Raw genomic sequence first — 62,898 nt, 5'->3', positions numbered from 1 at the left:
ATAGATGTTTATTCATTATTAAATAGTAAAATACATACTGTATTGTTATTATACATAACAGTACATACCTTTTTTGCCTTTATGAGTTACTAAACTTTTAAAGATATCTCTACATTTCTAGCCTTTATGTGTCATCTGCTGGCTTTTGTGATCTTTCACAATGTTTAAGTTTTTACTTATTTTAACTTTAAAAAAGAAATGGTTCATATTTGTGATATTAATAGATAAAACATATTGATGTTATACAATACTATACACATATTCAATGCATTTCTGAGTTTCTAAACTTTTTCTCTGTCATCTGCTGGTCTTTGCATGCCATCTGTGGCTTCTGTGAAACACCCCCCCAAATTTCCATTTAATTTCTTATGCCCACCCATGACATATCAAAACTGTGATGTGGAAAGTCCTGATGTGGAAGGTATAATTGTACTTAATTTCATGATAAGCTTATCCTTACTCATACTCCCAGGAGGTAAGATGCAATCTATAGCTTATTCCTGAGAAATTCATGATACTTTAGTATCCTGGGATTTCCAATACTCAGCAAGTCTTTAATATTGACATTTGAAAATCATTTCATTCTATGTTGTGTTCTTAAGAGCAAGGGCAATAAAATCATACTTTCTGTGCTAATTAAGCCAAGATCAGAGGCTCTTTACAACGTTTCATGACTCTCAAACTTTGAGCATTTATGAAGGTTTTGTTAAATGGGATCTTTCTTGGAAATGTCATACTGCTTCTTCTAAACATAGAAAAATCTCCTTTCAGCTTCCCTTAACTGACTCTTTATCCTTTCTATAAAACATACTGATGGTCACCCACAGCTCCTGCAATCGATTTTCCACTTCTCAACTACCAAACTTTCATGTTCCCAAGTTTTTAACCTGTTTCCACACCTTCTCTTGTTAATCTTCTGCAGCTATATAACTACTTTCTGTTATACACATATACCTCAGCTCCCTCAGACTGAGTTAAATACTTTTTAAGAGACAATTGTTTTGTTCCTTTACCAATTTATGACATTTTTGCTATTTACTTGTTGTTTTACCAGTATCTTTAAGCTCCTTGTCCACTTCTAAATCAGAAGAGGCAATCATGGACAATAACAAGAGGCAATCATGGACAATAGGGGAGAAAATTTGAACTTTCAGTCAGTGGATACGAATTCAAAATAAAGGCCTCAATCTTACACCAAATAATTGGCAAATAAATGGAGATTCATGTTTTGATTTAAAATAAAATATTAATGTGTAATTAAAAAAATAGGGAAGGAATACCCAAGACAATGTAGTTTTATATTAATCTGATAAGGAAGTGGAATGATATGAGGAAGTTATATGTTCTGACTTCTCACATGATTTTACAACTCAAAATATAGTTCACTATGGCTATAATTAAAATAATGACAACATTAATGAGCATTTATTGGATAACAAAATCAACAGGTGGACCCCAAATCTAAGATCATGGATAATAGGATGCAAAGCCACAAAGCCCATATTTACCAGCTCAGATCAACTAAAAATTTAACAATAATGAAGAGTGTATTATTTGCAGAAGTATAGCCAAAGATACTTTATTTGGAATCAGAAAAATGTACATTTGAATATCTTCTCCCACAGTTTCCAGAAAGATGAATTTGGGTGATTTCAGAACCACTTTCAGTTGGATCTGAGTGGGTTTTCTGCTGTGCATGGACACTGGGTACATTGTGTGGAGGTGATTGGGATGTTGGATTTTTCTCCATTAGATAAGAGTGTGAAATACTTTCTTCTATCGTGACCTGTACTTACTTCATATTTCCAGGCTGCTCCGGCCAAGAAGAGTGCTGGACTGGATTTGATGGTCTGCTGTTGCTGAAGGGACTGTGGGATTGCCTCTGAGGGTCTGCTCATGATGAGGGGAGACTTGAATTTTTAGTTGATCTGAGCTGGTAAATATGGGCTTGGTGGCATTGCATCCTACTGTCCATGATCTTAGACTTGGGGCCCATCGGTTGATTTTGTAATTGTGTTCTAGAAGATGAGAGAGGTTCACTTATTTGCATTTACAAAGGCCAGGATTCAGGAATGATTTTGGGAAGGAAGATATGATCTATTGATGGCCGGAGAGATTCGGGAGTTTTCTATTTCAAAACCGAGACCTGAACAAGATTTCTGAGTTCATTTTATACAGAGGAAGGGCCAAATTGTTCTTTGTTTCAGTGCTCAATAGCTTGAATTAGCATATATCTTCCACATGTTAGGTATCCTTTTAGCATGGACTTTACACATTCTAGATAAGCTTTTAGCATATTTGGTTTGCATTTTCCCTGAATATTTAAAGTTTATAGAGTTTGCATTGCTAAACTGTTTCTCCAGGTCTGGAGTCGTTGCCATGGTCACCAAGGGCAGGGCTGCAGCCTCTTACTGTCCCTCACCCACAGGTTGGGACACCTACAGCTTAGGTTACCTACAGAAGGGAAGAACAGCCTCCCACCCAGAGCCCACATCATTTACCCCACTAATGCTGAAGCTTAACTTGCTAAGCTTTGGCATAATTATTGTTGGAGTTATGAGGTGGGTGACTGTTTGTTGTTTTGATTGATTACTTTACTTATCAATTTTAAGTGAGGACCTAAAGAAAATGTTTCTGTTTTTAGAAGTTTTCATTCTGGACAGTAGAATCCTGGGCATGGAGCCACCCTGCAGTCATCCTGGGGCCACAGGGGCTCACATGGATTTCCAGTCAGGCCCAAGAAACATCTATTAATTTTATTTTACCCTTAAAAGAGTTTACACCTTTGATCTTAAGGGGTTGCTGAATGGGCATGATCTCTTTTCTGTAACTGATTCCTGCTGGCCATGGGCTGTAGTCATTGCCTAAAAAGGTGCACAACTACTATTTTATTTTAACTCGAGGAAGATGGATCTGGCATTCTGTATGAAGTTTTCATATGGTTAATAAGAAGCTCATTCTGAAAGAAACAAACTTAATAAAAATTTTGGAATACCCATTTTTAAAAGAGGACATTGAATTACAGACGTAGACAAGGTTAGGTGCCTATAAAGATGGCACCCCATTTTAAAAGCTGGTGGGAATGGTGTGTGTGTATATATATATATATATTTTTTTTTTTCCAGAGAGAAACTGAAACAAATATTTAGCTTTGTTTTGAAGACTCATTTCAGGCTGTTTAATGATTGGCACTCATGTGCTCTGTCAGATGTTCTTGGTTGACTGGCAACTTTTCGGCAGTTGGTTTTATTTAGGATTAGTGCACCAAGTTGGAAATTTTCTTAGTTTTAGCTGTGGGAGTGATTAGAACTACAGAATAAAGGTGTTTTTTTTTTTACATTTTGGTTTTAATTGTACAATTTCTGGTAATTTTGAATGTTCAGTAGGTAATCCCTTATTAGCAAGCAAGCCTCATTTTTTCTACACAGTAGAATGGTAACTTGACTGAGCCTGGCTAAGTCTGCACCTTATTTTATAAATACGTTTAATAAATAGTTAGAAAATGAGGTTACCAAGATTTTAACATGTCTAATGCACTTTTTTACTTGATCTAGAATAGAAAAGATAACATTATAAGTATTAGGCATATATTTAGTACAGGATAAAAGTACAGCACTAAATATTAATTAATGTATTAATTAATGCATAAGGATTCTGAGTTGCCATTAACAGTTTTAAGTTTCAGGTTTGTAATACTTTACATGTTAACTCTCCATGGGAGCAGGCCATAATGCCAATTTTGTTTAAGTTTTACTTACAGAATCCTGGTAATCGTGGCTCCACTTAGCATGTTCTTCACACAGTGAGTAAGTCACATCATCATTGATCCTGGAGAGAGTTTCCAGTATTCTACCAGCCTTGCACATAGTGCTCACGGGCACTATGGAACAGCGCCAGTCTGGAGGCGATATCCATTGTACGCTTTGCTATACTGAGTCATCATTGGCTGCTGCAGGAGCTTGAAACTTCAACGTAGTTTTTGTCAACTTCAGGAGGAAAACAAGAGGCTGATAGAGCAAATATTTCTATTCGAGGGGTCAGTGACCAGCCTAGCCAATAACTCACATGGAGAAGCAACCTGTAATGTATTCCAGGCCTGGTTTGAATGCACAAAAGAGTTTGACAATGTTAAAATTTTCCCTTGTTTTTATATATATTTTAAACATTTTAGTGCAACATATCATATGTAGCAAATGACTTTATTTGCTTATTCAGATTTACCATGAAGATAATAGTAGGTATTTTACTTTACTAATAGAGGAAAAAATCTTTTTCATTGTTGAAATGAAAGATTCCCAGTACAATCAAGATAACTTTTCATTACCCTTTACTTAAATATGCACCTTGCAGTGAACTTCAGACAGGTTTTATGATCAAAAAGTTATTCTTTGCCACCAATACCAATCCAGGTTTTTAGTTAACAGTGAATTCTATAACTAGAACCATTTAAATGTTTTCAGTTTGGAACATGTTTTTATAAACTCTTTATAATTGACCAGAACCACATAGACTAGTTACCTTACATTTAAATGAATTTGTTAAATTACAATTACCAACCAAAGAAGTTTACTTTATTTATTTAAGAAAGCATATCTACATTTTTTCTTAGCTTGATTTCATTAGCATGAACTTACAATTTTTGTTATTCCAAAGATTTTGTATATATAATTTTAATTTTTTAATGGGTGATTTATAAACTAAGAGAGATTACACCCAAGCTAAATAAAATTGAAACAATCATAGTTTATACAAGGAGAGTTCTCTTTTCTTTGAAGGATTCTACAACCTCTTTTCTTTGTTTAAATTTTGAAACTGTGAATACTTTTAAATGTATACTGGCTACCAGGTTCCACAAAACATTATAATCATATAATTTGTTTAATCATAATCCAGGAAAGATCTCTCCATAGTTTTATGGACCTTCCTTTATTTACTGAAATTTAGGCAACAAAACCAAAACCACCCTTATTTTAAGGCTGTCAAAAGGTTTTAAACTGGGGAATTACAGGGCAAACTGATTCTTAATTCCCCAGCCTAGTAGATACATTTTAATCTGCCACACCTAGTTCAGCCCTCAAAGCTCTTGTAAAGAGAAGGCCCTTTCCCAATAGTTTCTATAATCAGATTTTTATATGTCCATCCTGCTTAGTTTAATTTGTGCTCCTGGAATATTTATTCAGATATATAACTGCATATTTAACTTTTAAAATTTTCATTTGTTACTTTGATATTATCCTCATGTATGAAGCTATGCACTGAGCAAATATGCAGACACAAATAGAGTTAGACACAGAAACACAACTCATTGATGTTACTTATAATTTGCATTATTTTACACACCCTTCAGGTATTATATATAACTGCATATTTAAACAACAATGAGCAAATAGGCATACATGAATAGTTTGACACAGAAACATAACTTAGTTACTTAAATGTTTCATTTTTTTATAAAACAAGTGTGACTGCAACCTTTCTAAAGTTTTTCCCCCTTAATTTCCACTATAACCATTAAGTTTTGCACAAAAATTTTGTTTCTTAACTAATGTCTTGTAACCAAAATGTTCCCAATGCTTTAGCATCATTTTTTGTTTGTTTGTTTCAGAATTTTATATTTTACCTTGAATTTAGCAGAATTTTGGATGAACATCGAGACTAATCCTATGTCTATTTACTGAGGCTATTGGAGCCTCAGGGAGACTGTTTTTTTCATGAATTGCCACTCAAAAGAACCCTGACAGTCAAGGTATGAGACCTCCTTTATTTTCCATTCCTTGGAGATAATAAAACTCCTGTGGTCATTAACCCCAAGGGCTAAGAATTTCACCAGGCAGTAAATTAGTTCACACCTGGAATCATGAGAGAAATCAGGTTTACAAATACCAGTAGGTCAGGAGAGAAGGATGTCCCAAGTCTGCTTTTCCCTGGACTGTAGGGGCAGAAGTTGTTATGAAATAACCATAAACAAAGGCAAGGGATGAGGCTAAGCTTGATATAACCATAAAAGAAGGTAAGGTTAGATTAGAATTCACAATTACATTAAATAGGTTCAGGCTATAAATACACCCCATTTTAATTTCAGTTATTATCCTTCTGCTTCTTGATAATATAAATGCACCTGTAAATGATCTTAACTCTTTTTTATTTTTCTTATTTTTTATCTTAGCTCTTAATTACAGTTTTCATTAAGTTTTAACCTTATGGTGAAATGGATACCTTTATTAATTAAGTTACAAGAATTTTATTAGTAGCAATTCTGTGAAGTTCTGCATTTTCCCAGTAATGGAACAAATTCTCATCTGCAAGTTATACATTTAACTCACCATCAAGAGAGTATTGGCATTTAAAAATTCATTTTTAATTTTTCTTATACAATGAATACTTAGGTGCCGACAACCCACAAAAACCAAACACGGATTTTTTCCTCTGTAGTTTTACAAACCTGATGTTCCCAGCCAGGCCATTAAAAAGGTTATCAAATGATTAGAGATCTATTATTTCAAGTGATAGCCTCCTTTCTTCAGACAAGTGTACAGTTCTAAAACATTTCAAATCATTTCTACATAGTCTCACAGAGAGAGAGAGATATTTGGAAAAGCAGAAGAACCTGGACAGAATGTAAATTTATTTTGGCCATTAACACCCTAGGGAGGAAACTTAACTGCATTTATTTTGATCATCCTCTGCATCTTGATTACCTCCCTGCTTCCAGGCAGTTATGTGCACTGCAATCAAATAAGAATGTGGCTTATAAATAGAAGGTGTGGACTCACTGGAAAGGGGTAAGCCATACCCACTTTCCAGCTTTCTGCCAAAATGGGCATAAAGAACCTACTCAAATTTGGTGCCCCTCCTGGGAACCCAGCCACCCTGACTGGGGCCAGCCCCAACAAACCCAGGTGCAAGGTATGGAAACAGACAGCCCACAAGCCCCAGAAAAGGGGCAGACCAGAGACAAGACAGCAGAGGATGCGCAAACATCCAGACTCTGCAGGTTGGCCTTATAATCAATGCACCCCCTTTCCAATGGCAAGGGAGGGTTCCAGCTCAAACAAATTCCACCTCTTTTTGTAACCACACAGCATTGAGATGACACAGAAAGAAGCAAAAAGGTCATTAATCTGACCCACAAGTTCTATATATATATCTTTTTCAGCAGAGCTGCCCCCACAGCCACAAACCTTAGAAAGAGAGAACACTTAACATAAACATCTGATATAAAGTAAATTCATTTGAAATTCAGCACCATAACAAAAGATGCCAGCTAGACCTTTTTCACTGTTTAACTTTACACCCAGTCTAAGCTTCACTAGAAAAGATAAATCATTTTCCCTAACCAAGTTTTTCAAAATCGAGACCAATTTCCAGGACCTTAGGACTCAAAACTATAAACAACCTTTCCCATGATAATCAAGCTTCCACTCTTTCAGCAGAGATAAGCCCAGTACTAGAGTCTAACAGGCAGTTAGACAAAACAAAAACATCAGGCTTTTTCCCTTTTTTCTGACCTAAAGAGAACTGCTTCCCCTTAAATTTCTGGAGGTACTAGGGTCCTTTCTTGGGAGGTGATCAGGATCCTTCTAAGCAATTAAAGCTATGTTTTTTTCCCAAATATGCTCCCCTGGGGTCTCTTACCTTATGCCAAATCCAGAGTTCTTTTTTTTCCCCAGAATTTTCCTTCAGACTTTCCATTGCCCTCAATTTTCATCAGGAAGACTCTGCTGGAGCCCACATATTTTCTGAATTAAATTTAATCAAGGATCACCCTGATGCCTGGGGTTTACCCAAGTACTCCCTGCTTCCTCTGGGATCTGGAAGGGGCAGCAAAATACTACCATCTCTTGTCTTCATTTCCAAAATGGATGAGCCCCCCAAAATATTGTAGAAGATGAGAGAGTTTCAATTATTTGCATATAGAAGGGCCAGTGCTCAGAAAGGTTTTTGAGAAGGAAAAAACAATTTACTGATGGCCAGCTGGACTCCGGTGCTTTCTGTTTCAAACACAAACCCCAAATGAAATTTTGGAGCTCCTTTTAAACAGAGGAAGGACCAAACCATTCTTTGTTTCAGTGCTCAATATGCTTGAATTAGCATATAAGGACCACATCCTAGGTAAGATTTTCACCTGGACTTTATACATTCAAGATGAGCTTTTAGCACATTTGGTTTGCATTTTCCCTGAACATTTAAAGTTTATAGAGTTTGCATTGCTAAACTCTTTCTCCAGGACTGGAGTCGTTGCCATGGTCACCAAGGGCAGGGCTGCAGCCGCTTACTGTTCCATACCCACAGGTTGAGACACATACAGCGTAGGTTATCTACAGAAGAGAACGACAGCCTCCCACCCAGAGCCCCCACCTATTGTATTTTTGCTTTGATGTGGGAAACTGTTGACTTTGAGGAAGTCCTGATATTGATGTTCTGTCTTTGTTATTTCTGTTGGTGCTGTTTGTTCAGCTATATCTGATCTCGGTGGTGTTTTGGAAAATTGGTCTGAATTTGGAAGAGACCCCCTTAAGAAAAAATAAATGCTATTCTATTTCCACATTGCCTGCCACAGTATAAAAAATGGTGTAAATAACCTATTAATGAGACTTTAAATTTCTATATTATCTTGCAATTGATTTTTTTTTTGTAAAATAAATCACCAATTGAATTAAGTTAACTGCTGAAGAAGCAGAAAATCTTAGCAACATTGTTGTTATCAGTTTTGTTTCCATGTAAATTCTATTGGGATCTTGATAGATAAGTTAATATTATCCACGTCTTTGAAGTTTAGTAACTTTTGAATTAGACAACTCTATGAACATAAAAGAGGGGGGTAAAATAGAAAAATGCTAGCTGCTTTTGTAAGCCTGCAATTTCACTGTGACCTAACACTGAAAATGTGGCTCAAGAAAATTGTTTCAGATTGTGTCCTTGTAAATGATTCTTAATATAGCTCTATAAAATACTGAAAAATAGTAAACTAATGATCTCTATGAGCTAACAATATACAAGTAATATTTGAAATGAAGAGAAGTTATGTTTCCATATAACTAAATTGAATCATTATTCTGACCATTTTGCTTAGTGTTGATGATAATTGCATACTTATAAGAGCTTTGCTTGGAGAAAGTTTCCAAAGACATTACAGTAATTTTATTTATGAATGTACACAGAATGTATTTTTAGAATTACGGAAAGAGAAATTAATTTCTTTCTAAGGAAATGAATGACTATTACTTAAGAAAAAAGAAGGGAAGTGGATTTGGCCCAATGGATAGGGCATCTGATTACCACAAGGGAGGTCCGTGGCTCAAACCCTGGGCCTCCTTGACCCATGTGGAGCTGGCCTATGCACAGTGCTGATGTGTGCACAGCGTGCCCTGCCACACAGGGTTGTCCCCTATGTAGGGGAGCCTCATGCCCAAGGAGTGCACCCTGTAAAGAGAACCATCCAGCATGAAAGAAAGTGCAGCTTGCCCAAGAATGGTGCAGCACACACAGAGAGCTGACACAACTATGTGACACAAGAAAAAGAAACACAGATTCCCAGTGCCACTGACAAGGATAGAAGTGGTCACAGAACACACAGCAAATGGACACAGAGAGCAGACAACTGGGGCCAGGGGAAGAGGAGAGAAATGAATAAAAAAATAAATCTTAAAAAAAAAGAAACAAGAAAATATGGGACAAAACCTGAATGAATACAGAAAATGCAGAAGGTTCACAGAAAAGGAGTTTTTATCATCAAACTTAGGTAAATTTGATGGATCTACTTATAGCATAAAAAATCTTTAGCATCAAGTAGTATAGTGATGCAAAATTAAAATTTGTTTTTTCTCTGTTAAAATGATGAAGTTGCTTAAATGGTTATTATAGTTTAGTAAAATATCTTTGAGTTTTTCTCCTGAATAAGCAGTAAACACAGCTGAAAGACTGTTTTGTCAAAAAAAGCTTCTTGTGCTTTAAATTGATTGTATCCTTGGTTTAAGGGAAATCATTCCTCTCACTTTAAAATCAAAAGTGTATGAACCACAACTTTAAACCTTTTGCTTTCTCAAAGGCAATTCCTGAAAATTATCTTTTTATTTCTAATGATTTCAAAAAATATATTCTGTCACCTTATAAAATGTAAAGTACAAAAAATAGTTAAGTCCAATGGAAATGTTATAAATTACCTAGGTAAAGATTAGAAAGTGTGTAAAAATTTGAATAGTTGGACTTCAGTTTCATTAGACTCTCTTGTTCATTTAATCCAGGCCCATACTCCTGTGTATGGTGCCTCCCAATCATTATTAGCTAGATTGACCTCTATGGCCCATAAAATAATAAAGGTATCTGTCCCATCTCCTGGTCGTGCTCTTGGAGTACATGGAAATGTGTTTCTCCTTCATATTTCTTTGGCTCTGCCAACTGCAGATGGCTTGGCAATACCTCCATACTGGCTCTCTTTCATATGCCAGAGATGCTATGCACCAAGCTTGTGGAATTTATGTGCATGCGCATTGCAAGATTTCCGAAAAATACTTCCAAATTATCTTCAAAAATATTTACTTTATTTATATCATTATAGTTACTATATTCATTATAGTTTCTAATGAACTATAGTAAAAATTTCCACATCCTTTCTCCATGAGAGTTTATTACTGTTTTCATTTTCATTTGAAAAGGTTTAGGGAGTGCATTGATTGGAGGCTGGATGTGTTTTATATAAGCTAGTGTTGAGGACTGAATCATGACCCCCAAAAAGGCATGCTCTGGTCTCACACCCAGCTCATGGGTGTGTGAACCCAGTTGTAAATAGAGTATTTTAAAAAGCTATAGGTAATCTGTGCCCAAATTGAATGACGGCAGGCATTAATTCAAATTTGGACACCAAGGGGAAGCCATTGGGACCAGCGAAATAAAGGAAATCAACATAACACAGGGGAGAAATTAGATTCCAATGCATTTTTTTGCATTGGGCTGATTTTTTTTTACTGTACAAGACAGCACATATTGGACATTATTAAGTGAAAACCGTCAAGTTTAAATTTTGGACATTTCTCCCCCATTATTTCTTCTAATTTGGATTTTTTGTTGTTCAATGTATTCTCTCTTTCTGAAACATCTTTAGTGACTGGAATCACTCAAGGTTATCTCAATAACACTCATTTTCTTTGGTGTTGTTCACTGTTTTCTCTTCTCTTCTGAGTTCTTGGTAAATTCTACAGTTCTATGTCCTATTCCAGCCTTTTGATTACTATGTTCACGTCTGGTCTAAGTATTTGTTCCAAATATTTAAATTGTATAATTCATTTCAACTAGTTTATACATTGTTTTAATGAATTATAATTTTTGTTTTTCTTATCTTTCTGTTCTTGATTACTATATATCAATTTATTTCACATTAGTTTCTTAACACACGTAATATTTCTTACTTCTTTGAAGAACTTAAATATACTTGATATAAGTTCATTTTGAAATGTACCTATTAGCTCTATTTTTTCCTGAATTAATTCATCTCCCATTTTTGAATGCTGAGCAGTCTCAATTAGTAACATTTTCCATCATATCTTTGGATGAATCATAGAGATTTTCTCTCTCCTTCCATGACTCACTCCTGCCTACTTCTACCCACACACGGAACCTCTACTAAAGAAGAAGAATATCCACAAATATTCAAGAATAATTTTTTAAACTCTGATTTCTCACACTTAGGAGCCACAGAAGTCCCTTGGAAAGACAGTTGATCAAAGCAGGGAAGTAAGAGAGGTGACCTGCCCATCTCTGTAAGCAGTGTGTCACCTCAGGGCTGTCTTGCATAAGATGGCAGAATCAAGAGAGATGATGTTGTGTTGACTATCAATGCTATATGCTTCACCAATTTAAATCATGGTGTGGTGGTAGCTATGCTGAAAACCAGTGCTGCTTCCCCAGCTTATGCCTTTAAAACACTGGAGTTCCAGTTTTCGAGGAGTCAGTACAAGCCATGAAAGAACACCAAGTGCATTCAGTGAGAATGAGTATCCTGCCAGCTCGTCCCCATCATGGGCCACATGGCTTGGCCTTCTGAGAGCACTGCATGGCTGCCATGATCTAGATTTAAGAAGAAGCTATTTGGGAAGTTGGGGTTTTACTATTGTTGGTGGACATGAAGAGAGCCACACCAATCAGCCTTTCATCATTAAAACTATCATCCTGGAAACTCCTGCTTATTATGATGGAAGACTAAAATGTGCAGACAATACAGTGGTGGTGAACGGCCCATCTGACATGGGAATGGGCCAATCCACATTAGTCCCCATCCTGAGGGAGCAGAGGAACAAAGTCATGTTGACCATTTGTTGGCCTGGAAGCTGCATGTATATTTTTTAAAATTTTTAACGTATTTTTATTAATTTTTAAAAGATACGAGTAGCACACACAATGTTACTAATATTGTGGGAAATTCTCATATGTCCCACTCCCCTCAGCCCCCAATTTTTGAAATTAGTTTTGAATCAAGCACTTTTTCTAGTGAAAAGATGAATTTGTAAAGTAATTATAGTTTAGTGCTGAAGATAGTTAAAGCTACATTTACTTGAATAGTCCTACAGCATTAAAAATTCATTGCCAAAGAATGTTTAATTATGTAAAAAAATTCTGAAGCAGTTTTTGCTAAATATTGTTTTTGGAGTATGTATTTTATTATCAGCCATGTTGGCTGGAAATATTTTTGTGACTTATGCAGTTAAAATGGATAAAGATAAAACCATACTGCTATAGATATACACTCATACATATATATCAAAGGTTATTAAGAGAAGGAGATCATTTATCTTATTTTCATAAGAGTCTTAAATGTTTTAGAAGCCCATGTTTTCCCATTATTTCTTTAATTCTGAACTTAATTATTTCAAGTAAATTATTGAAAAGTTATTTTTCGTAATCTGAAACAGTAGATTTTTGATGTTACCTTACAATCAACTCTTGGTCACTAGACTATTTCATGTTTTGAAATATTTTTGAAAGCTATGAGCACCCATTATTTTTGGTCCTTTATCCAATATGGTTTTCCTTTGAAATAGCATAAATAAATGAAAAAAAAAAGTATCATTTCCTTATTGATATTGTGCATACTTGAAAAAAAGTTTCATTTAGAAACCCAGTTCAGAATGTAAGCTAATTTACAAATGACCTCTGGAAAAAATGATATTGATCAGAGAATATATTCAAAACACTATATGTGTTGTGAAACACAGTCACTTTATTTTCCAACTGAGCAATTTCCTTGCTATGGTTTAGTATATCTACATGGCACTGATGATTTCAGTTAGTTTTATAATAATTTTTAAAAAACATATCTCTTTTGAATAAACAAGAAATTATATTTATAATGATTCCTGATAGGTTCAGTACCTTTGCTACACTCTATGGTCAACATATAAACAGGACACAGTGAAAAATGCCCTCTACATTACAGTATGGTTATAAGATGATGGCTTTTGAAATAATTTGACGTTGGAATGCTTTGACATTCTAATTGACATGGAACAAGTTTTTTCCTGTTTCACAGAGAGAATTTTGTAACCTACTTTGCTATTTTTTAAAACGTTTTATAAGAGTACATCATTTTTATTGGGGAGTAGCCATCCATCAACAAATATCATAATCATTGGTTTGTTATATGGGAAATACTCACATTGAGCCCTGGGGTATAATGAGCATTTTTGCTGGAAAATGTTTTCAATGTTATTTTTATTGTATACTTGTTTTATTAAAGTTAATAGATCACAAAGAATGCTACATTTAGAAACATAAAAAAGTAAGAGGTCCCCCTATAACCCACTTCTGATCCCTCCACCCCATCATTTTCATAAATTATAATTTTTTTGGAGAGATATACAGAAGCTGTGGAATGAGCTTAAGGCAGAGGTTTTCTTACAGAGAATTTTTGATTCCGGTCAGAATGATGTTTGGTGATGAAAACTTTTTCATAACTTATTAAAACTATGAAAACACTTGGATTTTCTCATTTTAAGGTCTCTGGTTAAATATTTTGATTTATTCTGTGCCTTCCTTGAATTATTTCAGTGTTTTTCAGATGTGTTTGAATAATTGTGTTATAATCATTCTGGATGGAAATACAAGTTATCCTTTCCAATTAAAAAAAAACAAAACAAAACAGAGGAAAAACCTTCTCCTAAATCATACCAGATTCAGGACATCTCAAGACTTCTGTCTTCCTCTCAAGTTTTGACACTTATCCCCTCTCAGACCAAATAAATTGTGCCATAAGCATAAAATATTTTACATAGTCCCATGTTAAAGCAGGAATTTCAATCCCTCATCTCACATGTTTCACAGACTCCTAGTTTAGCATATGTAAAAACAAAGGAACCATTTCTTCTTGGAATGTAGAAGATTCAAAGTCTCAGGCAACAATCCAAGCATTAAAAAGAAAAAAAAATCTGTTTCATAGAATATCTTATTTGCTTCATCATGAACTGTATAAGGAAACATTGTTCCTTGAAATATAAGTGAGGAAGGACCCATTTTGCATGACTACATTTACCTTTTTTAAGTATTTTGAATTTTAAATATAGATGTTCAATGAAAAATATGGAGGATTCCCACATGCCTCATTCCCTTCCCCTCCCACACTTTCCAGCATTAACAGCATTCTTCCTTAGTGTGGAACATTTGTTACAATTGATGGGCTCATATTGAAGCACTGTAGTTAAGTGTGGATTAGAGTTTACATTGGTTTTTACACTCTGTCCCACTCAATATAGTATTATGAGAAAATATACAATGGCTTGTATCCATTACTGCAATGTCATTCAGGACAAGTCCAAAGCCCAAAAAATGCCCTATATTACACATGAATTTCCCTTTTCCTCCCCCTCAGAGCTTCCAGTGACCATGTCTTCACCTCAATGATAAAATACCTAACATTGCTGGAATAACAATTTCGAATATACTAGAATAACCATAAATTTTCCGTAGTCCACCTTTCATTCCCTGATCCTGAGGATGCTGGGATGGTGATGCTCATCCCACCTCTAAATGAGTGAGTCTTAGATCCCATGGAGCTGATGGATGGGACTAACTGCCTTGCAGTTGCAGTTTCTCTCTGTTCCTTGAGGTGGATGTAGTCCATCATCATCTCCTTGATACTTGTCCTGGATGTGTCCAATGAAATGGAGAATAGGTGCTAGAACTTCATTGAGATTTAGGACCCAACTGGTACATGGACACCCCAAACATTTAAGTCCTATCAAGGCTAGCACTTAGTATAGGTTCAAATAGAATGTGCAGAAGAACAGTGTGTAGGGAAACCACAAATGAGTCTAGCTCTGTCACAGAGTCCAAAGTAGGGCTCATTGGCAGGGTGTGAAATACAGTTACAACTCGAGAGCTCTTTCTGCCAATTTGAATCACTTGCATCACCTATATCCCAATAAACTTCAGCACAATATTCATCGTCACATGAAATTGTCTCAAAACCCTCAAATATGGTAATGAACTTACCAATATATATGACTTCGACAAAACCACAGTGGGAGTGTTTATGTATGAACTTCACTAGTACCTGGAAGAGAGAGTAAAAAGCCCCTGTTGTCTGTTTAGGTTGTCTCTTTCTTCCTGGTGTTATAGGATCTCTGCCATCAACAACTTCAAGGATCATTAACTGGCTTACAATCAGAGGAGGTACACCTGATGTGGTATTCCCAAAACATAGAACTTCCTGCCCTGACCATTGATTAACTCGTAAGTGTATGTGCCTGTGAGATGGGCACAACTTTAATTTCCCTTCTAAGTTAGTGGCCATAAGCCCTTTATTTTTTATCCAGGTTAATAAAAAATCCATGTGTTGCCTGTGACTTAGATGTTTGATATGGTGGAGAGTATATGGGGTATTAAAGCGACTGTTCTCTGCTTTGGGTGACAAAAAAATAACTGTTTCCAACATAGATTTGTGTTCCTATAGAGGTGCAGTTATTAGGGAAAACTATCTGTTGATGGTGAAATGGATCAGTGAAACCTGCTGATCTATGGTTTAAACACATTTTACAGGGGCTGAGGAGTAGATAAGTGTGTCAAATTTCATTTTCACATTAATCTTATGGTATTGATTTGTAATTTCTGAATATTACATGACTGCTGCTTCCCAGGCTTGGGCACATTGGATTGTTAGTGTTTCTAGTCACAGGAATGGTATGCAGGCCGGCATGCACCTTAGGAGGCATGCTGTTTGCCTAATATCAGACATAGCTGTGTGAGGTTGTCCATCTCGCTATTGGACCATGATTCCAGGATGTCCTTTGATAAAGCATGACTGGCATGAGCCCCTATTGACAGAACACCCTTCTGATGCAATAAACACCAGTTTTTTTAACAAGGGATGGCACTCAGTCTGCCTGGAGAGGAGGTGGTCTGTGGAGCATTGCTATCCCTGGACTGGGGTGAAATCATAGCTCCGAGGGGTTGCTGAGGATAATCCAAAACATATTTTCCAAGTCTTGTTTTTCACCTGGGCACAGAGCCTCAGCTGCAGAGCTCCAGGGCAAAAAGTGTTACAGGTCCCCCTATTGTCTAGAGAATTTGGAAAAGCTTAGCAAAAAAGAGGCCATAACAGCCCTTAGATTTGACTTTCCAGGTCATAACAACAATATATACACCCAGATACATCTGCAATAAGTCTGCAGGTTCCATTTCAGCTCTGAATGCCCCTTACCTGGCATACAATTAAAGCATTGGCTAAATCGGGGAGCTACTTAAAGATGTACCTATTGATTTTCATTGTCCTCCTCCTGCAACTTCCCCTTTCTGCATGGAAGTTAACGGATCCCTCCTGCTTCCACAGAATGAAACCCAGTGTATTTAAGGATGGAGACCTGGTCATTGTGGGGTTTTTCCCAATTTATATATTTCTAACGGAAGAAAGGATGGCCCAGCCTATCAAGGAACTCTATGTTCAGCAGTGAGTGCCATTGTCATTTATTTTCTGCTTCATTCTTATGTTGAGTGATGTGTAGATAATTTACAGATGGCTAGACCAACATAATCCACGTTATAGTCCTTGCCTTTCCACCTGCTCTTCTACATCTTAGATTGTCCATAATCTTCTGTTTTTTTTTTTTCTTTCAAAGCAAAGTGAAAATGTTGCATTTTTCTTCATTTTAGTTCCCATGACTTTCTCTTTTCCATTTCTGGAACATAAGGGCTGCATCCTACTCCATCAAACTCCTCTCTCCTTGCCTCTCTTCTGACCTCAGTTTCCACAAGTGGTGGATGAAATGATAATCCTTAGAAACACAATCCACTGTCATTAGGGCTTTTCTAAGAGGTTCTAGAAAAATGTCTGTTACCCAAATTAGGGGTCTGCTAATGCTTCTTTCCCCATAGTTATAATTGCTAATATTCCTACAAAGATGCCACAAATATCTGGGGTCCACTTGCATGTGCAGATTTCTTACTGTAGACAGCTGGTTGTTCTTTGAAATATCTTTCTATCAAAGCCTGCCAGGTGTCCTCCCTGCCTCCTAAAGCTGCCAACCAGGCCACGATTAAAAGATGAAGGGTCTGTGAGTCATTTTCATCTCCAGGATGATTCTGATTTATTTTTGTATTTAAACTAACTGCATTTTTAGATTTATGTGAATGCCATTTCTATAGCCAGTGTTCTAGTAATGAATTGATAAATTAAATCTGCAGGAATATAGGTTTCAAAAAATTCTTTAAAATTTTTTGATGGGCTTCCAGCAAATAGATGCTGCTTGAGTGAAATAGGGTGTTTTATTAAAGAAAATGATGCCTTAATACTTTTTAGAAAGTGCCAGACACATATGTTTTACAAGAAGCTGCAAACATTTGTGACTGCTGTTGGCACGGTTCAGAAATTTCTGTAGAAAGAGTTTGCAACTATGTTTTCTTACTTTTCATTTCTAGTTGTTTTTCTGATTATCTCTTTGATTCTTTGACAAACCTCCAGTGATTCATTGCTCATTTCCTTTCTGTAATTTTCCAAAATTGCTGTGAATCTCTGTAATATACACACAGCTCATTCTGATGGGCACTGCTGACTGTTCTCCAGTGTCAGGGCTGCACGAGTTGAGGGTGGTTGATTCACGGCATTCTGGCCTGAATCTCCTAAGGAAGAAGGCAAGTTGAACTCATGTCCCAGCTTGCATGAAGCACCCTGTAAGGTGGAGGGGAAGAGTTTGTGCATTGTCAGAGAAGGAGATATTAAATGCTTTTCTTCGTATATTCTGCTGTTTTCTCAAACTGCCGAAGGGAAATGTGCAGTTGGTGGATTTCATTGTTGTAGAGTAGAAACCCAGAGTGACACTTGCTAAAATGCTCTGATAATTAAATAAGGCTTTCTTTTCTGTGGTGACTTATCCACTAGGTTCAGAAGGTGCAGTGCCCAGTGCTGACCACACTGGGGGTCAAGAAATGTTTTAATATCCTTTTAAATCTGAAGAAAAAATAAATGTTTTGTCAAGGAAATTGTTTTAATATATAATTTTAATGAATTTGTCTTTAAAATAACTCAGTCATAAAAAGTAAAATCTATATAATAATGTCTCAGACCATGGAAGTTGTAATGAAATCCTGAACATATTCTTTATTTTTCTGTGCTAAAAATTTGTATATAAGGTTGAGATCATTCTTTCCCCATTCCCCTTAAATGTGACTTGCATATAAAAGATACCATGAAGAAAAATACATGGTTCCAAAATACAATTTGTATGCCTACATATATTAAAGTCTTAGGGCTAAAATGACTTTTATCCAGTAAAAATTTTGTGTTTTTATTGGGTTCTAATATTTTATTACTATAATTGTGTACATAATTAATATAGTAATACATCTTTGTATTATGAAAGCAACTGACAGAATTTTTGGGGTTAATTGGTTGAGTGCCAATTGTTGGTGTGTTTTAAATGTTTTATAAGCATATTATAAAAGAATCCTCCAGAAATATACTAATTGATACTTTCAGTAGCTATAAAGGAAAACATCACTTTCCTTGTATTGTTTTTGAACATGCTTGAATGACTTAATGTTTGATAATGGTATCCTGTTGATCACATTTGCATTTTTTAAAATAAGTGTTGGATTAATATTTTCTTGGTTAATTGGTTTTAGAATATATTGTTCGGTGACTGAAGCTTTGGTCATTTTTTCTGCTCATGTATATAACTTTTCACTTTTTACAAAGGTTTTAGATATTGAAAATATAAAGTATGTGGTTACAAATATTCATTTTAGGGCTGTGGATGGAGATCAACGGTTGAGCATCTGCTTCCCATGTACAAGTTCCTGGGTTCAATCGCTTGGACCTCCAAAATATTTTTTTTATCCTGTTGTTCTTTAAAAAAAAATAGTTTTGATTGTGGCATATTTAAATCAAAAACAAAATGAAACTTCAGTTAAGTAAAATCCAATCATCTTTTCTCCTATTCTGTCTGCCTTTTTGGCCATGCCACTCCAGTCTGTAGGTTTATTAAAAAGGTGCTAATTCCAGTAGTTTGTTTTATTTTTGAAATAAGAAAAGTGTATACCTCTCAGATGAAGTAGATTACTTCAATTTTATATTCCAAAATTATTTTCTTTCTCCACTAATTAAACCCATTCATTTTCCCCTTTCTAGTTTTTCAAGAGCACCTGGATGATGCATGAAACATTCCCTTAGACACAAATCCTTTCTCTATTTTCTATTATTTCCTAGAGATAAAACAATATCTTCCTGTGTCATTACCACACTCTTTAAAATATTGTGGCTAATTAAAAATTGCAGTTATTGCTTTTGGTAAATCAAATTCTGCTTTTAGTGTTCTCAATTATTTTCCCTAATTTCCTGAACTTCTCATGCTTCCAGGAAACTTCTAAAATTGTTTTAACATGACGTTTAATATAGCTCCCTGAATTTTTATAATTTTTTATCAACTTACATGCAAACTCCAAAGTTTCCATTTTAAGCACTGTCAAGTCTACAATTCAGTGGAATCAATGGCATTCACAATGTTGGGATACCGTCAGCAGCATCCCTTACCCCAAACTTTCATCATCTCTAACAGAAAATACTTGCCCAATTAGAAACAAATTCCCCTTCCCTCATCTGCTGGGCCCTGGTAACTTATCTACTGTGTTAGCTTTATTTAAGAAATCAATTTTTGACACATATTAATAAAGCATAAATTTATTCAAAGTGTACACTTGTATACTCACATATTTGTGCATATATCACTTCAATAATTATGAGAGCATTTTCATTATTCTAGGAATATTAATAATAACAAAAAGCAAAAACAGGAAAACTCAACACTGCTCAATCTTTCTATGTTTCTTCTACTGTATCTAGCTGCTATACTCTTTTTATTTAGTTCATTGGAATTTATATTTTGTAGAAATGGTTTTAAACATGCAATATCACCCATATTCATATTTCTCATGAGGTTTTATTATGTTATATAACCCAATGTTAATTTTTTTAGTTATCCTTCTAGTAATGTACATGTACTTAGATTTTACTTTTCATCCTTAATCATATCCATATAAAAGCTCTGTGCTAGTTACTAACACTATGATGTGCTTTTTCCACTACTATTCCTTTCCAAAGATTTACAAGCAACTTTTTAACAATTCAGCAATTTGTTAAAAACTGTCCATTCCCTACCCTCATTCTATTTTCTAATTATTAACTCCATGATTGTATACAACATATTTAGTTCATAATAACACCATCATACAATATTTATCCTGTGTTAACTTTTATAGAAATTTTGTAGATTTGTTTGTACCTTTGCAATATTGTTTTCAATGTTTTTATATTCCTTGATAAGAGATTTATAATCTTATCCACAGGAGATGCAGTAATGTCTAAATCTATTGCTATCATATATATCTTCCCAAAAAGCTTCTATAAGCTCTTGGTATATATTGAAAAACCATTGACTTTTATCTATTTGTTTGAGTACCACCTTATGAAGTACATTACCTTATCACATTCATTACTGGAGTTCCTATGTGAACAACCTTATCCACAAAAAAAAAATACTGTGACTCATTACTCTTTCCATTGTTTTTTACCTGTTATTTTATTGCATTATCTAACTGACTAGAAATCCAACAAGGTAATAATTCTGGCACCTACAGAACTTATATATATTCTTGATTTTAAAATGAGTGCTTTTTGTGCAAGGAATCTTTAGCAATATTCATCCAACTATACATGAGGAAAATGACACTCATAAGTAAATTTGGCTAACAGTGAGGATTCATTCAGACTGCAAGGAGAGAGTATGGAATGTGGAGATGAGTCCCTGGGTGGGGGTGATTCAACCATCCCTGACTTTCACCTACTTTCAATTGATTCACTGTCTCTGATTTAAGCAAAGTCTATATTCTAATGTTAAGAGGGTTTGTGTTTTTAAGCATATTCAGTAACAACTCTTCTCCTAAAATAATATGTTCAGTTAGAAGTTGTTCAATTTTCTTAAATTATTTCTTTCTTTTTCAGTATTGTGAAAGCATTTCTCACTAGGTAATTCAATTTATTTTCATAAAACCTGTACCATGCGTTTTCCATATTTTTATTTACAAGACATTTGGGGGGGAAAGGAAAATATGAAAGGCAACATATGGAATTAGAGGTAAAGGCTCCCAAGGAAGATAAGAATCAAAATAAATCAGAGGTAGATATATTTATATCAGACAAAATGGATAAGGATCAAATGCATCATTAAGAATCAAATGGCAAATTCATAATGACAAAAACACTCAAATCATTAAAATTGTATAGTTGTTGTTTTATATTAATGAAGATATAAAACCCTAAGATGAATAAAGCAAAAAAGAAACAAGAAAATATAAAATAAGTTATCATAGTGGAAATTTTCAACATTTATCTCTCAAACAAATGATAACATATATCTAAGAAATACAAATTCTATTTGATAAAAGAATAACAAGTTTGATTTATTGAGCACATTTGGATACCTGTGTGCTACTACTGAAAAATATCCATTCTTGTCAAACATACAGGGTGCAGTAAGCTACAGTTAGTCATATTTTAATCAAACCTGAACAAAAGGACTTTTGAAAGAAATACAAGATATTTTTATTTTTCTTGCAATTTCAGATAAAAGTAATAAAAATGAAAGGTATTTCCTTTGGTCTGGATGATGATTTCCTAATAAATAAATGGGAACTTACTACAAGCTGCAGAAAAGATGAAAAGAATAAGGATTATTTGGAAAAAAATCTTGATTAATTATTAATAATAGGATTTTATTTTTTTAGTTAGCAAACAGATGATAGACTTTTTAGAATTTATGATGCTGTTGGTCTTAGACCCTAAAGTTTTTCCTCTCCTATTAGGTAAACGTAATATTCAATTCCTTCTCCATCATTTTTTTTCCCCCAAATCTTCCTACCTTGCCTGATTCCTCCTTCACTGGGTCTCTGAGACTCTTCATAGTTCATTGATTTTTGATGAGGAAAGATCCAAAATTTGGTGGGGTAAATGTTTAGGCTAATTGACTGTCAGTCTTCTGTGGGTCACTCTGTCTGTCCCATCCACTTCTGCCTGTTTTGTGGATCTGATCTGTCAAGGAGATTCACACTGTAGTTGGAATTAATCCCTCTTCAAACTCATGACAATATTGCTGACATTCTACAAACCATTTAATGATATATTAATATGAAAAAAGGATTTTGGTTCCAGAATTAAAGAACAAATCCTACCATGAAGGTGGTCTGCTTTTCCACTCATTACATTTTCCATTGTCGCTACTCCCAACTTTCCCCACATAGGTTGAATTTCAGTTAGGGCTTTATAGAAATTTTTAGGTTTTAGCATTAGCTAAAATTCTGCAAATTCAGAAGACTGAGTCTAGATTGAATTCAGTGTGTTTTCCTCCTTAATTTGGTCATTGAATTGGATTAGTAGATAATCATGATTTCTGTCTTTTGCCTACATATCCCTGTGCCCACCACAAAGGTTTCTAACCAAGAACTACCAGTATGTTCTGGCCATGCTTTTTGCCATCGAAAAGATCAACAGGAACCCCAATCTATTACCCAATATTTCCCTGGGATTTGATATCTACAATGCCATGCACAGTGAACAGAGGACTTTGGAAAGTCCCATCATTTGGCAATCTGTGCTGGACAAGTACAACTCTAATTACAACTGTAGGAAAAAAAGCAAGTCGGTAGCAGCCCTTACAGGAATAACATGGGCACTTTCCGTTCAGGTTGGGACACTGCTGGAACTCTACAAAATTCCACAGGTAAGCCTGGGTGGAGTGGGGGGAGAATAAATCAAGTATCCTTTGTTGCAATTTTCAGGAAACTTAAAAGGAAAGTTCAAATACGGAAGCATGTTTGTACATCTCTGAAAGGGTGTGACCATTATACAGAGAGTTGGTGGGATGTGCACATGACCTTTATATGGAACAGATATAAATGCAAGGGGAGTGAGGGACATGGGGGATTTATGGGAACCTCATATTTTTTGAATGTAACATTTAAAAAAGATAAGGAAGGGGAAAAAAAACAAAACAGGCAAGGGGGGAAGAGACAAAGTAGTTCCCCAGAACTCAAATACTGATGAATTATTTTCTAGAACTCTCCCAGGAATTAGAAGATGATTAGAAAATAGAAAGTACAAGTCTTTCCTTCTCTGTTTCTAAGAATGCTGAATATTTATTGGGTTTAAGAGGGTAGTTCACCAATTCTCTTCTTCACATGGATTTAATTTCCCCTTACCCCGTAGCTTACCTATGGCTTTTATGATCGTAATCTGAGTGATGATGGCCAGTTTTCATCAATCTACCAGATGGCTCCCAAGGATACCTCTCTGGCCCCTGGCATGGTTTCACTGATGCTGCTTTTCAGGTGGACCTGGGTGGGGCTAGTCATCTCAGAAGACAAGAGAGGTATCCAGTTTCTATGGGACTTGAGAGAAGAGATGGACAGGAATGGAGTCTGTGCAGCCTTTGTGGAAATGATCCGCGTCACTGAGAGATCATATTTCTCATTCCACTGGACGTATCATTTACGTATCAAAGAATCATCAGCGAAAGTGGTTGTCATTTATGGTGACTCTGACTCATTAATGGGTTTGAGTTTTTGTAGATGGAGATTGTGTTTTTGTAGAGGAGTTTTGTAGATGGAGTGATAGGGAAAGTCTGGATCACAACCTCAAAATGGGATGTTACCACAAGTGAAGGAGACTTTTTCCTTGACTCATTCCATGGGACCCTCATTTTTTCACAGCACCATGGTGAGATACCGGGTTTCAAAACTTTTATCCAGACTGTTAACCCTGTGAAATACCCAGAAGACTTTCACCTTACTAAATTGTGGGTCATGTCTTTTGATTGCTTGATTTCTGAATCTGACTGTAACACTCTGGAAAATTGTCCTCCCAATGCCTCCTTGCAGTTGATGCCTTGGTGGCAGTTTGACAAGGACATGAATGAAGGAAGTTATAATGCATATAATGCAGTGTATGCTGTAGCTCAGAGCCTTCAGGAAATGCTTCTTCAACAAGTAGAAATGCAGTCAGTGGGAAATGGAGATGGGCTTATTGTTGAGCCTTGACAGGTAATGTCTCTTCCATTTGATAGCACGTGTTTTTTAGAACATATCTTAAATGTGACTTTCTTAGAGTGCCGTATGTGCTCAAGATTATAGATTAGGCTTTTTTCTCCAAAATCCCAGAATTCACTGTACTTGTTTTAGCGTCTAGGAGGTAAATCTAGTCTTAGGTAGAAATGGTCATCAAAAAGAAAATGCCATTGGCATGGAGGAAATTTGTTTACAATCAAACTCAAAATTTTTGTTACTAAGGACCTCAAAATCCTTCCCAAATAATGTTTTAAATAGTAAATATCAAGACATCTTCCACGAGGCACTTAAATGACAACAGGAATTAATTCTTTTTAGACTTCTTAGACAGTGCTTTGTATTATACTTATATTATCACATTTAGTTCTACAACCACTTTAGATATTGATAGCCATGCTTTGCAATATGATACTCTGGGAGAATTCAAAGAGTAAATGAGTATGGTTAGGTATAATCTACATTAAGATTTTCTGCAACCCACATCTATAGATTGTATTATTATCTTGTCTTTGAAGTTTTCTGCACAAGCTGAGTATTATTTTATTGACTTTATGACATGTTAGACCGCCATACATTTTATTTTATTGAAATATTCATACATGAAAATGGAAAAACAGTAAGTGTATAGTAAAAGCTATGAATTTACAAAACAGCCATGCATATCATACATCGGTCCCATACTTCACACCACCACCAACATCTTGCATTGTTTTGAAACTTTTGTTACAAGCTATGCAAGGGTGTCATCAAAATATTACTAATAATTATAGTCCATATCTTATATTTGGTATATTTTCCCCCAAACCTCCACATTATTTTTTATATTTTTTTTAATTATAGTGGTTGTGAAGTTACAAAACAATCATACATGTGTTCAGAATTCCCATGCAACATATATTCACCAACACATCACACAGCGGTGGAATATTTAATATGGATTATGAGATAATATAATCAGACTATTATCAATAATTGTTGTCCAGAGTGTACATATGCCAAACTTTTCCATACCGCACCATTATCAACACAGTATATTTTTGGCATTGAGTTGAGAATATTACCGGAATGCTGATAACCACAGTCAAGGGGTCACACTAATTGTATTTTTCCCATGCTTATCCACATTCTCACCACATTGAAATAGTGACACACATCTAGAATAGCTCACAGAAGGACACCCTTACACCTGATCCATCAACCATAATTGTCATCCAGCTCTGGATTCACTGTTATTCAGCCCCTAGATTATTCTCTAGCTTACTTTCATTTGACTTTTATATCCCTAGACTACCCTTTCAGCCGCAATCCCATTTACAAATCAACTACTATTCATTTTAATATGTCACCATCACATATATCCGTTTCCAAGTTTTAGAGTCAAGTTAATTAAAATTCAATGTACATTAAGCATCAGTAGTCCTTTTCAGTCCGCCTCTCATCTCCTAATAACTTCCACTTAGAATTTATCTCCATGCATTTATTTTTCATATTAAGTTCATATTAATAAGATTATGCAATATTTGTCCTTATTTTCTGCCTTACTTCATGTAGCATAATGTCTTCAAGATTCGTCCATATTTTCATAAGTGTCCCAATTTCATTTCTTCTTACCACAGCATTGTATTCCAGCATATGTATAAACCAGGTTTTTTTGTACCATTCATTGGCTGATGGACACTTGGATCATTTTCACCTTTTGATAATTGTGAATAATGCCACTATGAACATTGCTCTGCAGATGTCTGTGTGTCTCACAATGTTCAGTTCTTCTAGTTATATCCCTAGTAAAGGAATGCTGGGTCATACAGCAGTTCTATATTTAAATTCCTAAGGAATTGCCAAACTGTCTTCCACAGAGACTGCACCATTTTACAGTCCCACCAACAGTGAAGGAGTACTCTTATTTCTCCACATCCTCCCAGCAATTACGGTATTCAAATTTAAGTTATAATGACTGTTCTATTAGGTGTGAGATAATACCTCATTGTCATTTTGATTTACATTTCCTTGATAGTGTCATGGAACTTTTTTTAATGTTCTTTTTGTCCATTTGAATTTCCAATGTCCTCTTTGGAGAAATGGCTTTTTAAATCTTTAGCCCATTTTTAATTTGGATCCCTCCTCTTTTACCTTTGAGTTGGATGATCTCTTTAAATTGAATGGAAATTATATCTTTATCAGATATCTTGTTTCCAAATATTTTCTCGCATTTAACAGGCTGCCTTTTCAGCTTCCTGGCAATTTCCTTTGAATCACAAAAGCGTTTAGGTTTCAGGATGTCCCATTTATCCCTATTTTTCTTTGATGCTTGTGCTTTCAGTGTAAGGTTTAAGAATGCATAGCTTGTTTCCAGATCTTGAAGACATTTTTCAACATTTCCCTGAGAAGCTTTATGGTTTTTGCTTTCCTTTCATCCATTTTTTGTTCATTTTTTGTACAATATATGAGATAGGCATCCTGTTTCTTTATTTTGGCTATGGATATCCAGTCTCCCAGCAGCTTTTGCTCAATAGGCTGTTTTGCCCCGCAGGGTGGGTTCTCAAAAATCACTGGACCATCGATGTGAGGGTCAGTTTCTGAACAGTCAGTTCATTTCTGTTGGTCTATGTGTGTATCTTTATGCCTGTTCCGTGATACTGTTACCACTGTAGCTAGGTAATATGATTTTAAGTCTGGATGTGAGAGTCCTCCAACTTCACTTTTCCTTTTGAACATGTTTCAGGCCATAATATGGATCCTTACCCTTCCAAATAAAATTTTGTAATCGTAAAATTACAAAAACGCTGGTGGAATTCTTATTGGGATTGCATTAAATCTGCATAACAATTTGGTTAAATTGGCATCTTAATTATATATAGTCTTCCAATCCATGAGCATTGAAAGATCTTCCAATTTTTTATCTTTTTAAAAATTCTCTTAACAATGCATTATAGTTTTTTGAATATGTGTTTTACTTTATGTTGAAATTTATTCCTAAATATGAGATTCTCTTATTTGCTATTTTAAATGGAATTTTTCTACTTCATCCTTCCGATTGTGGCATTACAATTGTATAGACATATCACTCATTTATGCATATTGATCTTGTATCCTCACAATCTACTGAAACTTTTTATTAGCTCCTGCAACTTTATTGTAGATTTTTTTGGATGTACTAGATAGATATAAGAATATATCACCTGCAGTAGTGAAATTTGACTTCTTCCTTTTCAATACGGATGCTTTTTATTTACTTTTTTCCTGATCATTATACCTAAAATCTTTAACAGTATATTGAAAATCAACAGTGACAGTCGGCACTCTTTTCTTCTTCATGGTCTCACTTTTAAAGCTTTCAGTCTTTCATCTTTCACTACAATGTTAGCTGAAGGTTTTTCATATATGGCCTTTGTCATGTTGAGAAAGTTTCCTTCAATTCCTATCTTCTGTAATATTTTTATTTAGAAGAGATGCTTTGTTTTGGTAAATGCCTTTACTGCATCAATCAATAAGGTCATTTGATTTTTCCTCTTTGATTTATTAATATGCTGTGCTATGTTGATTGTTTTTCTGGTGTTGGACCACACTTTCTTGCTTCATTAACACCCACTTGATCATAATGAATAATTATTTTAATGTGTCAGTGAACTCAATTATCCAGTGTTTTGTTGAGGATATTTGCGTACATACTCATTGGAGAAATGGGGTTGTAATTTTCTTTTTTCCAAATATCTTTATCTGGCTTTGCTATGAGGGTGATATTGACTTCCTCAAATGAGTTTGGAATCATTCCTTGTTGTTGAAACTTTTGGAGACACTTGAGTAAGATTGCTATTAAATTTTCTTTGAATGCTAAGAAGAACTCACCCGTGAAACCATCTGGTCATGGGATTTTCATTTTGTTTTTGTTTTTTTTTTTGATGAGTGCTTCAATCTCTTTATTTGTGATTAGTTTTTTGAGGTCTTCTATTTCATTTAGAAACAGCATAGTTTGTGCATTCCTAGGAATTTATTCCTTTCCTCTAAATTGTCTGGTTTTCTGGCATACAATTGTTCATAGGATCCCCTTATGCTGTCTTTTATTTCTGTGTGGTCGGTAGTAATGTCTCCATTTTCATTTTGTATTTCATTTATTTGTATCTTCTCTATATTTTCCTTTAGCAGTCTACATATGTGTTTATCAATTTTGTTTATCTTCCTGAAGAACCCAATTTTGATTTTGTTAATTCTATCTACTTTTTCTGTTGTTGTTGTCAAATTCATTTATTTCTCTTCTCATCTTTCTTATTTTTTTTTCCTTCTACTTGCTTTGTCACTACTTTGCTGTCCTAGTTTCTCCAGCTGAGGTGTTAGGTTATTGACTTTACCTCTTTCTTCCTTTAAATGTAAGCATTGAGGACTTTAAATTTCCTTCTCAGCACTGCCTTGATTGCATCCAATAGGTTCAGATATGTTGTGTTCCTATTTCCATTCATGTCATGCTATCATATTTGACCCCCAGATTATTTAATAATGTGATGTTTAATGTTCACATATTTGTAAATTTCCCACTTTTCTACCTCTTGCGAATTTCCAACTTCATTCCATTATTATCAGAGAAAGTGTTTTGTATAATTTAGATCTTGTTTAATTTATTGAGATCTGCTTTGTGATCCATCATACAGTCTTTCTGAAAAAAGATCCATGAGCACTTGAAAAAATGTGTACTCTGCTGTATTTGGATGTATTGCACTGTGTATGTCCAGTGGATTTAAACCATTTGTCTTATTATTCAAGCACTTTGTTTCTTCATCGATCCTCTGTGCAAATGTTCTCGCCAATGCTGAGAGTGGTGTATTGAAGTCTTCACTATTATTGTAGAGCTAACTTTTCTTCCTTTCAGCTTTTCCATGTACCTTGGGACATATTGCTTAGGTCTACATACATTTATGGCTATTACTTCTTCATGGTGTATTGTAGCTTTTATTAATATATAATGTCCTTCCTTGACTGTAATGAAAACTTTGCTTTTAAAGTCTATTCCATCCAATATGAGTAGAGCTGCTCAAGCATTCTTTTTTTGTTTACTGCATGCAGGGAATATCTTTTTCTAGTCTTTCATGTTCAATCTCTTTGTATCTGGGTTTTAAGGTGAGACTCTTGCAGACAGCCTATAAATGGCTCATATTTTCTTATCCATTCCATCATTCTGTGACTTTTGACTGGGACTTTAATTCATTAATATTTAATGTTATTCCAGTAAAATCAGTTCTTATTTAACCCTTTTTAAGCTTTGGGTTTTATCAATCATATTTTATTTTCGCCACTCTTTCGGCACTTTTACTTAATTACACTGATATATTCTTCATTTCTAGACTCTCTTTCAAGACTGTCTCCTTTTTTTTTCTTTTCAGAGTCTAGCACTCTCTTGAGTATTTCCTATAATTCTAGTCTCTGTAATAAACTCTCTCAGCTACTGTTTTTCTATGGCTCTTCTAAACTCACCCTCATTTTTGAAAGACAATTTCACCAGATATAAAGTCTTGGCTGGTATTTTTTTCTCAAGCAATATCTTAAATATATCATGCCACTTTCTTATTTTATCCATTGTTTTCAAGGAGAAATCATCAATTTTATTTGGTATCCCTTTTATGTTATATATCACTTTTCTTTTACTGCTCTCAGAATTCCCTTGTTGTTTTTGGTATTTGACATTCTGATTACTGTATGTTTTGGAGGTGATTTATTTGGATTTATTCAGATGGCAGTATATTTTACTTCTTGGACATGGATATCTAAGTCCTTCAATAGGGTTGTGAAATTTTCTACTACTATTTCTTCAAATAATCCTGTCCCTTTTCCCTTATCTTCTCCTGCTAGAAAACAAATGATATATGTCTTTCCATGTCTCTTTCTGCCATTTAGTTGAATGAGACTCAGTTAATTATTTCTGTTCTTTCCTATCTTTGTTCTTTTGTATGTTTACTTTTAGAAGTGATACCTTCAAGTTCAAAGAACTTTTCTTCTCCCTCCTCAAATCTGATGTTATATGCCTCCAGTGTGTGTTTAATTTCATTTATTGAATCATTCTCATAGGATCTGTTGTTATTCTATGAATACTTTCAATTTTTTCTGTATGCTCACACAGTGTCTTCTTAATATCCTTACTCCCTTTATCCATCTCATTGATTTTATTAAGGAGATTTGTTTGAAGTCTAGGATTAGCAGTGTCAAATCCTTTGTCATCTGGAGGGTTATCTTGATCCTTTAAATGGCTCATATCTTTCTGTTTCTTGTTATGGATTGTATTCTTTTTGGTTGTTTGTTTGTTTTGGTACCTTGACATCTGGCTTACAAGATTTATTTATAATGGATGCAGGTTCTGCTTTTACTCTAGACCCTTATTGCCTTTTCTCTTTTGGTGGTGTTGTAATAGAAGCTGAGGATGAACTTGATGCTGTAAGCTTGTAGGTGTAAGCTGCTTGTGTTGCCCTGGTGCTGATTAAGCTTCTCCAATATTTCTTCTCTGCCGCGAGTAGGGACAGAACCTCAGCCATGCATAGTAATCCAAGTTGTTCAGGCAAAGATTGTCTGTAGTTGCCCAAAGAGACAGATGAAGCATCAGGACCCTTCCTCTCCTGCTATGGGTGGGGGTAGAGGTTCAGGTATGGGCTTCAATCTATGTCATGTAGGTTCAAAATGTGAGGCCAAGGTAGACTGACATAGCTCCAGGACCTCTCCCTGCTGGGGGTGGGGAATGACCCTCTGGAGTGCCCAACAATCATATTCATTTGGGCCAAATATGGCTGCAGTTGCCCTGAGGAACTGCTGTTTAGGGGGTGATACCAGAATCACTGACACTCCCCAGTTTAGTCTGTGCCTACCAATACCTGGAGTGACTGAGGAAACACCAGTACACGCTAAATCTTGGAGCATGTGGGGGTGGATCCAGAGGCACCTAACAGTTCATTCCATGCGAGCCAGAAGTGTCTTCCATTGCACAGAGAGACTGACAAAATGCCAGCATGCTCCTATCCTTTTGGGTCACAGGAGTGTACCCACAGGTGACCAAATGTTCAGGCCATGCAACCTGAAAGGCTTGGAAACATCAGACCCTCCCTTAACTATTGGAAGTTGGGGGCAGATCAAAAGATCCTCATCAGTTCAGTCTATGCAATCCAAAAGTGCCTACCATTGCCCAGAAAGGCTGGGGAAAACCAGCTCCCCTCCTATCCTATTTGGGGGCAAAGGTGAAGATGGAATTGAAAGTGATTACAAAACAGCAGTCCAAGCCTTCCAACTATTCATTCTGTACTTGTCAAAATCACCTGTGGTTACAGGGAGAGGTTGGTCCAGGTCTCCTCAGCTCCCTCCCTGCCAGAGCTGGGGCTGGAGCCTAGGCTAGGGCTGCTATTCAATTCTGGTGGAAAAAAGCCAGTCCCTACCTTCACTGTGAATTTCTGTTAACCCTGCCTCCCATCATGCCAGAGAGATTTAAAAGGGAGGCTACTGTTCTTTTTCTGACTTGGGCAGTTTCAAACTTTAGCTGTTCTTAGGATTATACTTTATCCAGTAGAGTTTAATAATCAGGAGCTGAAGTTGACACCCAAGACTCTTCCTCTGCCATTTTTTCAAAGTGGTGCTTCCAATTTCAAAGAAGTTGCAGGCTGCTCCACAGTCCTCCAGGTGCCCCAAAACAGGTGCTTTAGATAGTTCTGGGTGCTTCTTAATTGCCTTGTAAGACAAGCTGACATTTGTAACTCCTTACTTGGCCACCATATTTTCCCATCTTCCCTCCATTCACTTTTAATTCTTTTAGTTCATTAGATGCTAATAATTAATTTGCATTTTGAAGCAGGGCTCACATAGGTTCATGTATGTTCCCTAATTTGGATTTTCAATCTTTAATCTTTGGACAAACTCCCTCACAAAATGATGTCTCTTTTAGCTGCACCCATTTCTGAAAAACATACAATTTAAAAATCCTGTTGGGGACCGCATGATTTTGGATGAGGCAAGGAAATTGGATGCCAGGTTTGACATCTTAACTTTTGGAATTTCCCAGAAAGTTTTGCTCTAAAAGTTAAAGTAGGAGAGTTTGCCTCAGAGGTGCCACACGATGAACAATTTTCAAAATCTGAGGAGATGATTGAGTGGAACGCAGGATTTTCAGAGGTGAGTATGTCTCAATTGTCATATTTTGTATTACGTAGAAGAAAATCTCTTTATAGGGGATTTCTTCCTCCTTACTGCTTAGTAAATTGCCACATGTGAGTATTTAACATCTTACATTTCAACTTGAAAATTTTTCTTACCCAGTGTCAAATGGTTGGTAAGAACACATTTATTCAAATAATGTATTTGTAAATTATTATGTATTTCACATGTTACAATGAAAATGAAATCCTTCCAGATAAATTGATTTATATATTTAAAATTTAAATTTGTGTTTGAGTCAAAACCACTAGCAGTGTTATATTTTGGAGAATTAAAGACACAGTTGTTAACACATTTTTTTATTTTCTTCCCAGATTCCCCACTCAGTATGCAGTGAGAAGTGCATTCCTGGATTCAGCAAAATCTCTCAGTTGGGAAAGCCTGCCTGCTGCTTTCTTTGTACTGCATGCCCAGAGGATGAGATTTCCAATGACACAGGCAAGTTCATGCCCAGGAGAAAGTCCTACCTCTCCTTTATGTCCCCCACTCATACAAGGTATTGAAAAGTTTCTGTAGGAAACTAGAGTCAAAATTTATCCTTCCTTCATTTAGCAATTTAATTTTATAATCAATAATATTTTCCATTGGAATGACATTCCTCTGCAATAATCTATCCTATTTGATAAGCTTTAGCCACATTGCAGGCAAAGTCATCTCTAGGAAACACTTTTTCTGAACCCACAATAGTAAACTAAGTTTCATCCTTATCCTGTAACTAACACATTGTATTATAAGCACTTGCTCTCCATCCTGTTTGAAAGAATATTTAGATTGTATCAAAAGCTTGGGTCTTAATCATCTTCAGTTTCCTCATAATTAATCCTGAGATGAAGAACAGATGCTCAGAAAATTTGTGATGGTTTTAAGAATGAGTATTTCCATGGTGTGCTATATGAGGACAATATAGCACAGCCACAATGAATGGGTTTCACTTTCTGCTTTCTCATAGTTCACAGCTGACTGAGGGGACAAAACATAGGGATACTTTGTGTACATCCTTAAATCCTGCAATTAGTGCATGTATAGAGTCTTAAGAGCCTGCAATTTCATTGGGAAAAGTGGTTCCAAGGAGTTTTTCATAGAGGCAGTAGCATTAGTATTATCTAAGATGAATAAAGGGGCAATAAACTCTTGGCAGAATTCTTATGAATGAGAGAAAGGCAAATCACCACTGCATGTATTATTCAGAGATTCAGAGAACTGCAAAACAAAGGATCCGTATGACTGAATCATAGAAAACACTGAGGATATCGATGGAAACATAAAGAAATGTGTGCCATATTTTCTTCATAATACAATTCTAAAAATTAACCATATTCATGATATTACTTGTTGGAATGGCATCTTCAGTGGGGAATTTCTGATTATCATTTCTTGATTAATATGCATTTAAACTTTCCAAAACACTATTATTTTATTTTTGGAGATGTGTTCAGACTACTGATATAACCTTGCAATTAGTCAGTTTGGGAAAATGATCCATGTACACATCAGTACAAAATAGTTTCAAGTATATGATCCATGGGCACATATAAAGAATGCATTAATCATCAACTTCAAATCCCACATGTTTGAAGATTAAGAAATACACATTTTAGCAACTCATTTAATTTAGATAATACAATAGATTTTATGAAAATTTTGAAATTGAAAATGCTGCATTTCAATTCATTGGTATAGAGCTAAAGCTAACTATTTCAGAGAAAATTGTATAATCCTAGAATATATAATTTTAAGTAGTTTACTATATTTATTTAAGTGGAAAAAGCTGAACATCTAAGTAGTCATCAAAAATTAAAATTATAAAAGCAAAGAAATCATAAATAAAAGACAAGATAGAAAATATGAATATAAGAAAGAAGCAAAATAAAGGACAAAATACACAGGATAAAAAGATAAAGTTAACTCCAGAATTAGAAAAAAATTAATAATCCCTAGAATGGTATATTTAAAAAAATGAAATTTGCAAAATATGTAATACCAGGACTTAAAAAGGTGCTTCTGTGCAGAATTTTGTAACATAAAAGGCTAGTGTAAATAATTTCATGCCAGTACATTTGGAAATGTAAATTATATACACAAATACCTAGAAAACTAAAAGTTATCAAAACATATCCCAAGAAAAAATGAAATATCTCAAAAGTTTCATGTCTCCTTCAATTATTGAATTCATAGTTTAAAACACTTTCATATATTTTTATATTGAGCAATGGTTTTACTGGGGAATTCCAACAAACTTTCAAGGCAAAAATAATACTTAATTACTTAAACTCTTACAAGGAATAGGAAAGAAATCGGAAAACTTCTCAATTCATTTTATGATTAGTGTTTACCATATGTATCAATATCTTATAAGGTCATTACAAGATAGAACATTTACAGGTGTCTTGCTTTTTAAACATAAACTCACAAATCAAAGAAAAAATTGCAGTCTAAGTTTCCAGCAATATTTTATAAAGATGCGTTCTCATGGCAGCAAGGTAATTCAGTACATATGCCCCTGAAAAATAGAAACAGTCATCTAGATGAATGCAGGAAAACATTTAATAAAATTCAACACACACCAGTGTTTTTAAAACAAACAACAAAAATAGCACTTATCATATAGGAATAGAAGGGAATCATCTTAATCCCTTAAAAGACATATTCTGAAAATTAACAAGTATCATTATTTGGAAGCATTCATCCCTGGGAGATCAATAATGAGACAAAAATCTACAATATTCACACAGCTACTAATACACTGGGGTTCTTTCCCAATGAAATATTGGCAGGAAAAGAATTGGAAGGAATAATTATGAGAAAGGATAAACTATAGTTGACATAATTTGTGAAGGATTTTATTGTGCAAGTCTAAAATTGGGAAGATTTTATAAATTGATATTATTGGTCTGAATACAAGTGTAATATAAATCCTTCTTATATATGCAAGTCATAGGGCTTTCTAAAATGAAATTGTCATGATGATATTTACAATATCTTGAATGTGTTAAATGCCTAAAAATAATATTAAGCAAAGTGTTGAAAGACTTCTACACATAAAGATACAGAAAATCATTCAGAAAAATTTAAAGAAGACTAAATAAATGGAGGGGAAAACCATATTCATAAGCGAAAGTATTCAATATTGTAAAGGTAGCAGTATACTTCAAATTGATTGATTCAGTGCAATTGCTGTTAAAATCACAACTTTTTTGAGGCAACTGAAACTTATTAAATCATTCATATGAAATCAAACAGGAGAAAAACTTAGCTAAGACAAACTTTAAGACAAAGTGAAATTGAAGTACTTATTCTAGTTGCTTATTTCTTATAAAGTCACAATAATGTTTTTTCAGCATAGGACAGAAAAGAAAAAAAAAATCCAAATGGCATATCCAGAAACAAACTGGTCGCATAAAGATTCATTAAAATCAGGCAAATTGGAATTCTAAATGTAAAAATAAAAATATTAAAGAAACATAAAGAAGAATATTTTCCATCTTCAAAGTCAAAAATTTCTTAAATAAAACAAATGTAACATTTAATAAATGTTAACTACACGAATACTGTTATTTTCTGTTCATCAATGAATGGTCAAGACACAAGTGGATTAAATTAATTAAAATAGATCTGGTGAACAATTAATTACATCAAGAATATACAGGGAGCTCCTACAGAAACAAGATAAGCAAAAATTTCATTAGGAAAATAGTTCAATGTGTGAACAAGCCCTCCTTACCAAAATATCTCCATGCACACAGTGCACATATGTGATAGTGCTTAATTAATTATTCACAAGGAAATTACAGTTAAAAAGCATAATAAAATAGCTCCAAACATCCCCATAAAAGCTAAAATTAAATATTACCGTGTCCATTGTTGAAGAGAATATGGAACAACTGGATGGTAAATTGGTGTAAAACTTTGGAAATCTCTATGGTATTATTGCAATGGCGAATATTTGCTTATTATATGATCCAAAATTATAGCATCATATTGTATGAAATATGTTCATGGCAGTAGATTTAATAATAACCAATACTCATAAACAATCTAAAAATCCATCAACTATAAAATGGATAAATAAAAGATGATGTATTAATAGAATTCTATTCAGCATTGTAAGAGAATAGATTATAACACTTCACATCCACAAAGACTATGTTTTTAAAACATAAAATAACAAATGTCAGAAAGATGCAGAGAAATTGGAACTCTTATACACTGGTGGTGGGAATGTAAAATAGTTCAGCTGCTGCAGAAAGCAGTATGTCAATTTCTTAAAGAGTAGAATTACCACATGATCTGGTAATTCCATTTCTCTGTATATACCCATACCAAGTGAAAACATGTTCTCAAACAGATAATTGTGCACAATGGTTATAGCAGCATTTTTCACAATAGTCAACATGTGGAAGTGACCCAATGTCTATCAATAAATGAATGGATAAACAAACTGAGGTACATACAAACAATGGGATATGATCTGGTTACAAGAACAATGAATTTCTGAGATGTGCTGCTAAACGGAAGAACCTTGCAAATGTTATACTCTTTGAAATAAGGAAGTGAAATGTCATTTATATGAGATGTTAAAAAGGAGTAAATCTCCAGTAGCAGAAAGCAGTGAGGAGGTTACTGGTGGTTGAGGGTAGAGGAAAGAGGAAATATATGTTGGGTCCACATAATGAGACTGCAAAGAGAAAATAAAAATATATTTTAAAAATAAATGAAATCTAAATTATGAAAGAATATCATAACAATCTTACTATTAACTATAGTCCATATATAATAGAGTATTTAGCACCAACCCACACAATTATTAGTTTTAAACAAATTTTTCACAAAGCTGGCACTGAAAAAACAGTCAAGCACATGTGTAGAATTCCCATACAACACCCTTTCATCAACACACCAAAACATAGGGGAATATTTGTTACAGATTATGAGATTATATCATCAGAATATTGCCACCAGCCATCATCCATACCATATATTTGGCACACTTTTTCCATACTTCACAAATTTTTTCTCACAACAATGCAGCATGTTGGTGGTGGGTTGACATATGGGACCCCTGTATGATATGATGCATGCTTGTTTTGTAAGTTCACAACTTTTATATTACATTCAGTTCTTGTGTAAGTTCATGTATTAGTGATTTTGCATACAATTTTTAAAAAGTGAAAGAACTATGTAAATGGATCTCACAAATAATATTGGACAAAGGACCCAAGCAGAAGTAAGCTACATGCTTAGAATTCAAGAAGGTAGTTAGTTTGGAGATTTGCAAGGGAGTAAATTATTTAGAGGGGTTAGAGAAGAGGCCTCTGGAAGGCTGGGTATGTTCTAGTGCTTGGCATGTGTGCTGTTACCCACAGGTTCAGTTCCTCATAATTCTTTAGCGTGTACACTTATGGTTTGTTTACTTTTATGACCATATTTTACACATGAAGAAATATATTTTTAAAAAGAAAAGAATGGAAGCTCATCAGTGAATAAAGTGCAACTGTTATCAAATTGAAGCACTGAATTTCTAAAAGAAAGCCAGAGGTCTAAAAGAAAGGTTAGGGGAAGGATAACAAGCAGATTAAAACATGGAATTATTTAGAGTCATCACAAACTGAACCGATTTGGGTCCAGTTTTGTTTTGTTGGGTCCAGTGAATAGGTGAGAATTATTGAACATGGTCTGATGACAATTTGCGTTTCTTGTCAGATACAGAACACTGTGTGAGATGTCCAGATCATCAGTATGCAAACAGTGAGAGAACTCACTGCATCCAAAAGGTTGTGACTTTCCTGGCTTATGAAGACCCTTTGGGGATGACTCTGGTCTGCACAGCTCTTTGCTTCTCTTTCCTCGCTGCTGTTACTCTTGGGGTTTTTGTGAAGCACCAGGACACTCCCATCGTCAAGGCCAATAATAGGACTCTGAGCTACATCCTCCTCATTTCCCTCACCCTGTGCTTCCTCTGCGCCTTACTCTTCATCGGTCGGCCCAACACAGCCATCTGCATCCTCCGACAAACACATTTGCAATTGTGTTTACCGTGGCTGTGTCCACTGTCTTGGCCAAAACAATCACTGTGGTTCTGGCATTCAAGGTCACTGCTCCAGGGAGAAGGATGAGGCAGTATTTGGTGTCAGGGGCACCTAACTTTATTATTCCCATTTGCTCCCTGATCCAGATGGCACTCTGTGGCATCTGGCTGGGAACCTCTCCCCCATTCATTGATAAAGATGCACACTCTGAGCCTGGTTATATCATCATCGAGTGCAATAAGGGCTCAGCCTCTGCCTTCTACTGTGTCCTGGGATACCTGGGCTGCTTGGCACTTGGGAGCCTTACTGTAGCTTTCATGGCCAGGAACCTGCCTGACACCTTTAATGAAGCCAAGTTCTTGACCTTCAGCATGTTGGTGTTCTGCAGAGTTTGGGTCACTTTCCTCCCTGTCTACCACAGCACCAAGGGGAAGGTCATGGCAGCTGTGGAGATCTTCTCCATCTTGGCTTCCAGTGCTGGATTACTAGGCTGCATCTTTGCCCCAAAGTGCTATATTATTTTGTTATGCCCAGATAGGAACTCTCAGCATGCACTATGGTATAAACCACATTCTGGAGGCAATAAGCATTCTTAAGTTATAATTGAGTATTTTCCTCCAACAAATAGAAGGCCTGAAGAAAATCAACACTATGCTGCTTGCATTTACCTTCATCAATTATGAAGTAAATCACATTTTTCTCCTCTCTAATAATATCACGAGAACGACAACAATAAACTTCCATCTTTTCAACATTAAATTTCATTTTGTTCCTCTTTTTGGTCACATTTAATCTAACATTGAATACTGATATTCTAGTTACTTTTGTGTGTTCTGAATATATTTATATGGTCTTCCACTTTGGTTTTCAGTTCTTTGTTTCTCAATTTCCTTTTGTACTAATTATCCTGGAAAGCACAACAAAGATTTCTCCCTTTTCTGTTGCTAAGATTTTCTTTGTTATTGTTGTGGCTGTTTGATTTTTTAAATACTTATTTATTTTTAAAAGATGTACAGATCACACAAAATATAACATTAAAAAATATAGGAGACTCCACTTCCCCCTCCCCAAATTTTCCCACACTAATTACTTCTTTCTTTAGTATGGTACATTCTATTGCAATTGATGAATGCATTTTGGAGCACTGTTACACAGCAAGGATTATAGTGTACATTGCAGTTTACACTCTCTCCTAGTCCATTCAGTAGGTTATGGCAGGATACATATTGTTTTACATCTGTCCCTGCAACACCTTTCAGGACAAATTCCAAGGTCTGAAAATGCCCCCATATCACATCTCCTTTTCCCTCTCCCTGCCTTCACCAACCCCCACAGCCAATGTCTCCACATCAATGACATAATTTCTCCCATTGCTAGAGTCACGATAATTCTATAATAGAATACCAGTAAGTCCACTCTACTCCATATTTTACTTCTCTATCCTGAGGACCTAGGGATGCCAATGCCCTCTCCACCTCTCAGTTGAGAGGGGGCTTTGATCGTGCATGGATTGTGGATGGGGATCTCATGCCCTCAGCTCTACTCTCTCAGTTCCTTGGTGTGGTGGTTGTCCATCCTCACCTCCCTATCAGCTGACCTGAGAAAGTCCAATGAACCAGAGAGTAGGAGTTGCAAGTCTGCTGAGTCTCAGGCCCAACTGGCTCATAAACAGTCCAGAGATTCTAGTCTCCTTGGCATCCACCAGCCCCAGCACCAACCACAGGTTCATTAAAAAGGTCAGAAAAGGCATGTGTGGAGAACTCACTTCTGATTTGAACTCCACCTAACTCAGGAGCACAAATTCCAAAGTAGGGCCCACTGGCAAGACACCAAATTCCAGATCCATCTGCCATGACTGTAAGACCTGGGTCTGTCTATACCTTCAGTAGTACCAGTAGCTGGGGTTGTATCTACTTTGGCTATCTCTGAGATCCTGCTGAGATGTGCATTAGCACCACCCCTCTGAGGACCTCCCAACTAATTTTGAAGCCTCTTAGTCATATAAACTCATTTGTCTTTCCCTGCCTATGGTGATCTTCCAATAATCTTTAGTGAATATTGCTTTCTTTCCCACATATTTGAATTATTATATTTTAAGGATAATAAATACCTAAATATAAAGGTTCTGCTTCTGGACTCACTCTGTAGCAGTTTGAATTATACAGCTTTGATTGGGCCATATCAGTAGGACATTGAGTCTCCAACACTTGCTTCTAAGATCCAGGATTTGGACTCAGAAACCAATTCTCCCCCAACATCAGTATCATTTGCAGTGCAAATATTGTATGAATAAGTACCCTACTACCCCTAGGCTTAGAGGTGCTCACTGTCAAAGGCTTGGAGACGAAGGTGATATATAAACTTTAACAGATTTCTGTACAAAGAACCACAGCATTTTCCCATTACTACAGGCAGCAGGAAAAAGTGCAGGCAGAAACAATAGCTCATTTAGGAAATAGCAAGGACTGGGTGAGAAAACTCCATGGTGTGAGAGTGGTGGAGCAGACCATGGTATAGCTCTCATCCAGTCATTTTGGTTTTCATGTTAATGCATTTTTTGTACTCCATTCTCACACAAAAATATTTAAAATGAATATACTTGCTAACTAGAAGTACCAAAATGGAACATGAGATCAGATTTTTACTCACTCTCCTTCTAAGTCCCATTTTACCTGCTTCAGTTTATAGTTACTAACACTGAATTACTGACCTTGAATTTACCCCTCTGTGAAATATCATTATGGATTTAACTTTTTAAATCCTCAGAGGAAATGTTTTCTATGCAAAAGGTCTTGTGCACACTAGACTTCACTATGTTAGTTGAATAAATTTGTGAGTGCATTTATTTGTGATGCTATGTGTGCATTTCATTTTGTGTGCATTTGTTCATTCATTCAACATGTATGCATTAATACATTTAAAGTATTTATTCTATAAAGATACAAAAAAGAACATCATAGAACCAGAAAATGTCTTCATTAATCTAGTTGAAAAGTTTGATTTGATCGCATTGGCCTTTGAAGGGAAATTCAGGATGCAATGAGAGAATAGGAGTGGATGCCCTAATACAGATATCGTAGCTAAGTTAAAAGCCTTGTATGATGAGGAAATTAGATAAAATACTTGGAAGATGGGGAGGATTTAGGAATAGGCAGGGAAAGGGGACAGAGATGTAGAAAAAATGATTTTATAAGCATTGGGACAAACTGAGTTTAGACCCTGAGTTTGACAGGTGCTCTAAAGAAGACAGAGGAACTGGAAACCAAGGTGAAGGGAAAAGAAATGAGAATAGACAGGCATGGGTCAGACTGTACAGGTTTTGTAGTTCATTTTAAGAGTTTGAACTTTATTGTAAGAATGGGAATTCATTGAAAGATTGCCAACTAAGGACGTGGAAGATGTTCATAAAAATGATCTCATTTTGGTAGCACATTCTTGTGAGTTTAATTAACACTTCTGAATTATACAGGTGAGTGTTGTTAAAAGTGGAAACTTTAGGTCTTATATATTATTGGGAGAAATAATAAAAATAACACTTAGGACTATATAACACAGGGAACATTATTGTAGATGAAGAACTTTGTTTAATAGTGCATTTATAAGAATGTTCTTTCAAGGGAACATTATTGTAGATGATGAACTTTGCTTAATAGTGCATTTATAAGAATGTTCTTTCATATGCTATCACAAATGAAGAACATTTTAATAGCAAATGTTAGTAATAGTGTGATATAAGTGGAGAATGCACCTAATGTAAGCTATTAATGATTGTTAATAGCACGATTTTAATAATCCTTCATCCATTGCAGCTAAAGATACTTATGCAAAGTGCAAAAGAATAAGACATATATGGGAACACTTTAATTTTTACATGATTTTTCTGCAAATCAATGACTTCTTTAATTAAGCATACATAATAATGATAACAGGAAATATTTCATGTGCCTTCGTAATGGGTGTTTTTATATTGTAATCCATGTAAATTGCTTCACACACTGCCTAGAATATAGAATCTTTCATTAAATACTGGGTATTAGGGTAAAAAATAGAGCTCACTTATATTTAAAAATCTATCATCAAATTTAACAAATATTCCACACCAATGGAAGGTATTGGTGGCATGGTGGTATATGGGAATCCTGTATTTTCTGCATGATTGTTCTGCATACCCCCAACTTTGCTTATACTGTTTTTTAACAAATAAATTTTATTGATAAATATTATTAAAGCATAAATCCATAGATAGTGTAAAATCAGTGATATTCAGTCTAATCAGACGTTTGTGCATTCAACATTGTTTTCATTCCTAGGGCACTTTCATTACCCCAATAATAATAATAAATATTAACAAAAACAGATACACACACAAACAAAACTCATCATCTCTTATTCTCTATGCTTCTCCAGCCATAGATAGCTGCTATTCTTTTTACTTCTCTGTAGTATATCATTATTTATAGTTTGTAGAAAGTGTCTTACATATGCAATATCACACATACTTGTATTTTACATGAGGTTTTACTATCTTATAGAGTCCCATATTGCAGTTTTTAGCTTACCTTGTAGCAATATACATGACTTAAGACTTTCCATTTCAGTCACTGTCATACTAACACTGTCATATAATAGCTCCGCTAGTTACAAACACAAAGATCCATGATGTGCTTTAACCATTTTTATTTATTTCCAAAGATTTAGAAACAATCTGCTTTTTTAGCCAATTTTGCTGCTTAATCATCAGGTTTTTATTTTATATCCTTCTCCTATTTTTGGTGTCTTATATTCTAATTATTAACTCCATGAGTTGTACAATACACTTAGTTCATTATAGCCCAATAATACAGGATTTGTCCTTTTGTGTCTGGCTTGCTTATCTCAACAAAATGTCCTCCAGCTTCTTCCATGTTCTCATAGGATTCATGATTTCGTTTCTTCTTACTGCTACATAATATTTTATCATGGCGGTGGACTTGGCCCAGTGGTTAGGATGTCCGTCTACCACAAGGGAGGTCCGCGGTACAAACCCGGGGACTATTTGACCCATGTGGAGCTTTCCCATGTGCAGTGCTGACGCACACAAGGAGTGCCCTGCCATGCAGGCATCTTCCCCACATAGGGGAGCCTCACGCTAAAGGAGTGCCCCATAAGGAGAGCCGCCCAGTGCGAAAGAAAGTGCAGCCTGCCCAGGAATGGTGTATCACACATGGAGGGCTGACACAAGATGATGCAGCAAAAAGAAACACAGATTCCCGTGCTGCTGACAAAAACAAGCTGACAAAGAAGACGCAGTAAATAGACACAGAAGAGACAACCAGGGTCAGGGGAAGGGAGAGATAAATGAATGAATAAATAAATCTTTTAAAAATTAAAAGAAATATTCATCCTGTGTATACGCAACAATTAATTTAGCCATTCATAAATTGATGGACACCTGTGTTGTTCCCAACATCTGGCAATCGTGAATAATGCTGCTGTGAATATTGATGTTCAGATGTCTATTCATATCTCTGCTCTCAGTTCTTCTAGATATATTCCTAGTAATGGTATTGCCAGGTAACATGACAAGCCAATGGTCAATGTCCTTAGGAACTGATAAACAGTTTTCCACAATGATTTTAACTTTCTATACTCCAAACAATGAATAAGTGTGCCTAACAAAGCACATCCTTTTAATACTTTTCTGATATTTTAATAGTGACCAGTCTAGTAAGTATAAAATGATGTCCCATTGTCTGTTTGATTTGCATTTCCCTAATTTCTAGTGATGTTGAACATTTTTGCATGTGCTTCTTCACCATTTGTATTTCTTCTTCCAATAAGTGTCTTTTCACGTCTTTGATCTATTTTTTAAATTGAATATTTTGTCTATAATGGAGTTGTATGGTCTCTTTTTATATCATGGGTATTAAAGTCCTTATCAGATATTTTATGACCAAATATCCTTTTGAGGTGGCTGCCTTTACACCCTTAAGCAAGTCTTAAAGTTGCATGTGTATATTTTTGAGAAAGTCCTCATTTGCCTATGTTTTTTTATTTCTCTCCCCTTACCCCCCCCACCCCAGTTGTCTGTTCTCTGTGTCCATTTGCTGTGTGTTTTTCTTTTGGTCGCTTCTGTTGTTGTCAGCGGCATGAGAATGAATCTGTGTTTCTTTTTGTTGTTGTTGTTGCTTCATCTTGCTGCATCAATTCTCCATGTGTGCAGCACAATTCCTGGCTGGGTGCATTTTCTTTCATCCTGGGCGGCTCTCCTTACGGGGTGCACTCCTTGTGCGTGGGGCTCCCCTACATGGGGGATATGCCTGCGTGGCAGAGCACTCCTTGCTACACATCAGCACTGCACATGCACCAGCTTTACACGGGTCAAGGAGGCCGAGGGTTTGAGCTTCAGACCTCACATGTGGTAGACAGATGCCCTATACACTGGGCCAAGTCTGCTTCCCCTATTTCCTCTTTCGTTGCTCATGCTTTGGATGTAAGTTATGAGAAACTACTGCCTATCAAAGATCTTGAAGATATTTTCTTAAATTTTCTTCTAGGAGTCTTCTGATTCTAACTTTTATACATGGGACCTTGATCCATTTTCAGTTAATTTTTTAATAAAGTATGAAATAGGGATCTTCTTTCTTTCTTTTGATAAAGATATCCAGTTCTCCCACCATTAGTTGAAAAGACTGTTCTGACTCAGCTACTGGGGCTTGTCCACCTTCTAAAAGTCACTTGAGTGTAGATGTGAGGTTGTATGTCTGAGTTCTTAAATAGGTTCCAATGGTCAATGTATCTGTCTTTATGCTAGTACTATGCTGTTTTAAAAACTGTGGCTAAATAATATGCTTTAAATTCCAGAAATGTGAGTCTTCCAAAGTTGTACTTCTTTTTCTAAGAATGTTTTTTTCTATTCAGTTCCCCTTACTGTTGAACCAATTGATAAATATCCAGTTTACTATAAACAGTCTTTCTTTCTTTCACCCTTCTGGATGACCCAGGACACACACACCCCTAATACACTCCCTATATATATTGAGGTGCTGGCAAGGAGGAAGAAGCCTGTTCTCCTCTTACATGGACATCTTTTGCCAGGTGTTTTACCCTTGCCTGATATCTCAGTGATGGGAGATGAGAGAATTTCCTGTGCCTGGGAGGTTCAATAACTCACCATTTGCAGTTTCAGCTTCATCCTCTCTGTCTCCGACTCTCATTTTATTACAAAACAGTGTCCTGGTCTGCTGTGCCCCAAAGCAGGTTACCAAAGCAGCCCTGGACTCCCTCTCAGGTGTTTTAGTAAGAGCTAAGCTTTATCTGTCTGCCCCATCGGCCCTGTTCCCACAATCCTCTCCTGTATTTTTCATGTAACTTGGATGTAATCTAATTTTTAAAAAAAGATAATAAAAGAAATAATAATGAATTAGTATTTGATGTAAGAAAACAAGGCTATAATTTAACTGCAAAAACTCCAGTAGGGAGCCAAGAGTGCCTCCAACTGAAAGGAGAATTGCATCTAGCATCCATGTGGAATCTAAGCCCCTCTTGATATAGATGTGGAGTGGACACAAACATTGTAAGGTCCACAGGATGGAGAAATAGAGTATGGATTAGAGGGAATTTACTGATATTCTATTTGTGAACTATTGTCATTAGTAGTAATTAAAGAAAATGTGGCATTGGTGTGGAGAAAGTGGCCATGGTGGCTGCTGGGATTAGGGAGTGGGAGGAAGAGATGTGATGTGGAGGCATTTTCAAGGGTTGGATTTGTCCTGGGTGGTGTTGCAGGGACAGTTACCAGACATTGTATGTCCTCCCAAGGTCCACTGTGTGGACTGTGGGAGAGTGTGGGCTATGGTGTAGACCATTGACCATGAGGTGCAGCGGTGCTCAGAGATGTATTCACCAAATGCAGTGAATGTCTCCTGATGATGGAGGAGGTTTTTGATGGGGGAAGAGTGGGGTGAGGGGAGTGTGGGCTATATGGGGACCTCATATTATTGGAATGTAACATTAAAAAAAAAAAGACCAAAAAAACTCCAATAATATATAAATGCATATTTTGTCAGATGAGTTTCTCTAATATGAATTTTTGCCAATAAGATAATATTTTATCATTACTTTTAAGCTTTAAAATTCATACACTTTTAAAATTGATACTCTTTTGAAGTGATTCTAACACATTAATCAACGCTCTTCAAATTACTGTTTATGTGTTTGTTTGTAAACCTATATATAAATTGGCTTGGTAAGTTGTCCCTTGTAAATATTTAAGGCTGTGTTAACAATTTTCCTGTCGAGAGCCAGATAGTATATGTTTAGCTTTGTAAACCCTCGTGGTCTCTGTCACAACTACTCCACTTGATCTATGTAGTGGAAAACTTCTCACAAATGATATCTAAGTGAAAGTAAAAGGCAGTAACACTTTATTTAGGGACACTGAAATTTGAGATTTGCATAACACTTGCATGTTGTTAAATATTTTGTTTTGAATTTTTCACAATCATTTAAAATTATAGGAAAAGTCTTAGCTCATGGGCTGTATAAAAATTGAGGTACAGATTTGGTATATGTGTTGTAATTTGCTCACACCTGAAATAAAGAAATCCAAGGTAAATGGAAAAATTCTTACATATGGAAGAAATCATCATTTACTTATAAGAGTCACCCTGAACTCTCTGTTACTCCCATTTGTAATATAGGATAATTATATCTACTTTATAGTTTTATAATAAATTGTCAGGTTGTTGATGAGTAACACTTCCTTCCCTCCACCTGCCCCCTTCTATTTCCACATTCCACCCCATACACACACGGGATTTTTTGGATATCTGAAAAATACATATGGCATCACCAGTGTGGTAAAAAATCCCATAGAAAAACAACATATGCTAAATGCCTCTAAAAAATGGGTACAATATTAAAAATAGTACCTTCCTCTTAGGGTTATTTTGAGTGTGAATAGAAATGGTGCATGTGAAGCTCTTTGCACAAAATTGTGAGTAAATATTCAGGGGTTTTAGCATCATGTTTCTCAAAGTCAACTCCAAGTTTCTTCCAATCCTTGGATTCATATGTAGACAGGAGGTATGCAATGCCCTGTTACTGTTGTAGAAATCAAGAAAGGTTCAATTATTTGCATATAGAAAGGCCAGGGCTTGGGGATAATTTTTGGGAAGGAAAAATGATTTATTTATGACCAGCTGGGCTTGGAGCTTTTCATTCCAAAATCTGAGCCCCAAACAAGATCTTTGAGTTCCTTTTATACAGAGAGGAAAGAACAAATGGTTGTTTTTTGTTGTTTTTTTTTTTCTGCTCTTAATTATTTATTTATTTATTTTTTAAATTACATTATGAAAAATATGAGGCCCAGATGTGATGCATTTCCCCCAGCGTGGGACATGACACCCGGGGATGAGCCTCCCTGGCCCCGAGGGATCACTACCACATACCAGCTGAAGAAGCAACTATAAAATGACCTTGAATTAAAGATTCAATGCGGAACAGCAGAATATACCTGTCTACATATAATAACATGACTTCGGGAAGCTGTTTGACCTAATGTAAGGGGGAAATGTAAAGGAGAAATGAGATTATAAGGCTGTGAGTCTCTAAAAAAGAGTCTGGAGGTTGTTTTTTATAGTGCTCAATAGGCTTGAATTAGCATATATCTTCCACATCCTAGATAAGCTTTTAGCATGGACTTTATACATTCTAGATAAGCTTTAAGCACATTTGGTTTGTGTTTTCCTTGAATATTTAAGTTTATAGGGTTTTCATTGCTAAACTGTTTCCCTGGCCTGGCGTCGTTGCCATGGTCACCAAGGGCAGGACTGCAGGCTCTTACTGTCCCACACCCACAAGTCAGGACACAGGCAGCTTAGGTTATCTATTGTTGTAGAATTTGAGAGAGGTTCAATTATTTGTGTATAGAAAGGCCAGGACTCAGGAATGATTTGAAAAGGATAAATGGTTTATTGATTGGTCAGAATTGGGAGCTTTCTGTTTCAAACCCGTGCCCTGAACAAGATTTTTGAGTTCTTTTTATACAGAGAGGAAAGGCCAAATGGTCTTTTTGTTTCGGTTCTCAATAGGCTTGAATTAGCATATATCTTCCACATCCTAGGTAGGCTTTTAGCATGAACTTCATACATTCTAGATAAGCTTTTAGCACATTTCTTTTGCATTACCCTTCATATTTAAAGTTGATAGAGTTTGCATTGTTAAACTATTTTCTGGGACTGGAGTCGTTGCCATGGTCACCAAGGGCAGGACTGCAGCTTCTCACCATCCCACACTCACAAGTCAGGACAGACAGCTTAATTTAAGGTTATTTCCAAATAGACAAAGAGCCCCCCACCCATAGCCCACATCATTTCCCCCCCTTATGCTGCAGCTTAACTTGCTAAGCTTTGGCATAATTATTGTTGGAGCTATGAGGTGGATGGCTATTTGTTGTTTTGATTGATTACTTTACTTATCAATTTTTAGTGTAGCATCCAGGACTTTATTTTTAGAAGTTTAGAAGTTTTCATTCAGGACAGGATAATACTGGGGCGGGGGGCCCCCCTGCAGTCATCCTGGGGCCACCAGTGCTCAAATGTATTTCCAGTTAGGCTCCAGATCTATCTATTAATTTTGTTTTACCCTTAAGGAGTTTCCACTTTTAATCTTAAAGGGGTGCTGAAGGGAGATGATCTCTTTTCTGTAACTGCTTCCTGCTGGCCATGGCTTGTCGTCATTGCCTAACAAGGTGTAAAGCTATTTATTTTATTTTAACTGGAAGATGGATCTGCATTTTGTTTGAAGTTGGATGAAGTTTTCATAGGGTTAATAAGATGTTCACTCTGAAAGAAACAAACTTAATTAAAAATTTGGGATACCTGTTTTTAAAAGAGGACATTGGATTACAGAGGTAGAAAAGGTTACTTGCTTATAAAGATGGCACCTCTTTTAAAAGCTGGTGGGAACAGTATATGTATATATATATATATATTTTTTTCCTCTAAGGTATTTTTAGAGAGAAATTGCAATAGATATTTAGCTTCGTTTTGAAGATGCATTTCTGGCTGTTTAATAATTGGCACTCATGTGTTCTGATAGATGCTCCTGGTGAACTGGCACCTTTTGGACTTTTGGTTTCATTCAGAACTAGTGCACTAAGATGGAAATGTTCTTAGTTTTTAGCTGTGGGAGTGGATCAGAACTACAGAATAAAAATTATTTTTTACATTTCAGTTTTAATTGTACAATTTCTGGTAATTTTGACTGTTTAATAGGTGACCCATTATTAGCAAGCAAGCCTCCTTTTTGCTACACAGTAGACTACACTAGAATAGTAAGTTGGCTGAGCATGGCTAAGACCATGGCCTTATTTTACAGACATGTTTATTAATTATTTAGTAAATAAAGTTACCAGGAATTTAACATGTCTAATATATCTTTGTACCTGATCCAGAATAGAAAAGATAACATTATAATTATAAGGCATATATTTAGTACAGGATAAAAGTACAGCACTTTAATATTAATGAATGTATTAGGATTCTGAGTTGCAATTAATAGTTTAAAGTTTCAGGTTGTAATATTTTTCATGTTATCTCTCCATGGGAGCAGACCATAACGCCAATTGCATTTAAGTTTTTCTTACAGTACCTGGTATCATGACTCCACTTAGCATGCTCTTCACACAGTGAGCAAGTCGCAGCTTTGTTGATCCTAGAGAGAGTTTTCAGTATTCTAGCAGCCTGGTGCATAGTGCTCTCTGGCACTATGGAACAGTGTCAGTCTGGAGGCGATATCCACTGTACACTTTGCTATACCAAGTCATCATTGGCTGTTGCAGGAACTTGAAACTCCAATGTAGTTTCAATCGACTTTGGGAGCAGAACCAGAGGCTGATATAGCAAATATTTCTAATTGAGTGGTCAGTGAGCAGCCTAGCCAATAACTCACATGGAGAGGTGCGGTCACCCCTCGGGCTGAAGTGTGGTTTGCTGGCCTGGCGGGGGAGCGGCCGCGGTAGGCCTAATTCCGCTGCCCCCATAATAGGGTGGTTGGTCGGGCCCACCGCCACCCCTGAAGGAAGCTCAGCATGGGCACAGAGTGCCCTCGGGTCTCCCCTTCTTGGCAGCCATGCTTCCGCCGCCGCCCCTCCTCCCGGATGGCGCCACCCGATGCCTTGTGGGGCGGCACCCTTCTTCTTCCTTCTCCCTGCACAGGCGCAGGGAAGAAAATTCCAGTCTGCCCTTTTCCCCTCCCCTGACAGCAGCAACAGCCAGACGTGGGCGGAAAAATCCAGTCCGCCCTTTTCCCTTCCCCCAACAGCAGCAACAGCCAGGCTTGGGCGGGAAACTCAAGTCTGCCCTCCACCCCAGCAACAGCAGCCACCAATCCCTAAACCCTGCCCCTTCCCCCAGCAACAGCGACAGCCAATCCCTAACCACCACCCCTCCCCCATCCAGTACCGCCCACTGACCTTTCGCCGGAAACCAATCAGAACAGGGCGTGGCTTCGACCAATCAGCCTTCCCCAGCCCCTATAAAACTGTTGCCTCTCCTCAGTAAAGTGGACTTGCGTGTTTACCTTGTCTCCGCGGTAGTTCTTCTGCCATGTGCCCTCCAGTCCTGAGAGCCCCCGACAAGGGCCTGGCCTCCCTTGTCCCCAGTTCGTCGCCTGCTTCTCCAGGCGACCCCTTCGTCGCCTGCTTCTCCGGGCGACCCCTTCGTCACCTGCTTCTCCGGGTGACCCCTTCGTCGCCGGCTTCGCCGGGCGACCCCGTCAGCCAAACCGCGCAACCCCTTGTGAGACCGATCCCTCGTTTGCTGCCGGACCGACCCCTCGTCCCAAGTGGGACCGACCCCTCGTCCCAAGCGGGACCGACCCCTCGTCCAGAGCTGGACCGACCCCTCGTCCGCAGCCAGACCCCACCTCTACCGACCGAGCAAGCCGCCGCAGAGAGGCAACCGGTGATGTATTCAAGGCCTGGTTTTAATGCACAAAAGTGTTTGACAATGTTAAAGCTTATTCTTTGTTTTTATATATATTTTAAACAATTTAATGTAACACATCATATATCAAATGACTGTTTACTTATACAACTTTATCGTGAAGATAATATTGGGTACTTTAGTAATAGAGGGAAAAATCTATTTTTCTGTTTTAATGTAAAAGGAAGATTCCCAATAAAATCAAGATAACTTTTTATTACCACTTACTTAAATATGCACATTGCAGTGACCTTCAGACAGGTTTTATTACCACAAAGTTATTTTTTACAACCAGTACTAATCCAAAAATGACTTCTAGAACTAGAACTATTTAAATATTTTTAGTTTGGAAGATGTTTTACAAATTCTTTATAATTGACTACAACCACATTGACTAGTTACCTTATGTTTAAATAAACTTATTAAAACACAATTACTAACCAAAGAAATTTACTTTACTTATTTAAGAGAGCATATCTACAATATCTTTTCTTTAGCTTAATTTTATTAACATGAATTCAATTTTTATTACTCTAAAGATTTTGTACATATAATATTAATTTAGTTTATAAGTTAACTATGGGAGATTACACTCAAAATAAATAAAATTGAAACCATTATAGTTTATGCAAGGAATGTACTCTTTTTTTCTTTACAGGAAGCTAAATCTTTTTTTGTTGTTGTTTAAGTTATGAATAATGAATAATTTTTAAAAGCATACTGACTGCCAGGTTTCAAAACACAATACACAATTACCTAATTTTTAAAATCATTATCCAGGCAAGATCTCTTCATAGTTTTTATGGACTTTACTTAGTGAAACTTGTCAACAGAGCCACTAATTACCTTTATTTTATGGCTGACAAAAGGTTTAAACTGGGAAATTGAAGGGCAAATTGATTCTTAATTCCCCAACCTAGTAGATAGGTTTAATCTGCTATACCTAGTCTTGCCTTCAAAGCTCTTGCAAAGAGGAGGCCCATTCCCATTAGTTCCTATAATCAGATTTTTATATGACTTTTTAAGCCTGTTTATTCTAATTTGGGCTCCAAGAATATTTATTCACATATATAAATGTGTATTTAATTTTTAACAATTTGAATAGAGTTCTTTTAGGAATTTTCTCTTGTTAATTTGATATTATCATCCTGATATATGAAGACATATATTGAGCAAATGGGCAGACGCAATTAGTTAGACACAGAAACACAAATCATTGATGTTACTTATAATTTGCATTATTTTATATACTGTTTAGCTTAATTTGGGTTCCTGAAATATATATTATTTATATAACTGCATATTTAACTTCAACAATTTGAGCAAATAGGCAGAAAAATTTTATACAAAAACTTAATTTTAGTTACTTAAAACTTCCATTTTTTACAAAATAAGTGTGACTGCAAAACATTTTAAAGACTCCTGAAACTTTTCTTAGTTTGTACTATGACTGTGCAGGTTTACACAAGAATTTTCTTTCTTAACTAATGGCTGGTAACCAAAATTTTCCACATGCTTTAGCACCATTTTCTTTTGTTTCAGAACCTTATATTTTACCTTGAATTTAGCAGAATTTTGATAAGCAACAAGATTAATTCTATGTATTTTTACTGAGGCTATTTGAAACCTCATGGAGACTGCTTTCTCTCATGAATTGCCACTTTTAGGAACATTGACAGTTAATGCAGGAGATTTCCTTCCCCCCCCCCCCCCAGTCCTTGGGAGATAATAAACTCCAGTGTTGATTTAATCCCAAGCGCTAAGAATTCCACCAGGCAGCAATTTATTTTACACTTGGATTCATTAGAGAAAGCAGGGTTTCTAATACCAGTAGGACAGGAGCTGTTATGAAATAACCATAGGCAAAGGCAAGGTGTGAGGCTAGGCATGAAAGTAACGATAAATAAAGGTAAGGTTAGTTTAGAATTTACACTTACAATAATAGTTTCAGGCTTAATTCACCCAGTTATAATTTCAGTTATTAACTTTCTGCTATTTTTTAATATACATGCACCTATAAATGATCTTAACTCTTTGTTACAGTTTTATTAATTTTTTAACCTTAAGTTGAATTGGATACCTTTGTTAATTAAGCTACAAGAATTTTATTAGAAACAATTCTGTGAAGTCCTGCTTCTTTTTAAGTAATGGAACAAATTCTCATCTGCAAGTTATGCATTTAATTCACCAGCAATGGAGTATTGCATTTAAAGATTTATTTTAAACTGTGTTTTTACCTTTTTACCATGAATTCTTAGGTGCCAGCAACTGAAAAAAGCCAAACATAGATTTAAAAGTGGCATTTCATTCCTTTTCTTCTCTTTTTCCTTGGTTATCTCACAACCCTGAAGTTCCCAGCCAGACCATTGAAAAGACTATCAAGAGATTAGTGGCCTAATGTTTCAAGCAATAGCCTTCTTTCTTCAGAGTTTACAGTTCAGAGTTTACAGTTTTAAAACATTCCAAAATATTTCTACAGTCTTACAGAGAGAGAGAGATTCAGAAAAGTAAAGAAGCTGGGCAGATTGCAAACATATTTTGGCCATGACACCCTAGGAAGGGTACTTTACTGCATTTATTTTGATTCTGCTTTTCATCCCCTTCACTTCCCCCCCTTCCAGGCAGTCAGGTGCACAACAATCAAATATCGAAGTGGCTTATGAATAGAAGGTGTGGACTCAATGGAAAGGGGCAAGCTGCTCCCCACTTTCCAGCTTTCTGCCAAAATGTGCAGACAGAACCTACTCAAATTCGGCACCCCTTTCGGGGACCCAGCCACCCTGACTGGGGCCCCCCCAACAGACCCAGGTGCATGGCACAGACTCAGGTGGCCTCCAAGTCCTGGCAAAGTTGTGGACTCAGATGAGACAGCAGAGCATGTGCAAAGATCCCAACTCTGCAAACATCCAGACTCCACACACATTCAGACACCACAAACATCCAGACTCCTCAGTTTTGTCCATAATCAATTCTCCCCCTTGTTAATGGCAAGGGAGGGTTCCAGCTCAACTAAATTACACCACTTTACATAACCACACAACTCCAACACCAGCATTGAGCTGACAGACAGAAGCACAAAATCACTAATCTGACCCACAATTTCTTTATATATGTTTTTCAGCATGGCTGCCCCTGAAGACATCACAAACATTAGAGAGATCACTTAACATTAACATTTGGTATAAAGACAATTCATTCACAATTCAGCACTATAAAAAAGATTCCAGCTAGTCCTTTTTCACTGTTTTAACTTTACACCGAGACCAACCTTCAGTAGAAAAGCTGATCTATTTTCCTGTAACCAAGTTTTTTTAAATCCATGTTGCTGCCTCTCGCTACCCCTCCTCCCCTTTCTAGCCATCGCTATCTTTCCCGCCAGTCCTGCCCATATTGCCAACGTACAATCTGCCGTCTTCCCCGGTAACTGCTTACCTCGGGGCTGTTTATCAGCTTCAGCCTGTCCACTACTGCCCCGTAGCTAGCCCTCCCTCCATCTTACTCCTCCCTCTCAACCCTATATAACTTAGTGCACTTCTATAATAAAGCAGACCTGTTTTTGCGCTCAAGCGGTCTCTGTGGTTTTTTCCCCAACCGCGCGTCCCCCACGCCTGGAGAACCGGTGCTCCCTTCGGGAGTACCCCCTGCCAGCAGTTCGGCAGGAGCGAGCCCCCCCCCCCTGACTCTTGGGCCTGAGCGAGGCTAAGCCCTCCAGCCCGATGGCATTTGGTGCCCGAACGTGGGGCTGCTCCTCCCCCGGCCCCTCTCTGCTACTGCTGCTGCTGTGAATCGGACGGCTCATCCTCTTCTCCAGGTAGGGACCCCTCGCCGTCGTCCCGCCTCTATTTTAACATGGGCGCCTCTCTATCATCGCGTCAGGTGCCACAAGTTAGGGCCCTCGCTGCCCTGCTCTGACACCAATGGAGTCCGCATTTCCCTGTGGCAACTCCAAAAATACTGGGACCTTTTGCTCCCTTTTAATCCATGGCTCGCCACCTGTTAACTCTGGAGCCCAGATACATACTCTCGACTCATAGATCGAGTCACCTCCACAATGGAGCATGAGAAACGCTCTTTCCCAATGGGCCTCTTACCTGTTCTCGTTGCCATTCACGCCTGTCTCCTTGGCGCCCCATCCGAGACTATTTGTGAGGCTTCTCCCAAGCGGCCTCTAGACTGTGATTCCGATGAGTCCGCCGACACTGACTCTCTGTCTGACCAACTTGCAGCCGCCCTCGAGCATGAGCGCCCCCGTCCCAGCTCCCCGCGGCACACAGAGACCACTCCTGCCACTCCCCAAAATGGCAAACTTCCGCCTTCTTCCTCCACCTCTGCCCAGGATGGCGCACATCCGGCTTCTTCTTCACCGATGCCCTCTTTCTGCCTCTACCTGCCTCTTCCTGTCCGGTCAGCATCCGGCTCCACCCCGGAAATGGTATGGTCGCCATCTTCCGCTAAACCGGAAGCACCCCCCGCGCCATTTTGTTCACAACCGGATGTGGCTGCTTCGCCGTCTTGGCCGGCGCCCAGAAGGGTCCGCCGCCATTTTGTTGTCGCCTGGAAGCTGTTAGACCGCCATTTTCTCACCTGTGTTCCGCTTATCCCTTGCCGCCGCCGTATGGCAATAGCCCTTCACCTGCCCAAGCCGCTGTCCCCGGTGCCACGCCTTCTCAAACCCCCCAGCTGTATCCGCTGAATCCGCAGCCCACGCTGCAACGGCTGCAATCCTGGCTGCCCTTTACAGCGGATGAAGTTAAAACCCTCCACAAAGCTGTGAAGGAGGATGGAATCAGCAGCCCTTATGCGCAAAAGCTCCTCGAGGAGCTAGGAACCCAGCTCGTTCTCCCATATGACTGGATTTCCCTAGCCCGTGCCGTCCTCATGCCAGGACAATTTATTGAATGGCGCGCTCACTACCAGGCGGCTGTTGACCGGCAGGTAATAGAGAATGCCCAAGCCGGTTTCCTAGATCCATCCGACGCATACACAGGGACCAACAATTATGCAGACCCTCGCTCTTATCTCGAAATCAACCCAGGGTTTTGGCACCAGGTAAAAGTCCTCGTCCAGCGATCGTTCTCTCTAGTTTCCACCAATGCTGAGAGTTGCTATTCCAAGTTAGCAACCCCTGCTGTGGGCTGCTACTCTAAGTTAGCAACCTACGAGGACAGGGCGGGCTTCCACGGCTCGGCGGTGAGCCCCTAGGCCAACGCGTAGGCCTAGGTTCTCCAGGCGTGGGGGACGCGCGGTAAAAACCACGGAGACAGCCTGTGAGAATGAGCTAGTCCAATTTATTGCGGAAATACACTTGATTATATAAGGTCAGGTCAAGGGAGGGGTAGGAATTGGGGCGGGTAAACTACGGGGCAGTAGTGGATAGGCAGAACTGTGCAGGCAGCTATGAAGTAGGCGGTGATTAAGAAAGGGGGCAGATTATGAGTTGGCTAAGTGGACGGGACTGGCGGGAAGGATAGCAACGGCTGGAAAAGGGAGATAACAAAGGCTAGGAGGAGGGGTGAAGGGAGGCAGCAACAATTGCTCCTTTTGTTTTATAAAAAAAAAGGTGTGAGAGAGTAGAGGGATGGGCTGTGGAGGGTGAGAGAAAAAGAGGGCAGGATTGACTGGCGATGGGCAAATGACACATCATTTGGCCAGAATGTATGCATAGCCCTTAGGATTGGTGCGTGCCGGTGCTAGACGAAATATCTAACATGACGTTGCACACGCTTTTTTGGGGTGGATAGCGCTGTGGCTAGCTTAACTGTGAAGAATTCTCAGACGTATAGCAATAAAGGTGGGCGGAGGGTGCACCCAAGCCCTTTATGCCGAGGGAAGCGAACCCGTACCGACGGCTAAAGTCAGAGAGCTTCACAGCAAGCAGCTTCACAGGCGGGATGTACAGTGGGAAGGGGGGTGAGGACGTGGTCGAGATTGAGGAATGGAATCAGAGGTAGCAAGACGTTGGTAATGGATTTGAACAAATGAGGAAAATACACTGTCAGCATGATCTTTGGCAAGGCGGATGATTCGTCGAATGGCCCAAGGACCAACGGTGAGACCTAGGATGATGAGCAGAACTGGGGTTAGTAACGGGAGGAGATAGGGGAGGAGGGGCTGCAGGAAGCCCCAGGAACCAGCAGTTTGGGCTCGTTCAAGTCGGCGTTGGTTGAGACCTTTTTCAAGTTCTTTTAAGCTGGAGTCTACTAAACCGGTATAGTTGGCATAGACGCAGCATTCTTCTCCCAGAGCTGCACATAGGCCACCTTCTTTGAGGAGGAGGAGGTCAAGGCCTCGGCGGTTATGCAGGACAACTTCTGAAAGGGAATTGAGGGAGTCTTTAAGATATTTGACTGCATCTCGGAGGTAGATGATATCAGAGTCTACTGCTTGTCTGAGGTTTTGGAGGGCGGAGGCTTGTGTGGCTAGGGCTGCAACACCAGTGGCAGCTCCAGCTGTAGCTAGGAGGGAAGTGACAGTGAGTACAGCAGTAATAGGTTCACGTTTGTGGAGGTAAATAGCTTCTTGAGTGTGGTCAAAGGCTTCAAAGAAATGTAGAGGAGTGTGATAGATGACTCGAGGCGTGAGGAGGATGAGAGCACACGTTTCTTTGGTCTTGTTAAGTGTGGCAACAGATAAGCATGGGGTAAGTCCGGTGGAAGAGCAGAGCCATTGGGTGGTGTTTAGAGGAACTAAGTATTTGGCAGAGATGTTTGGGGAGGCATAGTTGGCACAGGCAGTAAGGCTAGGAGTGTGGGAAGAACGGGGGTGAACGCATAAACTTTTGGAAGAGATGTGCGTAAAAGTGAGTGGGACACGAGTAGATTGATTCCAATTGCAGGAAGAGGGGGAATCGTCGGTGGAGGAAGTAAAGAGTGGTGAAGGGATAGCAAGTGGATCATAGAGGGGGAGGCTGGGGGAAAGACACAACCAGCAAGAGCGAGTGAGGTTGGGGTGGGAGGCGTTGAGAGAGGAATAGGAGGCGTTTAGGAGTTTGAAGTAGGGACTAGAGGGGATGAGAGGATGTGGTTGTATACCTGAAGCGGGGGGGGGAAGTGGGGCTTGTAGAAGGGACGACGGCGGCCGAGGTGGAAGAGATTTTGAGGGGAGTAGATGAGGATGGAAGAAGGTGAACAGTGGGTGAGGGAGGAGGGTTAAGGATGTGGTTGGGACCAATAGCAGAGGGTGGGGTGGAGACAACACGCTTTTGGATTTCAAACAAAGCGCCACGATCATAGTTGCTCATATACAACCGGAGTCCATAGGGGCGAGCAGCCAGCCATGTATCGTCGTTTGGGTTTTTTACTGTCAGCGAAATGAAGTCCCAATGGGAATTGTTGGCTACTTGGAGAGAGAGATACGGGTCTCTGTTGGGGGCGCCGGACCATCCATGGGCCATGGTCACACATCCCCAAGAGGGACAGTAGAAGTGTGATGGGTCAAGACAACCTCGAGCACTAGCAGGACAGATGTAAAAACCAGACACAGGGTTAAATTGAGGGCCAAGGAGACGATTGTTTTGAGAAAGCAGGCATGCTGTATTCCCGCCTCGACAGGATGAGGAATGGTGGAAGCATACTTTTGCTTTTTTGATGTTACTCACTTGGCATTCGGGACGGAAGGAAATTCCAGCAAGAGGGCAGACGTGCGTGAAAAAGGAGGGAGTGACACTAGTAACATTAAAAGCGAGAACACGTTTTTCTGGAAATGTCTGCAGGGTCCAGTTGAATGGCTGATGGGAGGAGGAGCTTTGGGCAGAGGAGGCTAGAGACAACATGAGAATGAGGAGATGGATGAGGTAGGGGAGGGTAGGGGAACAGGAGGCGGGGGTATGAACAGAGCGGGCTCGTCGGAGGAGTTGGAGAACTTGGCGTTCGATGGGGTCATCATCTTCAAGGGAAAGGCGGCTTAGGCGGCGGGCAAAGAAACGTTGTCGACGTCATTCGCAGCGAGAAAGAGCTGGTGTGGTTCCCATGGACGACGGTGTCAGAGAGGTAGACTCGGGTGAATTTACCTGGGGGCGTATAGTGGTCATGGGAGAAGGACAACGAGAGAGGTGAAAGTGCCAATTAAAAGTAGAAAGGCGACAGTGAGGAGGAGGCGTTGACGGAGGTTCCAATCTGTTGGGGCTGTAGCTGCGAAGCAAACAGCTGAGAAGATTGTTAAGAAAATGAAAATTACAAGAAAGAAGCAGAGTAAGAGTGGGTGCGAGGGGAGCTTGAGGAGCATCTGCACTGAGAGTTCTTTTCTGATGAACTATAAAGCACGTTTTGGTGAAGGTCAGGCACTTTTCAACGGCGGGTTGCGGAGGTAGCAAAGGCTTTTCTTGTGGAGTATGCAGAGTTGGGTCCTTTGAGAGATCTGTAATGACAAAAGAAGGAGAAGAGAGCCCTCATAGAGGAGGGGCAATCAGCAGAAAGAAACTCGGAGAGAGCACTTATTTAAATATAAGCATTTCAGGGAGGGGCTGGTTGGTGCTGAATTTGAGCGAATGGGGCGACATCTGGGCCTCCGCTGTCAATGTTGTCTCTCACGGAGGGCATAGGGTACTTATCATTAAGGGGAACCTTGGGGTCAGTGGCAGGCCTGATATAGCGCCCAGGAACCCAGAGTGGTTGTGGCTCATAGTCTGGGAAGATACAAGCAAAACCTCTCCCCTGTGCTAGCAAGGGAGCCGGGTCCTGCCAAAGATTTGTGGCAGGGTCTTTCCAGTGAACAAGAGGGACTTGCGAGCGTTGCCACATGGGTCCCCAATGTTTGTGGGTTGGGGAAAATCCCTTGTCATCGAAGATCAGGAGATTGTGATGAATAAGGCAGGCAGTGATGACGTCAGCAGGGGCTTTATGGGGGGAGGAAGCTCTTTCTTTTTGAATGAGTAGCTTGAGCTGTTGGTGAGTGCGCTCAACAATTCCTTGCCCTTGTGGATTGTAGGGGATGCCAAAATGGTGTGTGATGTGGTACATTTGTACGCTGGCAAAAGTGGCACTGCGATAGGCTGGTCCATTGTCGGTTTTGAGATCCCAGGGAATTCCCATGAATAGAATGGCTTGTCGGAGTGCTTTGATGCAATGTTTAGCGCTCTCTCCTGTGAGGGGCACGGCGTAGCACAGGTGCGAGAAAGTATCAACTGCAACATGAAGATACTTAAGGCGTCCAAAGGCGCTAACGTGTGTGATGTCAAGTTGCCAGCGGGAGTTAGGCCGTAGGCCGCGGGGATTAGCTCCGCGAGGCTGCAAGGGTCCAAGAGGCAGCAAAGGTGCACATGTTTGGCAGGAGCGCACAAGATGTTTACATGTTTCAATGGGGAGGTCTGGGAAGAGCTTTTGAATGGATCGCACTGAGAAGTGGAATTGAGAGTGTAGGAGCTTAGCTTGGTTGACAAAGTCTCCCAGTCTTGTTTTGTCAGTGAGGTTTTCTTGAATGGCAACTGGGCATACATGGCGGCCGGATGCTAAAGCATCGGCGAGGGCATTTCCTTGAGCTAGCGGTCCTGGCAGGCCAGAGTGACTTCTGATATGAGCAATGAACCAGGGTTGTTGCCTTTCTTCAAGCAGTCGCTGTACAAAAGCGAGTGCTTGGTCAATAGTTAAGTCACTGGGTAGGAAAGTAGCAAGCGGGAGGCTGCGACACACTTGTAAAGTGTATAAGCTGTCTGTGAAGATGTTAAGAGGCTGGTCCGGGTAGAGATTGAGGACTGCGGCGACAGCTAAAAGTTCACCTGTTTGGACAGAAAAGTCATTAGCAAACACCAATTGTCGTGGCTTAGGTTCTCTTGGCGTATATATGACAGCAGCGAATGCCTTTTTTGAAGCATCGGTGAAAGCAGTGATGGCAAAAGGAATTGGCTTTCTTGCGGGCAGCGGATGGAACGGGTTGGAAAATGCTAATTGAGATACCCCTTGTAGTAGTGGATGATGCGGATAGTGATTGTCAAAAGAGCCACGAAAGAATTCTATTAGGCCTTGCATTTGGGCATTATTCATGATGAGAGAGGTAACTTCTTTTGCATCAAAGGGCCAAACGATAGTGTGTGGCGGGACGCCGTACGTTTGTATGGAGAGAAGTACTAAGTCAGTGGCTAATGTGATCCAAGCCCTTGTAAATGGGCAGATTTTTGGGAGTTTACTTTTTGACGTGTGTAGAAAAAGAAGAGGACCATCTTGCCATAGGAGACCCGTTGGGGTGACTGGTGTTGGCAAAATTAAGGCAAGGATTGGGAGATCAGGAGAGAATCGCTCTAGGCGGCATTGCTGGAGTGCAGCATTTACTTGTTGGATGGCTTCTTTGGCAGCTGGGGTGATGGTGATGGGGCGAACGACTGCAGCGGATGGACTGCACTTAGTCTGCAGGAGCTCGAAAAGGGGTTGCATTTGCGCTGTTGTGATGGGGAGTGCTGATCGAAGCCAATTGATTTGTCCGCAAAGCCGTTGGAGCTCAGTCAGCGTCATGTGATCAGAAACATGGATTTGCGGGCTGGTGGGCCGAATATATTGATGAAAATGAAAGCCTAAGAACTGGAAAGGTGGCTGGGGGTTGACTTTGTCAGGTTGCACTATTAATCCAAGACTTGAAAGGTTTGTCGTAACTGCAGAGAGTAAATCATTGAGAAGTGTGTTAGAACTTGCTGCTAAAAGGAGGTCATCCATATAGTGGATGATGTATGTGTGCTCTGGATGGAACTTAGAGCGTAGCGGCTCAATGGCATGATTGACATAGAGCTGACATATAGTTGGACTGTTCCGCATGCCTTGTGGTAGTACTCGCCATTGGAATCGGAGTGCTGCTCCTTGATTGTTGGTACGTGGGACTGTAAACGCAAATCGTGGACAGTCTCGCGGGTGAAGAGGAATGGAGAAAAAGCAATCTTTGATGTCAATGGTGGCTGCATAAAAATGCTGAGGGACTGCAGTGGGATGCGGGCAACCAGGCTGAGGTGATCCCATTGGCTTAATATGTTTGTTAATTTCTCGAAGGTCATGAAGGAGGCGGAACTTGCTCGTGTTCTTTTTACTGATGACGAAGACTGGCGAATTGTAGGGACTGGTAGACGGCTCAATATGCCCTGCTTGTAGCTGTTCTTCGACGAGGGCAGAGAGAGCTTGCAGTTTATGAATTGGCAAGGGCCACTGCTCGACCCAGAT

The 62,898-nt window shown here is 38.0% G+C and overlaps 1 pseudogene; it reads left to right on the top strand.

The window, feature by feature from the left end:
* The first annotated feature begins 2,379 nt into the window (after positions 1-2,379).
* Positions 2,380-39,391, top strand: LOC131272976 (vomeronasal type-2 receptor 116-like; annotated as a pseudogene).
* Positions 39,392-62,898: the final 23,507 nt, after the last annotated feature.

The sequence above is a fragment of the Dasypus novemcinctus genome, chromosome 30 (genome assembly GCF_030445035.2).
Source record: "Dasypus novemcinctus isolate mDasNov1 chromosome 30, mDasNov1.1.hap2, whole genome shotgun sequence".
Lineage (NCBI taxonomy): Eukaryota > Metazoa > Chordata > Mammalia > Cingulata > Dasypodidae > Dasypus > Dasypus novemcinctus.
The sequence above is the reverse complement of the archived record's forward strand: the minus strand, read 5'-3'. Positions and strand labels throughout refer to the sequence as shown.